Source organism: Callospermophilus lateralis, chromosome 8, assembly GCF_048772815.1.
Source record: "Callospermophilus lateralis isolate mCalLat2 chromosome 8, mCalLat2.hap1, whole genome shotgun sequence".
In the NCBI taxonomy this organism is placed as follows: domain Eukaryota; kingdom Metazoa; phylum Chordata; class Mammalia; order Rodentia; family Sciuridae; genus Callospermophilus; species Callospermophilus lateralis.
The window spans coordinates 57,615,170-57,678,050 of record NC_135312.1 but is presented as its reverse complement, the minus strand read 5'-3'; the positions used below and the strand labels follow the sequence as shown (position 1 = coordinate 57,678,050).

At 39.6% G+C, this 62,881-nt stretch overlaps 1 protein-coding gene across 1 annotated transcript; it reads left to right on the top strand.

Moving 5' to 3' along the window:
• Positions 1-2,185: 2,185 nt before the first annotated feature.
• Ppef2 (protein phosphatase with EF-hand domain 2) lies at positions 2,186-35,319 on the top strand. Its single transcript, XM_076864045.1, has 16 exons — positions 2,186-2,240; positions 11,141-11,268; positions 11,773-11,830; positions 12,715-12,890; positions 14,312-14,426; positions 15,461-15,507; positions 16,278-16,444; positions 16,953-16,989; positions 17,081-17,230; positions 22,068-22,442; positions 23,953-24,138; positions 25,376-25,518; positions 29,321-29,427; positions 30,404-30,567; positions 31,709-31,796; positions 35,066-35,319. Exons 1-16 carry the CDS (start codon positions 2,186-2,188, stop codon positions 35,317-35,319), a joined length of 2,250 nt encoding a protein of 749 aa, XP_076720160.1.
• Positions 35,320-62,881: the final 27,562 nt, after the last annotated feature.

Here is a 62,881-nt window from a genome sequence, read left to right as displayed (position 1 = left end):
TCTTTTTACATGACAGTAGAATGTATTTTAAGACATTATACGTACATGGAGTATAACTTCCCATTCTTGTGGTTGTACATGATGTGGTCATTTACTAATTGTTAATGATTAAAGTTATTAAGAGAACTAAGTAAGTTCAATGAAATTTTTGTCAGGTATGGTGGCGTATGCCTGTAATCCCAGTGGCTCTGGAGACTTGAGGCAGGAGAATCGAAAGTTCAAGGCCAGCCTCAGTAATTTAGGGAGACCCTAAGCAACTTAGAGAGACCCTGTCTCAAAATAAATAAAAAGGGATGGGGATCTAGCTCAGTGGTTAAGTGCCCCTGGGTTCAAACCTGAGTACCAAAAACAAAAAAAGAGAGAGAGAACTTCTCTTACCCAGCTTCATTCTCCCAAAATAAACACTATTAACAGTTTGGTGTATACTCTTTGATCTTTATCTACTTACTGATTGATTTTTTTTATCTATAGATGAAAGCATGAGACAATATTAAACACACTGTTGTGCAATTTTATTTTCTTTGTTTTGCTTTCAGTACTAAAAATTGAACTCAGGGGTGCTGTAACACTGAGCTACCTCCCCAACCCATATATATATATTTATATATTTTTTCCCCTATTTGAGACAGAGTCTTGCTAAATTGCCCAGGCTGGCCTTGAATTGTCATCCTTCTGCCTCAGCCTCCCAAGTCATGGGGATTACAGGCATGTGCCACCATGTCCAGCTGCAGTTTGCTTTTCTTCACATTACTGTATATCTTGAGGATATTTTCAAAGGGTTGCCATATGAACCTGCCTTGTTCTTTGTTGTTGCTGAAAACTATCACATTGTTTTTAGCATACCATGACTTTTTTAGTTGACTCTGTACTGAAACTATTTAAGGTGTTTTTATTTTGTAGGGAGAGATATTTTAGGAAATTTTTGAGAGTGTCATTTAAGAATGTTCCTAGACTACACTTTTCACGACAATGACAAACATTTGCAAAGTAGTCCTCATATATAACTTCCCTTCCCCCCAATGACAACTCTGGTAGAAAAACTATTATCTATACACAAAGGAGAAACAGAGACCCAAGCAGGGATCACATGCACCTTGCTGTTCTAGTGACAGCTGAGAGCCCTCTGCCTGCTTCCCATTGGTTTATAGAAGTACATCCTTTTGTCTTCGGTGACCCAGTTACAACTGGATGTGTGGCCTGATGGAAGACTTCATCACTTCTTCGCTGTGCAGGAGTGCCATATTTCTATCTCCAATAACCTTTTTTATAGGGTGAATGACTCTTAAAATCATCTTATTCTGCTACTGTGTTTAGATTTCCAAAGGTACTGGAGGCAAAAGAAGATTTATTCAATAATAAATGTTGATGCAGCAATAATCAATATTTTCCTGTTGTTTTATGCTGAAATGTTGTGACTTCTAGTTGCTTCTAAATTTGAGCCAGGGACATATTTTTGGTTGTTGGTAACTTAAAATAAATATGATATCAGTTAATTCATTCATTGATGAGGAGCCGGGCATGATGGTGCATACCTGTAATCCCAGTGACTCAGGAAGCTGAGGCAGGAGGATCGTGAGTTCAGAGCCAGCCTCAGAAAAAAACGAGATGCTAAGCAATTCAGTGAGACCCTGTCTTTAAATAAAATACAAAATTAGGGCTAGGGGTGTGGCTCGGTGTGCCCCTGAGTTCAATCCCCAGTACCAAAAAAAAAAAAAAAAATTCATTGATGAGGTCAGAGCCTTCATGATCCCGTCACTTCCCCAAAGCCTCACCTCTGAACATCGGTGCATTGGGGACCAAGCCTTTAACATAGGAAGAGTCTTAGGAGGACTTCATACCCAAACCATAAGAGGAGGTCAAAGGGTGATGATGACTATGAAGATTTGCTCTGAAAATGCAGCAGAAGCCAGTTTGTTTCAAGACTGTGAAGGAAAAGCCAATAGAGAACAGGATAGAGATGGGGTGACAAATGGAAGGGGAGGAACACTTTGTGCACTGGGGCTGGAGAGGTGGGAGGGATGCTCTCACATGAGGGCAATTGGTCTCTCTCTCGGGGACAATTTGGTCCTCCTGAACTAACACTCTACCTGAATTTCCCTATCACAGATTCCCCCTCTCATCATCAAACAGCTCACTGCCCCGTGGATCTGCTCTCCGCGTCTGGTGGGAACACTGTACTTAAACTATGGGGAGCAGCACCTCTATCCATCATCATTTTGCTTTTCAGAATGCAGAGAAAGGTATGTGTTTCCCCTGTTCCAGGTACCCCAAAACCCATGTTGCATATGGAGGGGCTTCTCAAGGTGGAAGCAGAAAACCATTACATTTCTTCTCAAGGCAACTCTTAGAAATCAGTTTCCCCTTGAAACATGACCACCAGAATGCTCAAGACAACTTTATTTGACAGAATTAAAATTTTCCCAGAGAGTTAATGTCCTCCCTTGGAGTTTATCTCAAAACTAAACCCATACAAGTGAAAAAAAAATAAAGGTGGGAAAAAAAAGAGAATGAAAAGCATTCCAGGCAGAGAGTAAGTACAGCATGAGCAAGGGACACGTGGGCGGAAGAACCAAGGTGTGGTCAAGGATCTGAAGGGTCTGAAGTGACAGAGAAGGAGGGTGACATGAGATGAGGCTGCTGGGGGGTCTTGTAGGATTTTAAACTTTACCCTAAAAGGGTGAAGAACCAAAGAACTCTCAAATAGAGAGTTCTATAATAAGATCTACTTATTTAAAACATCCTTTCGGCTTCTGAGAAGATGAGTTGGAGGAGTGAAGTGAATGGAAGAATGGTAGATGGTTGTTGAAACCCTGACAGGAGAGAATCTGGAGGCAGAGCAAGGACAGAGCACAGCCTGGGGCCCAGGACAGTCATGAGGGACTCCATCACTTCAGCAGCATGTGGATGAGGAAGAACCTGCAAAGGAGGCTGAGGAGAGGGAGCCAGAGGTGGAGGAGGCAAGCAAGGAGCACGTAATATCTTAGAAACCAAAAGAAGAATGTTTCAAGAGCATGGTCACCGTTAGCACAAATGAGATACTAATTAAACGCCAGGTAAACACACCTGTGATTTAGTGCTGGGACCATAACTGGAGCTTTGATAGAACCAAATCCAAGCTGAGGGTAAAAGTCAACCACAGCATGGAATGAAGAGAGATAGAAAAAAGAAAATGGAGAAAGGTGTGTAGCTGCTAACACTTTGGCAAGTTCAAGTGGGAAGGTTTGTGTATCAAATACAGAGCATCACTACTATGTAACACAGAGTGAAGAGCCAGAGGGTCTGGGTTCAAATCTTGGCTCTACTACTTACCATCTGTAAATGAGATCCTTTTCATTTGTTTTGGTCTTAGAATCCTTATTTTTTTAAACCAGAGAAAATAACAAGAGTATGTCCCCGTATGTGTTTGTTATGAGTATTAAATGAATGAGTTAAGATTCAGTACTTACAACAGAATGTGGCTCACAGTAAGTATGGAAGTAAGTATTAGCTACCTTTAGTACCAAAATTTTTGGGTGACTTGAAAATAAACCAAGGTTAGCTGTTCGTAAATGTCTGAATGCTGGGACGAGGAGGTATTCATGGACCATTGTAATCCTGCCAAGATGGAGCGGATCCAGAGAGGTGGGAGGGGAACTTTTACATCCTTTGAGGGCTGTACTGAAAGTTGAAGTAAACAAACAAAAAATATCATAAGATAAAATTAAAAGTGGCTTTTACCTTTTGGGTAAGTAAGTGGTTAGAACAAGTCATGGATATCCTCCTAAAGTGAGGACTGACCAGCCAAGTCTGGGAAGATGCGTAAGTCACAGTGACCAGGGTGAAGGGGGTAGAGGGAAGGTGTTTGAGTCAGAAACCTGGGCTCCTGCCCTGCTCTTCCCTGGCAGTGTGCTACTGGTCAAGGACACTGTGTTAGTCAACTTTTCACTGCTGTGACCCAGATGCTTGACAAGAACAACTTAGCAGAAGAAAAGTTTATTTGTGACTCATAGTTTCAGAGGTTCAGTCCATGGTCTGCTGACTCCATACCTCTGGGTCTGAGGTGGGGCCGAGTATCATGGCAGAAGGGCGTGGTGGAAGAAAGCAGCTCACCTCATGGCAGACAGGGAGCAGAGAGATCAGGGTACCAGGGGCAAAATATAAATCCCAAAGGCATGCCCCAGTAACCTACTTCTTCCAGCCACACCCTACCTGCCTATAGTGACCACCCTCTTAGTCCATTCAAAGTAGGAGAGACTTGATTCATTTACAGCTCTTGTGATCTCATCATTTCACCTCTGAACATTCCTCATCAACACAGGAGCTTTTGGGGGACGCTTCATATTCAAACCATAATGTGCTCTGTGCCATCCATGAAATGCAGATAAATAAATAAAGAGTGATTTTCCTTATGGAGCGCTCACTACATCCTTTCCATACATTATTTTATTTATCTGCTCAACAACTCGTTTGATTAATCTCCATTTTAAAGATACAGATATAAACTGCCCTCCCACCTTTCAATATTGTCTTCCATGAAACAGTTTTATGCAGAAGAACTTTTTAAACCATAACATGCCAGTTAAATGTATTGTTATTTTAACTATCTTTGGAAAAGAAGGCTGTGATGGATGTGTAGGGTGGTGGGCACCCTGGAACCCTGAGGGGGTCTCACTCTCTCTATCCCTTCTGCACAGTCAGCTGATTCCTTTAACTGTGACCACACAAATAAGTCTATATGGAGGTCTATGGGTCTCCCATGGTGCAGACACGGGAAGAAATAGTACTCTGAGAAAAAATTAAGAGTCTTTGACTATCTTACCTCTGAAAAGTCTCACCTGTCAATGTGAATAAGGGGACAGTGGAGAAAGAATAACATTTAATGTCCCTAGAATGGGGAGAGCCAGCTTCTGTATGAACTGGCCCCACCAAAGGAACACAGTGAGGGAAAGAGGATGGGCACAGAGCTGAAGGAGGGGCTTGTGTTGGGGGGAGCACCAGCATCAGCACCTGGTTTGTCAGGGCATCTCTGGAAGCCCGTGGCTGCCCTGCTTCCTAGTGTGGCAATGTGCCAAGCTCATTCTGAGAGGTCTTTGCCTAGGATCAGGAGCAGCTGTTTCTCCAGGGCTCTGTGGTGTTCATTGCTCCCAGGCTGGGTGCCTTTCTAGGTGTTTCAGTGAACAGAGTCACAAAGCATGTATTAATTGAAGAGAAACAAACATGACCAATTTAGGATGGCAATATTTTTACTTAACAGCCTTGATAATGATATTTATATACACTTTCTCTTTGTTAAATATTTCTATAATGACATTAACATAATGCTATTTACCCTACAATTTATATAGTTTCAGAACAACAATAAAAATATGAAAATATGGTTGCTAGAAACTCTAAGATTTCTTTGTAATTTTTTTTTTTTTGGTTCAAATATATCCTCTAGGGATGTACAAGTTTCTGAATTTTCAAGTTATTTGAAATAACTCCTTTCTGTGTGGGTGAGGCCACCAATTTATACAAGGTTTGGATCACTTTACTTTTTGCTTTTGGTTTTTAGAGACTGTTCTCTTTTTTCATTTTGATTTAAATTTGTTTTATTATTTTATGAAGCTTTTATACCATTCCTCTTCCAGTTACATAATGCTGTATAACAAACCATTGAAGTATTAGAGGCTTATGATAATTATTTTATTCTGCTCATGACTTTGTGCGTTCGGACATTGCCAAGGGCCTAGTTGGGTGGTTTATGTGATGCCCGGTGCACCTAGGACTGGAGACTCTTCTTCTAAGTTGGCTCTTCACAAAGTATGGCTTCTCACTGTGCCCAGCCTCTCTCCCCATGCCATACCTCATCTTGCAGGCCTCGCCCTGTGTCTCGGGCTTCTCACACCATTAGTGGTTGGTCTCAGACTAGTCAAGCCGAGACTAGTGTGAGACTATGGCAGCTGGCTTCCCCTAGGTGAGCATTCAAAAGCAAACTCCAAGAAGCAGGAAGCAGAAGCGGTTAAATTCTTAAGATCTGAGCCTGGAAACCAGCACAGTCTCATTTCCGCTGCATCCTCCCAGTCATAGTGATCAGAAAGCCCACCTCGATTTGCAAGGAGTAGACATAGACTCTGCCCCTTGGTGAGAGAAGTATCAAAGAATTTGCTGTCATCTTTAGTCTTCCACAATTCCAAAGTCAAATCTACAAAAAGTCCACTCAGAGAAGTATAATTTTTGTCTCTGTCCTTTACACTTGGTTCCTTCCACCTATAAGTAATTATATAAATTTTTGAAGGGGGCTGGGGCTATAGCTCAGTGGCAGAGCACTTGCCTAGCATGTGTTAGGCATTGGGTTTGATCCTCAGCATCACATTTAAAAAATAAATAAATAAACAAATAAATAAAGGCATTCTGTCCATCTACAACTGTAAAATTTAAAGAATATTTTTGTTTTATTTTTCCTAAAAAAATAAGCATGGTGTGTGTGTGTGTGTGTGTGTGTGTGTGTGTGTGTTCACAGTTTCCCTTTTCTTAGATAAATGGTAATATCCAATACACCCTATCCTTTTCCTTATTTCACTTAATAACATATTCTGTAGTTTGTGCCATCGCAGAAGAGTGATATCCCTTATTCCTTTTTGTATCTCTCTATACTCCGTTATATGATAGTAGTTTTGTTTACTCAATCAGGTCCCCAGATAACTGAATAGTTTATAGTGCTTTTCTATTACAACTTGTGCATACAGCTTTTCATATTTTTTGTCAGTTTATTTCTGTCATAGATTTCTTTCAATATAATGGGATTGTGGGGTCAAAGAGTAAATCCCTGTGTAATTTTGTCAGATATTGCTAAGTTCTTCTCCAGTTGCATTCCCACCAGTGATGTTGTGTTGGTTTACTAGAGCTGCTAGAACAGTACCACAGACTGGGTATCTTAAGCAACGGAAATGTATTTGTTCACAGTTCTGGAAGCTGGAAGTCCAAGATCTTGATTTCCCCTGGACCCCCTCCCCTTGACATGTTGATGAAGGCCTTTTTGCTGTGTTCTTACACAGCTTTCCTTTGTACACAAAACTCCCTGGTATCTCTGTATGTCCATATTTCCTCTTCTTATAAGGGCACCAATCACATTTGATCAAGGCCCATCATATACTTTATTCTAACTTAATCACCTCTTTAAGGCCCTTTCTCCAAATAGTGTCACATTCTCCAGTACTGGGGCACCTCAATTTCAACAAATGAATTTGGGGGGCATACAATTTAGCCTGTGGAAAATATCTGTTACCTCCCAGCCTCACTAACAGAGCACAGTGCCAAATTTTATATTTATAACCATCTAATAGGTGAAAATATGTCTGTCAGCAGTTTTAACTTCTCTTTTTTATTATGAGTGAGGTCGAATATTTGCATAGGTTTAAACCTTGTGCTTCTTTTTCCACAGGACTGTCTCTTTACATCTCTTGTTTACCCCACCCCCCCAATTAGTTGGTTTTTTTCTTCTTTCTTTTTTGAATTTCTTAATATAGTGGGGATATCGATTATCTGTAATATAAACAGCAAACACTTTTTCCCAATTTGTCTGCAAACATTTTTTCCCAACACTTTGTCTTTTTTGTGGACACATTTTTGAGTTAGCTTCGGCTCAGGTTTGCTTACCTAGTGACAAGAAGGCAACCCACACATGGCACAGGCTGAGACTTCCTCTCTCACAGGGAACTTTGGGTTTATGTCAGCTCATTCCCTGCTGTGAGTGAGTTTGGGAGGCAAAGATTTACCTGTTTCCATCAGGAACAGAAACTTCCCCAGCTCTTGCCTTTTTGCAGACTTCAGTTATAGAGTCTCGCAGTCCACAGAGACCTGGGACTCTTCCCATCCCCATAAGGGTATTAACCCCAGCTACTGGGACTCTCTGGTCTATATTCCCCTGGGAGCTGACTGATGTCAGTGCTCCAGGTGCTTTCGGCTATAGATTCTTTCCTCATTTCTGGCACCTGGAGATTTCCTTTTAATTGTTTTTATTTCATTTTATTTTCTCAAACTATTTTTTTAGTTGTCAATGAAACTTTATTTTATTTATTTATTTATATGCAGTGCTGAGAATTGAACCCAGTGCCTCACATGTGCTAGGCAAGTACTCTACAGCAGAGCCACAACCCCAGCCCCCCTTTAATTGTTTTGACTTCAGCTCTCTGTTAATTTTTTTCCTAATCACTTTATGAAGCATTTCTCACTTTTGTATTGTTTTTCTGGTGCCAGGGACAAAGCCCAGTGCCTCATGAATCGTAGATAAACACATTGATTCAGAATCCCCGCAATATGCAGTGTTTTTTTTTTGTTGTTTGTTGTTGTTGTTTTGTTTTGTTTTGTTTTTAATGCATTGTGGGCATGGGGAATCCCACAATCTGTTTAAGCATTCCACTTCTAACTGGCACATAAAAACTCTGTCTACTATTCATGAGGTTGACGTCAGTTAACCCACAGGGTTTGCTTTTTAATCCAGCTTTATCCACAAATAGTCCATTCATCACTAGAAGCACCTGGGATTAGTTTTATATGTAGTCCAAGTAAGAGGTGTCCGAATACTTGGCATTGTGCTATTGAAAACAGATGATGGGATAAAGGATCCTAAACTATCCCGCAATTAAAGGTTACCTAGACCCCAGGTAGACAGCTGGGAGGAAGAGGAAAAGTAGCCAAAGCAGAGCTGAGGATGTCTAGTTATTGGCAGCACTTGCTTTAGAATGTTGGGGGCAAGATATTAGCAAACAACATCCCTGTCCATGATCTTCCTCAGTGGATCTTAACTTTGGTGCAAGTAAGAATGATGTGTGGAGCTTGTTGATTCCTTCCAGGGTTATGCTTTTAGAAATTCTGATGCTGCAGGTCTAGAGCAAGTGCAGAAATCTCCGGATTTACCAACAGCTACTACAGAATCTATAGTGCCTATTCTGCACATTTCATCAATGATTCTGGAAATGGTTTTACAGAATTTGATTGGTAAAGCTTCATCCTCATCATTTATTATTTAGCAAGTAGCTTTAATAAATACTTACTTTTAATTTCACAGGAAATCAAAATTAACTCTGCTTAAATTCTTTCCAGTTTCTCTTTTCTCACTTCATCATCATCTTTCCTCTTAAGGAAATCAGCAAGAAATTGATCAACTCTCTAATGCAAGCTAAATATATTAAGTCAATCTGTCTATTATTCACGAGGTTGACCTCAGTTAACCTGCAGGGTTTGCTTTTTAATCCAGCTTTGTCCACAAATAGTCCATTCATCACTAGCAGCATGTCCACAGGAGCTTAAGAAGAATCCAGTTACTTACGTTGGACAGCTGTCCCCTCCTCTGGCCACAATACTTGACCACGGTGACCCAAATGTCCGCCAAGAACAATTTAGAGGGGGAAAGTTTATTTTGGCTCATGGTATCAGAGGTCTCAGTCCACAGACAGACAAGTTCATTGCTCTAAGGCAGTACATCATGGGAAAGCTTCTCCATTCATGGCAGGAGAGGGGGGGGGGAGGGAGGGAGGGAGGGAGGGAGGGAGAGATGTGTATGCAGGGGGAAGGGACTACACAGAAGATGTACCCTTGCAGGGCATGTCCTTGGTAACCTACCTCCTCCAGCTATGTCCCACCTACCTACAGTTTTCATCCTGTCAGTCCATTCAAACTAAAATGGACTGAGGTCACAGCTTTCATAATCTAATCATTTTACCTTTAAATATCTCTGTATTTTTAAAAATATTTTTATTAGATATTAATGGACCTTTATTTTATTCATTTATTTATATGTGGTGCTGAGGATTGAACCCAGTGCCTCACACGAGCTAGGCAAGTGCTCTACCACTTGAGCCCCAGCCCCAGTCTCAATATCCCTGTATTAATGGGAGCTTTGGGGGGAACAACTCGTATTCAAACCATAAGAGGTCCTAAACGTCAGATGAGGCTAACACATCCTAATTTGCTCTACAAGGTCAACTGACACAGGTCCTGGCAAAAAGGAGAAGCCCAAAGATGCAGTCATGGATATTTTATGATGAGTGTGCCTAAGACTCACAGAGATATCACCAAACAGGACTGGGAAATACTCTTCACCCCTGGCACTGTGAAATATTAATTTGAGGGTTTAATGTTTGTTTTCCCCATCTTCATCTAGTCCAACCCCTTTTCCAGATGAACACATGGAGACACAAAATGAGCTGTCTGAAGCCACATAGCTTGGGCAGAGCTGTTCCAGGCACAGGACCCAGATCTCCTGAGATTCAATGTATTGTGATAATATCAACTGTCCTCCCCCTCTCTCACTCCCCACATTATCCCAGTCTTCCAGGGTACTGAATTCTTAAAATCTCTCCAGAATCCTTAGAGTGCAACCTTTCTGTCTGTACAGTAGTCACCCCCCTGCCTTATCAATGATTTTACTTTCTACTGTTTCTTTTATCCATAGTCAATCACAATCTGAAAATATTAAATGAAAATTTTCAGAAATAAACAATTCATGAGTTTTAAATTGCATGCTGTTCTGAATAGTGTAATAGTGTCCAGCTCCATCCCACCCAGGACTTGAATCATCTCTTTGTCCAGTGTATCCATGCTGTATACTCTACCTGCCCATTAGTCACTTAGTAGTCATCTCAGTTATCAGATCAACCGTTGCAGTATCATGGTGCTTGTTTTCAAGTAAATCTTTTTGTTTTTTTAACTTAATAATGGCTTCAAAGCATTAAAGTACTGATGCTGGCAATTCAGATATATCAAGAGAAGCTGTAAAATGTTTCCTTCAAGTAAAAGGTGGAAGTTTTTGACTCACTAAGGAAAAAATAAAATATATAGGTTTCAGTACTATCCACTGTTGCAGGCATCCACTGAGGGTTGGGAATGCATCCCTTCAGACGGGGGTGAGTTGGGATAGGGGAAGGGGTTAGTGTAACCTATAAATATTTTCATCAATAAATGGTATGAATGGAGGTGAGTTTGGGATGGGTTGAAAGAAAATGTCTATGACCAGAAATAAAGCAAATACCTTCCTACAGGCATCAATGGGTAGTGCTGTCCCCTCCATTTTGTCCCCACATGTGTAGTGGGAGAGGGTCTGGGTACTTCCCTCGCCCTGCTCCCATCCCCCACCTGGGGAGTCCCAGCTCACAGGCTTGTATCTCCATCTGTGTCACAGCCTTCAAGGCAGCGATCCTGATCCAGAGATGGTACCGGCGCTACACAGCCCGCCTGGAGATGAGACGGCAGTGCACCTGGAGCATCTTCCAGTCCATAGAGTATGCTGGGCAGCAAGACCAGGTCAAGGTGCGGAGGGAGGAGCCGGGGCTGCCTCTGGCTCTGCTTTCTAGCCCCTGGGCAGCAAACCCCAGGTGCTCAAATGGTGCAACCAGTCTGGACACGCCCAGGTTCTCTCTTCCCTCATTTTTTAAGTTTAATTTTTTATTTGTTCTATTTGGATATACGTGACAGTGGAGTGTGTTTGACATATTACACATACAGGGAGTAAAACTTATTCTAATTAGGATCCCATTCTTGAGATTGTATATGGTGTGGAGTCTCACTAGTCGTGTATTCATGGATGAACGTGGCAAAGTTATGTCCCATTCACTCTACTGTCTTTCCTAGTCCCATCCCCCACCCTTCCCCTCATTCCTTTTTGTCTAATCCAATGAGCTTCTATTCTTCCCTCCCTCCACCCCTTATTGAGAGAACATTGGGTCTTTGTTTTGGGGGGGACCAGCTTATTTCACTTAGCACGATAGTCTCCATTTCCAGCCATTTACTAAGGCTCATTGGGTTCTTTTACAGCTCCATGATTTCTTCAGTTACCTTATGGATCACTTCACCCCAGACAGCCACCATGAGAGTGAGTATGAACTGCCGTGGGGCATGTCCTCCTGTCTGAAGGTCGTAGATATCGGAGTTGGGTGGAGGATGCACAGGGATTAAGACCATGAATCTGGTGACAGCCAGTGAATGAGAGAAGGTCTGACAACAGATGGGAATTTTATTCTTGGTTCTCCTCCAAACACACCTGGAAACATGCCTGGTTAGGTTGTAAGGAGTTTGTTAAAGTGCAGGAAACACTAGGGGGTGGATTGGGGGGAAGCTCATGAAAGGGAGGCAGCCAATCAAGGGTGAGTCACTCAGCCAGCAACTGGGAGGGGAGGGGTGGGAAATAGCACAGAGCACAAGCCTCAGAATGGTCCCACCTGCAGACAGAGGGAACTAGGATCTGTAGATGTCAGCTCTTGAGTCACTGAATGGGGGCAGGGATGGGAGGTTGGGTTGCACAGTCTGTACGGCTTGCCACATGAGGCCCTCTGTGCATCCAGGCTGGAGAGGCAGAGGCAGGCAGCTGGAGGTAGCTTCAGGCACAGAGCTGGCTGGGCCTCTGCCACATTTAGAGTGCACCATGAAGGCCTACCAACTCCTCCCACCCTGCCTGTGCCCTTTCCTCCTGCTTACACACCCCAGCCTCACAAGTCTGCACTTTCTCAGTTTGACAAATGTTGATCTTTTAAAATAAAAATAGAGTCCATTACCAGTTAATGTCTTTATTAACATGAAAACAAAACCTTCCCTCCAGCCCATACCAGGCGTCCTGGGTTCCCTTTTACTTTTCCTTCATGGGAGCTGATGCCAGTCTGGCCAGGTCCCGCTCCAGCTCCGTCCAGGGTGGACTAGGTTCTGTGGTGCCGTGGACTGCATGTCTGATCACAAGTCAGCCCCCCTTTTCTGTCTGACTAGGGGAGTTCCTGGACCGCATGTTCACTGAGGAGAGATTCCCCCAGGAGGCTGAGATGGAGAAACACAGTGACTACGAATCCATCGAGGTGCCGGACAGTTACACAGGACCACATCTCTCCTTCCCGCTCCTCCCTGACCATGCCACTGCCCTGGTGGAAGCTTTCAGACTGAAACAAGTAAGCTCACCTGGGGAGACTGGGTCCCCACCCACTCCATGCCATGTGTAAAGGGAGACCAACACAGCACAGAAAGAATGGCCCTGGCCTTAGGGTGTTTGTACCATGCGCTGCCTGGAGAGATGGCATGTTCCCTTTGATAAGCCAGGACCCTTGGTCCTTCAGCTGGTTTTTCTGATTCAAATCGCCTCCTGATCATGTAAGCATCCTGCAGATGATTGTGGAGACCGCTGTGGGCCCACACTATTCTGGGCATTGGGGATATAGCAGTGAACAAGACAGATACATACCCCTGCCCTCAAGGAAGAGGCAGATAATAAACAACAAATAACAGTAAAAAGTCGATTCTGTGACATGTTAGAAGGCAACAAAAGCGATGGGAAAGATAAACGTCAGTTGTGAGTGGGAGGGTCAGCAATTTCGTAGAGTGGCCTGGGAAGGTGTTTTTTGAGCAAAGGTACAATATCTGGAGAAAGCATATTTTAGGCAGAGGGGACAAATGGAAAAGGGCCTGAGGCTAGAATTTGTTCAGGTGCTTCTTGGGAGAGCCAGGGGAAGAGATGAGTTAGGGAGGAGTGGAGTTTTTATTCTTCAGGGTGAGATGAGGAGACATTGAGCACAGTGTGTAGCTTCCTTTCAAATTTTATATATTTTGGTATCAGGAATTGAAATCAGGGGTACTTTATCACTGAGATACACCCCAGCCCTTTTTATTAATTTTGATACAGGGTCTAAATTTTGGAGGGTCTTGCTAAGTTGCTGAGTTGTTCAAGGCTGACCTTGAATTGAAGATCCTCCTGCCTCGGCCTTCTGAGTCGTTGGGATGAGGGCCGTGCGCCCGCACACCTGGTGTGACTTGCTTTTTAAAATGGTACTTTTGGCTGCTGTGTAAGGAGAGTGTGCACACGGAAGGGCCGATGTCAGCAGTTCTCATAATGCAGTGATCCAGGCAAAAGATGTTAATGGCTTGAAACTCTGTGGTAGAGGCAGAGGTGACAAGTGGTCAGATTCTGGCTCTAGGCCAGATGCCAGTCTTTCCCCTCTTTCACACGAAGATAACTCACTGCAAGAGCAGCTGAGCTGTTTCTTGACAGTGTCAGGGTCACTAGATGCCATTAGCATACATGCACTTATTAATAGTCTATGGAAATAATCATGAGCTGCTCCCCAGCTAAAGGAGAGGAAGGGTTTTATGGAGTAACTAGAAAGAGCAAATGAGCTCAATATCTGTAGAGGGGAAAATGGGATGATGAGAAGCAGAAACAAGGGCAGAAGATAGGTGAGAGAGGAAGGCTCTGGGCAGAGTCCTAGGAGCAGTTCACTGGGGTCACTTTTGGTGTCTTTAGTGATTGGAGTTGTTAAGCAGCAAAGTTGAGGGCCACCTGTGTTGTTTTGTTCCCTCTCTCTCTTCCTCCTAGTAGCAGCTCCATGCTAGATACGTCTTGAATCTTTTGTATGAGACCAGGAAACACCTGGCGCAGCTGCCCAACATCAACCGGCTCTCCACCTGTTACAGCGAGGAGATCACAGTGTGTGGTAAGAACCTGCCTGAATGACCCCCTTTGTTAGACACAAACTAGAAAGCTCTCCCTGGGAGAAGGGCAGGAGCAGGGTTTGTCCCAAGGGAGGTGCAGTAGCAAGTGGGCAGGGCAAGTTTCATGCCTTTAAATTGACCATTTACAGATTTCCCCATATTTAGTTAAGGAAGCCATGGTTCAGAGAGGGGGAACGTTGGAGCCCAGGGCTCAGCCTCTGCTTTAGTTTTCAAAGCAATTCATATTGACTGCAAACTCTCGTTCCCCACTGAGAACAAAACCCCTGCAAACCACCAGACCCTCCTTGTTAGAAGAGAATTTATTCATTGGGACATGAGCAAGCCCCCCAATGCCTAAGGAATTATTCCTTCCATCCATATTCATTCCTCTTCCAGAGAGAAGTCCTGTTAATGAGAAGTGCTACCATCTCCTTGTATTTTCTCATGATGTCAAGCATCCATATAGACTGATGCCCACGCCATAGCCCAGGGAGGCTGTGTCCACGCCAGGGACCGTGCATTGGCACTTAAAGGGCCACATGCAGCCTGTATATATGTCCTGTTTGCCCTGCGATGTTTTTAAAGCTTTTAAAATCAGTGTTCCCAACATTTGAAAATTAGAGGATTTCATAGTAAAATCTAGATTTTACAACTTCTCTTAAAGAATCTCCTCCTAACACTGGTCCATAAGTGAGTGGCAGCTTCCAACTTTAACGATGGCAAAACTCTCCAGTTCTCACCTGGGTTGCGACCCTGCATTATTCTGTCCCATCTTTTCTTCAGTAAAAAATGTAGGCCATTTACTCTTTATTATAAAATACTACTTATGACAAACTTGTGCTATCTGCTTTCAGTATTAACCATCTCTGCAACAAGGGGAAATGAATATTTATCTCACATATGGAAAAAATTAGTAACCCTTGATTTCTTAACTTTGTCAGATTTTTCTAGAAACATGTATTTTCCCTTTTACAGTAAAAATTAGAAACAATAGTAACAGTCAATCAGCACTGATATTCTTTTTTTTTTTTTTTAGGAGATTTACATGGCCAGTTAGATGACTTAATATTTATATTTTATAAGGTATGAATGTTCCAAATAAGTTTCTTACTTGCTCTGAGACTTAATTTAGAACTTGAAATACGGTGTCTACTAAACAAATGCTTAAATATTGCTTGGATTCTTAAAATATTATTTTTAATAATATTTGCTTCTAGGTAGAAAATATATAATATAGAAGTCATCATCACATTATATTCTGGAAATGTTTTTTTGTGAACTGTGTTAGCTTAATAAGTAGAAGAAAGCATTATTCAGCAATTGATTTTTTTCCAGATAAAGAAAATTGATTATTATCAAAGCAACTAATAGGTGTAAGCTATTTTATATCTATTTTTAGCTATAAAATGTAAAACATGTAACAAAGTATATGAATATAATGGTGTTTATCAGTGTAATGTTGCTTTATACATATACTCATTTCCCAAAGCATTTTCCTATGTATTATCTTGTTTAATCCTGAGGAATCTGCAGCAGCTGTTATTAAAATGTTGCTAGAACTTAGACTGGTCTTCAGATCACATTTCCAGTGCCCTTTACTGCACACCACATGGACAGTCTGGCTTTCTATAACATGTCCATTCTGATGATCATCTCATAAGCTCATCTTTGCTGGAAAGAAAATATAACACAGTAGAAAATATTTCCATCTTTGACTGATGTTTCATATTTGGAGGAGATGCGGAAAGCAAAGAATTGGCTATAGACTTGATGGTCAGATGGCCATTGGCTTTAACCTGATTTTCTATTCTCTTTCCCCCACTGGCTCTTGAACTCATCTTTGCGTTGGGAAGAATGGCCTCCCGTCACCAGAGCGAGCATATGTGTTCAATGGTGACTTCGTGGATCGAGGCAAGGATTCAATAGAGATCCTGATGGTTCTTTTTGCCTTCATGTTGGTTTACCCCAAAGAGTTCCATCTTAACCGAGGAAACCACGAGGACCATTTGATGAACTTACGGTACAAGCCAAAACATGATTGGGTATTTGATACTTGCTTGTTGCAATTGTAAAAAATTATCTTGCCAGATACTTTTGAAAAGTGGTTTTCTAATTTCTGGAAGTAGAAGACACAATATATAATATTTTAAAATATTTTTTTAAATTATGTTATTCTACAATTCTAATAAGACTATTAATTTGTACCCATGTTCATATTATTTAGCATGTAAATTATAAGGATTCACCATAGAAAAAGTGGGAAATATGGATTATCAAAAGAAAGAAAATTAAAATATCTCACAATTTCTTTATCCACATATAATGTTATAACTGAACATTTTGGTGATTATTTCTCAGTCTTATTTCTAAATATTTCATATATATATATATATATGTGTGTGTGTGTGTGAATATATATATATATATATATATATATATATATATATATGCTTTTTATAAAACTGTGATTATGCCATAACTGTTGTCACTAAATTTATTTTAATACCTACTTTCCCTTCTGTATCTAGATATGGCTTCACCAAGGAAGTGATGCAAAAATATAAGGTGTGCCTGTCTTTATAAGCTAAAGTTTCTCTTCAATCAGATGAGTAAGTTATTTGAAACTTAACTTGTTGCTAATATCATTTTTTTTCAGGTGCATGGAAAGAAAATATTAAGAACTCTTCAAGATGTGTTCTGTTGGCTTCCATTGGCCACTCTGATTGATGAGAAAGTCCTGATTCTTCACGGTGGAGTATCAGACAGGACTGACCTGGAGCTTTTGGCTAAACTAGACAGGCACAAGGTACTGATTCATGAAATAATACAAATGTCACCTTAATGTGCAGTTTCACTACCAACAAAAAATAAATGTCATTTTTGCATGAGGACTCCTGGTGACTAAGAAGAGCATAAAGACTGAGAATCCATAGCTGGGATCAAGATGCGAGTATGCTATAATCAACTGGTAATGTCTACCATGGACACACGAGTGGCAGGAGGTAGCTAGTGCTACGTATTTGCCTTTCCTGATCTAGATAGTTCTAATCACTACCCTTCTATCCATTTCCCAGATAATTCATATCATCTTTAAACTCAACACATCTAGTACCTACCACATGCAGGGAAGGTGCCACTGGCAGATACATCGATGAAGATCAATTTCAATTAAACTAAAAAATATCTGTTTTACATGCTTACCATGAAAAAAAAATTGTTAGGGGAGATATCAAGATGAACCAGAGATGGTGCCTTTTGTGTTTGGAAGTGGGAGAGTGGGAGACAGATGTATTATAGCCTATTGACAACAAATGGCTATTTTCCAATTCATTTTAGCAGTGAAAACCTGGAAAGTAAAAGTTGTATTTTCTTTTAATAGTAGACTCTTATATTTGAATTATACCTTATGGCACCCATATTCCAACTGCCCATCCCACACAGGAAACTCTGCTACAACAGTCTTTTCTTTTTATTTTTTTAATTTATTCTAATTAGTTATACATGACAGCAGAATGCATTTCAACTCATTGTACACAAATGGACCAAAACTTCTCATTTCTCTGGCTGTACATCATGCAGAGTCACACCATTCATGCAATTGTACATGTACATAGGGTATTAATGTCCATCTCATTCCACCATTCTTCCCATCACCATACTCCTTCTCCTCCCCTTACTCCCCTCCATCCAATCCAAATTTCTTCCGTTTTTCCCTAGTGCCCCCCACATTATGGATCAGCATCAACATATCAGAGAAAACATCTGGCCTTTGTTTTGGGGGGGATTGGCTTATTTTGCTTAGCATGATATTGTTCAACTCTATTCATTTACATGCAAATGCCATAATTTCATTTTTCTTTAAGGCTGAGTAATATTCCACTTTGTATACATACCACATTTTCTTTATCCATTCGTCTGTTGAAGGGAATCTGGGTTGGTTCCATAGTTTAACTATTGTGACTTGAGCTGCTATAAACATTGATGTGACTGCATCATTGTAGTGTGCAGATCTTAAGTCATTTGGGTATAAACTGAGGAGTGGGATAGCTGGATCAAATGGTGGTTCCATTCCAAGTTTTCTAAGGAAACTCCATACTGCTTTCCAGAGTGGTTGCACCAATTTGCAGTCCCACCAGCAATGTTTGAGTGTACCTTTCCCCCCACATCCTCACTAACTCTTATTGTTGCTTGTATTCTTGATAATTGCCATTCTGACTGGAGTAGTTTTGATTTGCATTTCTCTAATTGCTAGAGATGTTGAACATTTTTTCATATATTTGTTGATTGCTTGTGTATCTTCTGCGAATTGTCTGTTCAGTTCCTTAGCCCATTTATTGATTGGGTTATTTGTTTCTTTTGGTGTTTTTTGAGTTCTTTATATATCCTGGAGATTAGTGCTCTATCTGAGGTGTGTATGGTAAAGATGTTCTCCCATTCTGTAGGCTTTCTGTCCATGTTATTGATTGTTTCCTTGCTGAGAAGAAGCTTTTTAGTTTGAATCCATCCCAATTATTGATTCTTGATTTTATTTCATGTGTGTTAGGAGTCATGTTAAGGAAGTCAGGTCCTAATCTGACATGATGAAGATTTGGACCTACTTTTTCTTCTATTAGGTGCAGGGTCTCTGGCTTAATTCCTAGGTCCTTGTTTCACTTGAGTTAAGTTTTGTGCATGGTGAGAGATACAGGTTTAATTTCATTTTGCTACATATGGATTTCCAATTTTCCCAGCACCATTTGTTGAAGAGGCTATCTTTTCTACAATGTATGCTTTTGGCACCTTTGTCTAATATGAGAAAACTGTATTTATATGGGTTAGTCTCTGTGTCTTCTATTCTGTACCATTGGTCTACATGTCTATTTTGGTGCCAATACCATGCTGTTTTTGTTACTATATCTCTGTATAGTATAGTTATCCATTAGTATATCCATTTAGTATAGTTTAGGGTCTGGTATTGTGGAGCCTCCTGCTTCACTCTTCTCACCAAGGATTGCTTTGTCTATTCTGAACCTCTTATTTTTCCAAATGAATTTCATGATTGCCTTTTCTTTGAAGAATGACATTGGGATTTTAACAGGAATTGCAATAAATCTGTATAACACTTTTGGTAGTATGGCCATCTTGACAATATTAATTCTGCCTATCCAAGAACATGGGAAATCTTTTCATCTTCTAAGGTCTTTTTCAATTTCTTCCTTTCGTGTTCTCACTACAACATTCTTGATGACATTTTCCTGAGCATTCCAAAAAGAGGGAACTCATCACCACACAGGCCAGGCTACTTCAACTTTGGGCAGCTCTACTGGATATGAAAGTTTCTCTGCATGACACACACATGAAAGAGTCCACCAGACTGGGTTTGAATCTTGCATTACCCAGTATGTGCCTGATATGGCAATTTTGTTCTATGAAGTTGTTCAGAGACTCAGGATTATTATGTCTCATTTCCCATCTCTAGAGTGCATCACTCAAGAAAACATTCAAATCCTAAGTAATAGGAGAGGGGAAGGAAAGGAATAAGAGTGCTCTTATCACAGTATAGAACTTGCACATCTCCCTATTCTTATCCTATTGGTCAGAATGTGAGTATGTGTCTATCCCTCACTAGAAGGGAGGCTAAAAATGCTGTCTTTTTCATGGCTGCCAATCTCCCCAGCAAAAATTGAAAAACATATTTGAGAGGAATGATAGTCTTAGCCATGTCAGAGGTGTTATCAAGATTAAATGAAAACATTTGTGGCTTACAAAAGTGAAATGACTGAAGTGACAAAAAACTTCATGAAAGACATGTTTATATCTCTCCCATGTAAACATAGGCTGGAGGAGAGCAGTCCAGGGCTGGTATTGTGATGCTACGAACTCCCAGGATTTCAGACTTCTTCTGTCTTGCTGATTCACCATGTTACATCATGACCAAAGATGGCCGCTTGAGTTCCAAGCATTATGATCACATTCTAGTCAGCAGAAATTGAAATTAAACAGAGTAAAAGAAAGACATGCTTTTTCCTTTTATATAATTGTATAATTGAATATCCAATTATAAAACAAACCTTTTCATATTTAATTGACCAGAATTTAGTCATGTGTCTACATTTAGCTGAAAGGGAAATTTGCAAGTAAAGTCTGTATTTTAGGTTGTTATGTGCCCTCATAAGAATCAGGGACTCTATTACTAAGGAAGAAGGGTAGCTAGATCTTAACACTGATTTAAGTTAGGGTAGCAACATTCTAGGTTGGTTTGTCCCCTTTGGCTCCCCAAATTCCAATGCCAGCTCTTCTTCCCACACATAGAAAGAGGCTCATCCCCTTTCCAAGGGAGACTCTCAAGAATCATCCAGTAATTGCAACCAACTCAAAGGCCAAGGGTTCTGAACTTTGGTCTTACTTATCAGGGCTGGTTGTGGCTCTTCATGGTTTGGTAACTGCGTTCTATGTCCTATCCACCCAAACTCAGTTCAAAGAAGAAAAGGATAACTCTTTGGTAGAGGTGGAGGTGAGAAGGCCTGCAACTTCCTCCAAAAATCTTGGATTTTACCAACCTTTTCTCTACCTCTGTGCAATCTCAACCCTTTTATATTCTTGAAGAGAGCAAGGAGCCTGAGAGGCCTAAAACCAGTTCTTGGTATTTCTTTTGTTAATTCTGCATGTTGCCCGGCACCTAATTATTATTATGTTTTTTTAGCTTCTACATTTTTATACCTTGGTGTTTCTTGAAAACTTTGAATTCAACCATTCTGTTAGGGTGTGTTGGCCCAAAGGCAGAGACACTAAGTCACAGTAAAACAGATCATGTCATGGAAGAATCATTTTTAATTATGAAAACAGAAGTAGGAGGAACTTTGAGGAAGAATGCTAACAGCTGACTTTCTGTGGCTAATTAAAAAATAAACTAACTTCCTAATGTTTGGTTTGCAGAGTTCTCCAAAATGGGTAATATAGTAATTTAGTAATTTGTGTGGTCTGGGGAACACTTGGGAAGGAACTACAGAGAAATATGGGCTCTGGAGTCAGAACTCTCTGGCTTCAGTCCTGGACAAGTCTTAGTATCTATGTGCCTTTGTTTTTTTTTTATCTGTACTATAAATAATGATGCTATTTCATAAGGTTGATGAAGGAGAATCAATTAACTTGTGTGAACTGCCCAGAATTGTACCTATTTGGAAAGGGCTCAATATATGAATTTGAAACATATGAAAGTTAGGAAATTCAGTAAGGATTTGACTTTCTAAAGATTTGCCCTTTTCCATCTTATCTGAAAATCATAGGTTCTTAGAGAGAAACAATGCCCTAGGTTAGTGTTTCTCAAATTATCCAGGTTTTAGAATTTCCCAATTAGTCACAGATCAATAACTTTGTAAAATACAACACATATGAATCATTAAAAAAAATTAAATACAAATGAAAAATATGAGCCCACTGATCATGTGCTTGAATGTCATGGCAATATCAAATTGCTATACACATTTTTAGGGCTTACTCTCAAAGGTCTGTACCTGTCTTGTTCTAGGCCAAGGGCCAACAGTGCACAGATTGACCAGTAATTTGTCTGTGGAGCCCAGCGTTTAGGACTGACTTGTGTGCAAAACTGCTTTTCAGAAAGGATCTACACTTTCATTATCTGTGTCTTTTGGGGACCTGTTTAGATCGTTTCCACGCTGAGGTACAAGATAAGAAAGGAAAATGACAGACAGGCAGAGGAGAAGAGTAAAGCCCACCAGACAAGCTCTGCGCAGACGCCCATCCCGTGGTTTCTTCCCCAAAGCCGCTCTCCCCCTTCTCTACCCTTTCACCTGGGCTCAGACAAGGCCCACAAAGCCAGCCTGTCCTCCAGCGTCCCCTGCGGCGCCCCGCTTGAGCGCACAGAGCTGGCCTGGCTGGGGCGGCCCTTGGTGGGCCTGGAGCTGGAGCGAGCCAGCTTCCCGGGGAACCAGGAGAAGGAGGAGCCCTTGCCCCAGACCTCGGAAGCCCACGCCGTCCCTGGAGAGCTGCCCGGGCCCACTCTGCAGGAGTGGAGGCAGGTGGGTTTCCTAGAATTGGACTGCCATCGGGTGAGACCCAGGATTTTAATAACAGCCCCAATCTCCTCCTTCCCTGTAAATTGAAGGTTATACTTTTGTGGGGTTAGAAAATGCCAGAAGAGCAATAGTATTTGCTTAATGATTCTTATGTTTTAAAGTTTCATAAAGAATGGGAAGACGTAACAGGTGAGCTCTTTTGCCTGGTTTAGTGACTTAGCATCAGTGGGTAAGAAAGTAAGCTACAATTTATTGGATGGTATTAAATGCTAGTTTGTACCTGTCAGCAAGATGGCTGCTACATCTCAAAGACAAAAGAGCTAGGCAGTAACTTCTGTCCTCTGTTATCAGGCAACTAAGACCTTTCCAAAGGCTTCAGAACTTTGTCACGTGCCCTCCTCCCCGAGCTTCAAGGGAGACTGGAAAAAGGAGTGTCTAGTTGGACTCAATGTCATCCCAGACATAATCATTTTGTTATATTGGAAGAAGAAGGAGAATGGATATCCAGTGGACACTACTCAGTTTGGCACAGTGCTTGCTAAAACCCATGAACAGGCATCCAGGTGGAGGGAACATTTCATGGGGGCAAGACTGTGGCAGCAAAGTCCCTTAAAAGACTCTTGTAGCTCAGTGGTAGAGTGCTTGCCTAGCACGTGCAAGGCCCTGCCTCGAACTGAAAGAAAGAGAGAGAGAGAGAGAGAGAGAGAGAGAGAGGGAGGGAAGGAAGGAAGGAAGGAAGGAAGGAGGAATTGTAGGAGATGATGGTGATCTTGGGCAGTAGTGTTACTGAACTACATGAACTTGCTAGTATTTAATCATTATTTTACCTACAAAACCTACCATTTCATATGGTTCACCAGTAAAGAAAAGAATTCAGAATTAAGATGTAAAATTAGCAGAACTGGCTGATTGATTGGAGGAAAGGTGGTGAGAAAGAGGAGGGGTTGCAACTGACTCTGAAGCTAGAAACCACAGAGAGAGAGAGAGGGTGAGTTTAGGTACATTCTCCCAGACATTTATCTGGGCTTCAATACTAATTTAGAATTGAAATATTAAAATTCAGGCCTTTCCTTTTGCAAAACATGACTCAATAATAATGTGCAAGTACTTATAAATCACATTCAGGTTTTGGTTTTTATTTTTTTTGTTTGTTTAGTTTTTGTTTTTTGGTACTGGGGATTGAACCCAGGGGCACTCAAACACTGTCACATCCCCAACCTTTTTAAAAATATATTTTAGTTAGAGACAGAGTCTTACTGAGTTGCTTAGGGCCTTGCTAAGTTGCTGAGGCTGGCTTTAAACTTGTGATCCTCGTGCCTCAGCCTCCCAAACTGCTGGGATTATAGGCATACGCCACTGCACCCAGCTGCAGTTTTATACTTAGAAGTACCTTTGGGATAAACAACTGAAATATACTCAATTATTTCACCTGATTAGGATGAGACTGGCAACCTCCTTCTTCTGCTTTCATGTGAATGACTCTGAATGAATACCTGTCTCTTGGTCTTCCCAGGTTGTCGATATCCTGTGGAGTGATCCCATGATGCAGGAGGGCTGCAAAGCAAATACAGTTAGAGGAGGAGGCTGTTACTTTGGGCCTGATGTGACAGAACAGTTGTTACAGAAATACAACCTGCAGTTTCTGATCCGTTCCCATGAATGCAAACCTGAAGGCTATGAGTTCTGCCACAACCGCAAAGTAGGTGAACCCACTGCAGCAGTGCTGGTTTGTGTGTCACAAAAGCGTCCCAAGAGCTCCTCCTAGGCCTGGACTGTGAAGTGCATTTGTTACCAACTTGCTCAAAGCAACTGGGCCCTTTATAGTCATTTATCCATGACTTTTATAGCCTCTTTTTCTTTACTTTCTTTTTTCTTATTCTTTTTTTTTTAAATGATACTAGGAATTGAACTCAGGACCTTGCACACACTGAGCTACATTTCAAACACTTTCTTTTTTAAATTTTTTCTTTCTTTCTTTTTTTTTTTTTTATTTGAGACAAGGTTTTGCCAAGTTGTCCATACTGGCCTTGAACTTGGGATCCTCCTGCCTTAGCCTCACAGGTAGCTGGGGTGACAGGAATAAGCCACAATGCCCAAATTCCCATCTGTATTCTTTAAAGCTTACTGTCATATGTCTCAAGCAACCTAAGAGGGTAATTAGATTTCTGCACTGTTCCAGGTGAGGATTCAGGATCATTTGTTTTCTCAGGAGCAGAATGAATCTCCTAACATCTTTGGGTATTTCCAAATCCTATAATACTTTTCTAACATAATGCCACTAGAATGGGATTCTGTCTTCCTGGGAATACTAACTTTATAGGAGAATAAGACATTTCCGTGGCAAGGGGTGTGTGAGAGATCAACTAATGGAAGAAATGTTTGCTTAAATGGTTATATATGAGTTTCTTTGTTGCAAGACTTCTGAGAGCCTTTGGTTTCCTATATTCGTTGTAAATCTCCAGGAAGAGATACCATGTCTAGCAACTTCCAAGGTATGAACAATGGAAATCTTTTTCACAGAGAATCTCAGAGGAGGCACAGAAATATGTATAGCTTTGAGGCAGCACAACAATATCATAAACTCATTTGCCTGCTAGTTTTTTCATGGCCATTCCAGCTCATCAGATCAAACCTGCCCTTAAATTAAAACAACTGACTTGTTTTCTCTGAACCATGCCATTTTTATTTGGAGTAAAAATGTGAAAACATGTTATAGGCCTCCTTTTGAAATTCAAGTGTCTATGACTTGAGTCACAATTCATGCCCTCGTTAAAAAAGAAGAACGAAAGAAAGAAGAAAAGAAGAAAGGAAAAGAAAAGGTTCATAGACCAGTGCAAAGAGGAACAGCAGCCCTGATATTGGGTTGGCCATATGGGTTTGAGGTTGAAGGGTTCTTCAATGAACATGAATGCTATCTCTCTTCTGTTTTGATTCAGGTGTTAACCATCTTTTCTGCCTCCAACTACTATGAAGTTGGCAGTAACAGAGGGGCCTATGTCAAACTGGGGCCATCCCTGAGCCCATATATTGTGCAGTATCAAGCTAACAAGGCAACCCACATGCTCACCATGAGGCAAAGGCAAGACATTTCAATGAATGGTTTTCAGAAAAAAAAAATGCAGTGTTTAGAGAACTTTGAGATGCCAAATGCAATTACATTTATCCAACTTCAATGTGAGAATTCAGAATTTAGCTATGTCAGCATACAGCTGTAGAATAGACATTATAGCCAGGGTCTTATAGAACTCCATTTTTTGTTTCTACAATGAAGTACCTGAGGTGAGAGATTTATGAAAAGAGGTTTGTTAACACATAGTTAAAAGCTGAAAGTCTAAGATCAGGCAGCCCCAATGGTTCAGCCTCTAGTAAGGGCATAATAATAGAAGGTATCATGGCGAAAATGAGGAATGAAAGATCACAAATCAAGACAGGAAACCAGAGGAAGAGGGAGGAGCCAGCTTTGCTTCTTTTATAACAACCCTCTCATAAGAATTAACTCAAGGACTCAATGAAAACTTCCTTTATCCCTTCCAAGGGCATTCCTCCAATGACCTAAGAACCTGCACAAAGCCCCACATCCCCAAGGTCCCACCAACACACTGAGGACCAGGCCTCTAACCCATGAATCTTTAGGGGACAAACCATATCCAAACCACAGCAGGTTTCCTCCTTCTCCTCCATATACTCTTAGTATCCGTATCTACCCACCATTCATGGGAACAATCCGTTTGCTTTCTGCAGAAATTCTCAATGGGTACATCTTGAGTAAGTCCATATTTTAGGCCACTAAGTCTTGCTAAGGATTATTCTTCAATTTCTCTCATCCATAAAGGTTTGGGTTATTCCCCCTCCCCCAGTAAGCCACAACAAACGTTCTTTCATTATCTGGGCATTTGGCAGATAGATTTCAGTGCACATATTTGTTAAAGATAGCCTTTCTTTCTGGCAAGGAAGTATGTAACATTACTAAATGCCATCTATTGAGATGATTCTGGATGGTAGCCTTAGATGAGAACTTACTGCCTGTTAAGTATTATAAAGAATTTATGTATATTTTCTCACAGTAAACTTATGAAGTAGATATTTTGATTAATTTCAGTTTGATAGATGAGATCACTAAGGAAAAGAGGTTAAATCAGTGGGCCAGTAGTGACCCAGGCAGTCTTGTTTCAGAAACCACCTGTTTAATGATTATGCAGCATTGCCTCCCCCGGAGCAGAGGGCCTTGGAGTATATAAGATGCGAGTAGGTACAATTTTAGTCTCCCAAACAAGCTTCTTTAATTATTCAGCCTAACTAAATTAAAAATCAAAATGGACAAAATTCGCATAAATCAAGTGGATAGAGAACACATTAATATTTAGCATTTACCTTCCATGAGTGCTGTAAAATTGGATTATTTAAAATAAGCCTTGTGTTATTAAATACAGATGGGCCCCAGCACTGGAACAGCCTCACATAAAAGGAAGTGCTTCAAAAACAGAACATCAAACAGCAAAGTAGAGGAAGTGGATCGAGGGGGTGGGCAGAGGAAAGAGAAAGGGGAAATACTAGGGAAGAAATTATGAGCAAATATGAATATGCCACAGTGAACTCCACTATAGTGTATAAATATAATGTACTAATTAAAGAAAAGAAAGTGGTGTTTAAAAATAAATTATTATTTTTTTGAGACAGAGTGTTGCCAAGTTGCTGAGGCCGTCTCTGTCTCATTCCTCCTGCCTTAGCCTCCTGAATTGCTGGGACTATAGGCATGGGCTACTGTTTAGAGAATTGATTTGATATGTAAAAATCTAAATTGATCAAGTGAGAATCAAATGTACTGTGCAGAAAAATTTTCTGTGGAGCTTTATAAAAAATCAGCAACCTGAGCCTCATCCACCCCTACCAAATCATCGTGTCCAGGGTTGGGCCCCAGCACTGGAACACCATGATTCCTTAGGTGTTGTCACCATAAGAGTCACTGCAAGGAATCCTATAAGTAGTGCATTTTAATAAGGTAGACAAAGAACTCTTTGAAATACTCATTGATTGCATTAAATAAATGCAACATTACCTATTTTCCCAGAAGTTACTTACCCAATGACACCAATTCTCTGGAGCACAGTGGTTAACTTAAAATTTATTTATTTATTTTTATAATTTTTATTATTAGTTGTTCAAAACATTACATAGTTCTTGATATCTGAGCAGCTGTAATGGATGTCTCAATGTCCATAAAGTCTCACTTTTCTTAGAGAAACCCTCATTCAGAACTCATTTACTTTTTGTTTAAATCCACTTCTCATGATAATGGCATACCCAGCCCGGAGTCCTGCTGTCAAGATGGCATAATGATAGTGCCCTACTTCAGTGGGTGTTGAGGGGTTAATAAGAGAATCCATGTAGAGTTCACAAGGGCTTCATCCATGCTGCCTGATGGCAGGGACAGAGAGCCTTGTACATCCAGATAGTTCTTTTTTTTTTTTTTTTTAAGAGAGACAGAGAGAATTTTAATATTTATTTTTAGTTTTCGGTGGACACAACATCTTTGTTTGTATGTGGTGCTGAGGATAGAACCCATGCCACACGCATGCCAGGAGAGCGCGATACTGCTTGAGCCATATCCCCAGCCCCCCCAGATAGTTCTTAAGGACATTGCCATATACTCCGTCCCTGCAGAGGTATTGATGACTACGGTTTACAGTTTCCAGGAAGCAGTTTAATTGCCTTACATAACTAGTGGTTCTTAAACTTTTTAGCGATCCCACTTCTATCAGCCTCTGATAAAACAATAAACATGCTCCAGTTAAAGTGCATATGCTCACATACCCATGAAATTTGGGATGAGTTTCAGGTGGTTCACATTTTTTTAAGGATCTATGAAGGCCATTTACCAACTGTTAATTATCTTAAATTACAATGAACATTTTCATCAAACATGATTAAAATGGTTTTTTTAAAACTTTGGTACTTAAAAACATAGATAAGCTGGTTATTATTTGTAGACTGGCTGGTCCCTCAATGAGACGCTACAAATAGAATACATTTTAATTTTTATTTCTTCTTATATTCTTATTCATTCAACTGTAAATGTCTATTGAGCACTTACTTTGGGCCAAATATGCTTCCCAGCAATATTCTATTGACCCAATGAGAATGAGAAAGCTAAATTAGTGTTATTTTATTATTCATAAATCTTGCTTTTTGACTGCTTAACATAATAAAATAGAAGGTGAACATAAAGATTATAATGGCTACCATTTGTTGAGTTATTTTGATGGGCCGGGATTTAGTGCTGTCCATGAATTTTCTCATTTAATCTTCTCAGTGATTCTATGGATAGGTACTGTACTTAGACCTGTTTTACAGATGGAGAAACCGTGGCAGAGGCTTATTAGACAACCTTACCACGGAGGTGATCTTTCTCCAGAATGGATCCAACCACTGTCCTAAACTGGGAAGGACAGCAGTCTCCCCACTCTTTCCCGTTGTACACAAATAGGGTCCCAAACTATTTGTGTACAACGGGGAAGAGTAGGAAATAGTGGGAAGAAATAAGAGAAGGAGTTCATCCCTCAAAAACAGCTCTGCCTGGCACAGTGTTGCATGCCTGTAATCCCAGTGATTCGGGAGGCTGAAGCGGGAGGAGCACAAGCTCAAGGCTATTGTGGGCAACTTAGCAAGACCCTCTCTCAAAAGGGGCTGAGTATGTAGCTCAATGGTAGAGGACCTCTGGGTTCAATCCCCAGTACCAGAAAACAAAACGAAAAACAAAAGAACCTCATACCTGAGCCCTTGGGAGGTTGCAATATTAAGATAAAGGGGAAATGTAGTAAAACCTGTAACTATTTTTTTCTATGCCAACTTTTAAAAACATTTGTCTTCATCTTCTGTCCCAGGATTAGCAGAGTAGAGGAATCAGCTCTGAGAGCTCTGCGGGAAAAGCTATTTGCTCATTCCTCAGACCTCCTTGATGAATTTAAGAAGCACGATGCAGATAAAACTGGTAAGAATAAAGTAGGAGCTTCATGGAGGAAGGAACCCAGCCAGAAAAATCTGTCTCACAATAGATAGCAAATAAGTTACATGTTGACTGACTGAAAGACCTGATCTACCCTTGACTGCTTCTTCCTCTCATTCAACTTAGTGTCTCATTTATTTTTTCCAAATTTTTAAGTTCTAAACTTTTAACACAATATGAACTTGGCCCAATAGAGATGGAGATGATGAAAATAAATAGGGTCAAGGGAAGAAAGCCAGAATTAAGAAAAAAAAAAAAACAGAGTGGAAGAAATTACAAGAGTGTGTCTAAGAGTAGCAAAAGGTCAATGACTTGCCATCTTCTTCTTGTTGAATCTGTGCTTATCTGTTCCATGTTCTGTTTTCCAACCTAGAAGTTTTGTCTATGTTCAAATCAATGGACTATCTACTCAAATTTGATTAACCACGTCTCTATCAAAAATAGCAGTAACATTTATAGATTTGTATCTTTTCATCTACACATACTCTAGCCTCCCAAGAGTTTCAGTGAATGATATATTCTAAGAAATCAAGAGATTTGAATTTTTTAACAATTAATGCTATATATGGTCAATGTTTTATGATATTGTTTTAAGAGCTAATATAGCTTCTGGTTGGGTTGCCAGATTTAATAAGTGAAAATTTAGGATGCATAAAGTTTAAACTTTAGGCAAATAGTCAAGAAATAATTTACGCAATATTTGGCTCATACTTAGAGTTTGTTGTCTGCATGAAATTCAAATTTTACTGGCCATCCTATGTTTTCTCAGGCAAGTCTGGTTTCCAGTCAGTACTGCCACAACCAACAACAAACACTGACAATACCCATTATTTCTGTTACTTACAGGTAGTACGAGAATGTCAGGATGAATAATGTATGTACATTGGGTGGGAAACGAGACTTCCAGGTGACACCTGTCACCTTCCAGGTGATAAGTCAATAAGTTAGCTCTTTCCTGTAGGTTTAATCACTCTGACTGACTGGGCAGCAGCCGTGGAGTCCGTGTTGCATCTGGGATTGCCATGGCGGATGCTGAGGCCACAGCTGGTGAACAGCTCAATGGACAACACACTGGAGTACAGGTCCTGGTTGAAGGACTTGGCCAAAGAACAGCTGAGCCGTGAGGTAATCATGGGATAATGTGGATGAGAGCGTATCGTGGACAATGAAACTAAAACCCCTTACAGAGAACTTTGAATCAGAAACAACCAACTATTTAGAACCAAAAAGGCAGGATGGATGAGAAATAAGAATAAGTATTTGCTGCATTTCTATGTCGCTTTGTGTTAAGTGGTTTACATATATTGTCTCAGTTAATCCTCAGAACCATCCAAGAGGTAGGTATTATCAGCTCTATTAGATCTATGAAGACCTACTGAAGCACAGAGGTTAAGTATTGACCTTGGGTCATAGAATTTGTAAACTAGGACTCAAACTTGGGTCTGACCAAGGTTGTAGCTGTGGTAGAGCAGGTACTTAGCCTGCCCAAAGCCCTGGGTTTGGTCCCCAGCACCAAAACAAAACAAAAACAAACTCATGGACTTGAAGATACATTTTTTTTTCCTCAATACCATGCTGCTTCCCCCATTTAAAAAAGTATGTAGTCAATGAATACTTGATGACTATATAAAGTAAATGAGGTATTATTTTAAAAATGGCTTTATCATAATAGAATTTGCACATGATGTCAATCATCCACTCAGAGTACACAATTCAATGGTTTTGAATTAAGCACAGTCGTCCCTCAGTGTCTTGGGGGTTTGGTTCCAGGATCCCCTGTAGATCCCCAAATATGTGGATACTCAAGTACCCATATGAAATGGTGTACTATTTGCACATAACCTATGAACATCTTCCTTTATATTTTAAATCATCTCTAACTTAATATAATGTGAAAACTTGCTATATTATTTAGAGAATAATGACAGTTTGTACATGTTCAGTACAGGCACAGTTCCCCCCAGTATTTTTAATCTATGGTTGGTTGAATTCATGGAGGCCGATGGTTGAATATAGAGGGTGGATTGCATTTGAAAATCTGTGAAACAATCCTACAGCCAATTTTAGAACATTGTCATAATGGGCTATGTGCTTCTTAACCACTAGATTATTTGGAAGGCTGAATGGGGTTAAGGGAGTGGTGGGATGATAAAATATCTTCAGGTTTTTGCAAGAGTGTGCAATTGTCAGAGTTTATTGTGTGTTAATTATATATCAGGACAAGCTAAAACATAAGATATAGAGGGAAAAGAGTTTTTTCTTACAGAATATACAGTCAAGTTTGCTGGAAACCCTGTATCGAAACCGGTCCAACCTGGAGACTATTTTTAGAATCATAGACAGCGACCACTCAGGTAAAAACCCTCATTATTCTTCCACTTTTGATGTACCACCAGTATTTTACCTTGAACCTTTTAGTCTCCTTCCCAATTCATTCCTGATTCATCTCCACTCAACATTTTGGGAGTAAGGTAAGTTGTATTAATATTTATAAATGATAGACACTGGAAAAGTACTTGAGCAATAGAATAAGTCTATGTAGCTATTTGGGAGGCTGAGGCAGGAAGATTGCTTGAGCCCAGGAGTTCAGGACTAGTCTGGACAGCATAGTGAGCCCTAGGAAGGAGGAAAGAGAAAGAAAAGAAGAGAGAGAGGGAGAGAGAGGGAGAGGGAGAGAGGGTAGGGGAGCTCATTTAAAAAAGAATGGAGCAGAGTAGAATGAAGACAAACTGAATGAGAGTTTCTCATAGGAAGAAGTTACTGGAAGATGTGATATCTTTTTAAAAAAATATTTATTTTTTAGGTGTAGTTGGACACAATACCTTTATTTAATTAATTTATTTTTATGTGGTGCTGAGGATCAAACCCAAGGCCTTGCACGTGCTAGGCGAGCATTCTACTGCTGGGCTACAACCCCAGCCCCATGATGTGATGTCTTTTATTGTTCCATTGAAGATTGCCACAAAGTAATGAAGAGTGCCTAGAACCTTCACCCTGATCCCCCAATGGTTCAAAGACTTTACAATACCATTACTTTTTTTTAAGTATAATTCACATACCATATTATTCATTTAAAGGGCACAGTTCCATGGTTTCTAGTATATTCACTAGGTTTTGTAACCATCACCACTATTTAATTTTAGAACATTTTCATCACCCCCCTAAAAGAAACCCTGTAGCCATTAGCAGTCACTTCCCACTCTCTATCCCTTGTCCCCCATTCCCTGGTAGCCGTTAGTCTACTTTCTGTCTTTAGGGACTTGTTTATTCTGGACATTTATTAAAAATGGAATCATATAATATATAGCTATTAGTATGATAAATGAGTTCTTTCATTTAGCATGATGTTTTCAAGGTTCATACATGTTGGAGCAGTATCAGTTCCTTTTTTATATTTGGATATACCACAATTTGTTTATTCAGTTATCAGTTTATAGACATTTGGATTATTTCCCCTTTGGGGCTATTATGAATAATACTGATACAAACATTCATGTATAACTGTTTATGTGAATGTATTTTTAGTTCTCTTGGACCTTGGAGTGCAATCATCAGGTCACCTGGCAATTCTATTTTTAAATTTTTGAGGACTGCCAAACCTTTTTTCCACAAGAGTGTAAAATGGCTGTACCATTTTACAGCCCTACCAGGAGTGTATGAGAGTTCCAATTCTCTACATCCTCTCCAACACGCATTATTTTTCATTTTTGTCTTTTAAATTTTTACTATGGTCACCCTGATAGATCTGAAGAATTACATATGGTTTTAATTGCATTTTCTTAATAATCAGTGATGTTGAACATCTTTTTATATGAATTGGCCATTGGTCTATCTCCTTTGGAGAAATGTCTATTCAAATTATTTTAATAGACAAATTTTTAATTGGGTTATTTGTCTTCTTTGAGTTATAAGAGTTATTTATGTATTCTGGATGCTAGGGCATTATTAGATATATGCTCTGTGAGTATGTACTCTGATTTTGTATATTGTCTTTTCATTTTCTTGGTTATGTCCTTTGATGCACAAAAGTTTCGAATTTTGAAAACATCTAGCTTGTCTCTTTTTTTCTTTTGTTGTCTTGTGCTTTTGGTGTCATATCTAAGAAATTTTTCATAATCCAAGGTCACAAATATTTACAACAGTGTTTTAAGAGTTTCATAGTTTGGGATCTTACATTTGAGTCCATATTGAGTTAACTCTTGTGTATAGTGAGGTAGGGCCTAACTTCATTCTTTCGCTTGTAGGTACATAATTATGTCCCCATCATTGTTGAAAAAGTGATTTTTCCCCATCAAATGATCTTGGAACCCTTATAAAATATCAATCAAGCCCAGCATAGTGGCTTAGCTCTGTAATCACAGCTCCTTGGGAGGCTGAGGCAGAAGGACCACAAGCCTCAAGGCCAACAAGGGCAGTTTAGTGAGACCCCATCTCAAAGTAAAATTTGAAAAAGGTTTAGAATATAGCTCAGTAGTAAGGGCCCTGGGTCCAATCCTCTAGTACTGGAGGGTGGGGGGTGGAATTGACCTGGTCTGGTAATGTACTTAGTGGTAGAACACTTGCCTAACATGTGATCCCCAGCACTGTAAAAACAACAAACCAGTCAACTGTAGATGTATGATAAATAGATCCAAAGTCTTTATTCCCCACCTCCTCTTTTTTTTTTTTTTTTTTTTTTTTTTGGTACTGGGGAACTCAGGGGTCTCTATCACTGGGCTAGATCCCCAGACCTTTTTGTTTTTTATTTTATGACAAGATCTTACTAGGTTGCTGAGGCTGGCCTCGAACTTGTGATCCTCCTGCCTCTCAGCCTGCTGAGCAGCTGGGATTATAGGTGTGAGCACTTGGGATTATATGTATGTGCCGCCACACCCAGCTCCTTTATTTTGACAGGATCACTTTATTTTGCACAAACTGATCTTGAGCTCCTGAGCTCAAATGATCCTCCTTCCTCAACCTCCCCTGTAGCTGGAACTACAGATGTGGGCCACCATGCCCAATTTCAGTGCTTTTTTTTTTTTTTTTTGGTGGTACCTGGGATTGATTCCAGAGGTGTTTAACCACTGAGCCACATCTCCAACTCTTTTTGTCTTGAGACAGGGTCTCTCTGAGTTGCTTAGGGCCTCATTAAGTTACTGAGGCTGGCTTTGAACTTGTGATCCTACTGCCTCAATCTCTAGAGCCACTGGGATTATAGACATGCACCACCATGCCTAGCTTTAAGGGCTCTTTTTACGAAACGTAAATCAGTATATGTTTGGGATGATTTGATGCAGGGTTTCTCTGTAATGGTACTATTGATGTTTTGGGCTGGATAAGTCTTTTTGGAGGAGTTCATCTTTTTGGAGGAGTTGTAGGATGTTTAGCAACATCTCTGGGTTTTATCTACTAGATGCCAGTAGCACCCCACTCCTACCTTGAGTTGTGACAATAAAATATGTCTCCAGACACTGCCACATGTCCCTGGTGGGGAGCAAAATTTCTCCCTGTTGAGAACCCCTCCTGATACGTGGTTTCTTGTGCTCCCCTTGGGAGAGTTTACACTAGGTACAAGGCCTTGCAGGAATGTCAGAGGAAATGAACGCTGATTGACTCACTGAAGTGATTTCTTCCCTCTGATAAGGGTTCATCTCCCTGGATGAGTTCAGGCAGACATGGAAGCTATTCAGCTCTCACATGAACATCGACATCACAGATGACTGCATCTGTGACCTTGCCCGGAGCATTGATTTCAACAAGGATGGCCACATCGACATCAATGAGTTCCTGGAGGCCTTTCGCCTTGTGGAGCAATCCTCCTCAGAGGGCCAAGCCGCAGACTGCCCACAGTCCACAAATGCTAATGACAGTGGCTGCAGTAGTTCAGGTGCCCCTTGAGAACTGGTGGACTTTATTGCCCTCAGTGCCTTCTAGGTAATGCCCAGCTTTTTGCTGTGCATAGATTTGTGGAACTTTATGCTGAGAATTTGCCTACCAATATGCATCAGAATCACCTGTGTGTTTGTGTGTGGAGGGGTAGGTATGGTGTGTGTGTGTGTGTATGTGTGTGTGTATAATAAGTATATAGTTGCCTCAGCCTGATCTCAGAATCTTCACAAAGTAGAATAAATAATTTTCATGTGTACTCCAGTTAAGAACCACTGATAGAGCTGGGGCTGGGACTCCGTGGTAGAGCACTCACCCAGCATGCATGAGGCACTGAGTTTGATCCTCAGCATCATATAAAAATAAAGATATGGTGTCCACCTAAAAAACTAAAAAATAAATATAAAAAAAAGAACCACTGATAATTCAACCCCCTTGTTGCTTTCATTTTTACACCTTTTGTTTAAAAATGTCACATTGGTAAAGGAAAGTTATTAAAAATTATATGCAGCTGGGCGTGGTGGCACCCACCTGTAATCCTAGCGGCTTGGAAGGCTGAGGCAGGAGGATCTCGAGTTCAAAGCCAGTCTCAGCAAAAGTGAGGCACTAAGCAACTCAGTGAGACCCAGACTCTAAATAAAATACAAAATAAGTCTGGGATGTGGCTCAGCAGTCGAGTGCCTCTGAGTTTAATCCCCAGTACCCGCCCCCTCCAAATTATATGCATAATTTCATGATCCAAACTTGGATGTTTTTACTACTTACTCTTTTTTACTTGTTATAATTAATGTGCTTATAAAATTTTATGTTCTGCATTTTCATAAGTTTACACTAATTGGAAATACTTTCCCATGTTGTTACCATCTTCATAATTATTAGTTCAGTGGTTGTGTAAATTTCTTTCAAATGGATGCACTTTGATCTAATAGCCTCTCCCCAATTTTTAAATATGTGTATTGTCTCTAGTTTTTCATTATTATAAGTAACACTGTGGTTAATAACTTTGTGTATATAGCTTGTTTTACAAAAATCTTTTGAAAGATGCATTTTCTTAGGATAAAATCTCAGGAATGGGATCATTTTGTTAAATAGTGTTGTATTTAATCTGGGTGCTCTAGAGAAACAGAACTAATAGATATATAGGATAGATACAAATTTACATATAGATACAGATAAAAATTAAAGACTTGTCTTCTGTGGTTATGGAGACTGAAAAATCCAGATATCTGCATTTGGCAGCTGGAGAACCAGGAAAGCTGATGGTGTAAGTTTCAGCCCAAGGCCAGACCTGGGCACTAGGAGAGCACATGGTGCAAGGTCTAGTCCACATCTGAGTAGGCAGTATCTTAGCATTTCTGTGGTGTTTTAATATATACTTCATTGATAAGTATCCCAAACTCTCTCCCCTACCTTGTTTTATTTCTGAACTAAGGAAATCGAGGTGTGGAAAGCTTGCAGGATATGTGACCCAGTTAATGACACAGCCAGAACTGGAACCCATGATTCCTGACTCCACCCAAGCTTCTTTCCAGTTATATCCAAGGAATGGAGGGAATATATCATCGTCCTCCCCATTCTATGGAATATCATGCAGCCACTAAAAAGGATAACCTGCCATTAGTCATGATTATGCTTAGTGTTGAGGGACTTTCACTTCCTATCAAAAGAAGCACCAGGAAAGATTTAAGTAAAATTCTGAAACAAATCTAATTAGAAAGGCAATTATTATTCAGTATCCTTTGAGGTTTTTCTTATGATCATGAGTTGCTTCTATAACTATTATATTTTTATTATCTGATAAATATAATAAAATAGTTATAAAAGTGACTAAGAAATATAATAAAAATACATATTTTAAAAGCAAATTCGTTTGTTGTACCTTTAAGAAAGGATAACACTACACCTCAATAAAATAAATTTTTAAAACCACTAGATGTCACTCTGAGCAAATGCTCTGTCTCTTATAGTAGCTGCTAACAGTGCAGATCTCTCAGTACCAAATAGGTCTAAGATGGCGATGTTCTAGGGTCAGAGGGAAAAGGAAAGAGCCCTATAGCTGCCTGCCTTGCTGCCCCCTTAGAGGTGCAAATCAGGAAGACACCCAAACGCTCAGAAGTGGAGGCAGGGTCATCTGACAGAGGGAGGGTAAACCTGGACTGGACTTAGAAAAGAGATCCTCTAGCAGACCCTGGGCACATCCTGGCCATGGTCATGTAGGTCACTCCTTAATTTTAGACCATAAATTTATATGTATTTAGAGTACATTTTGTTCCCCAAATTCCTAAACTTTATACTTTTGTTTTCTAATAGCACCTTGGGAGTTCTGAAAAAAAATTAACCCAAATCAAATCTGGCTTCTGGACCTGTCAAGTTACAAGTTATACGACCTGAGGAATGTGTTAAATGACACCAGGAAGTTTCAGTCATGAAAATCCAGAGGGAGGGGACCAATGACCTGGTCTCTTCATCAAATACATTACAGGGAGATTAAATGAGGGACGAAGGAGAAAACTACATTAAAAAAGGGACATAGCAACCCATTATAATTTATAGAACTTATTTGATTCCTAATCAAAGAAACTATTTTTTTAAGAGTGTTAGAGATGTGTGAATAATGACATCATTTTTGGCAATAGTAAGGAATTATTGCTCATTTTTTAGGTATGGAAATGAAATTGAGGTTATTTTAAATCCCCTATAGATGTATACCAAAATATTTACTGGGATTAGTTTCAAAATAGAAGCCAGTGGATGGGGGTATGAACCAAACCTGGCTGACCCTGAGCTGGTGATTGTTGAAGCTGGGTGACGACTTCGTGAGGGTCTATTGTAGTATTTTCTCACTTTTTCAATTTGAATTTTTCTATAATTCTTATTTTTAAAAATTGGACTCTAGTATAAGGTGTGGGGGTGGGAATAAATGACATGCTCACCAAAGCAAGCAGCCAGGCAAACTTTCTCAGGGCATGACTAGAACCAGCCCAGTCACTAAATTCATGAGTATGCAAGAGTTAATAGAATCCATTTGTTAGTTTTGTTGAACTCGAAGGGGAAAAAAAATCACTTAATCTCATTAAATCTGAGCTTCCTCAACTGTAAAATAGACATTATACAACAATATTTTCCAGGAAGTCATGAGACTCCATGAAGATAAATTACAAAGGAGACAAGTTCCAAATAATCCCTGGAGCAGACACAGCCAGTTAGTCCTCACGAGAGACCTATCCTTGCTTCATCTGCAAATACTCGCAGAACTTGAGCTGTTTCTTGCAAAAGTCTATATTGAAGAAAAACAACTTAAGCTCAACCAGAAACAGCCAACAAACATACTAATGTAACTAGAGACTTTCTAGCAGCATGTCCTTTGTGCATTCTGGAATGGAGCCCTTGAACTACTTCTGGTTGGAGCTGCCTGATTTAAGAATCACTATTTGCTCAAAAAGACTTTCAAATTTTTAGTGTGCCTCAGTTTACCTTTGTAACAGACTTAAGTAAGAGAAGAACACACAAAAGTATTCTGAAACCCCTAAAGTTTGACCCATGTGCTAATAGTTGCATGCCCGGATGACACTAGCCCAATTATTCACCCTTATATTCTATAGATATTAGGGAGTACCTGAGTGCCCGAAGCTCAACATGTATTTTTAAGCCACATTTTAAAATATCAGGCCTAGAGCAGTTAACCCAAAATCTCTGGACATGTGTCTTGGACTTGGTAATTTTTAAATAAGTCTTCACAGGTCATTGATTCTACCATGTAAGCAAAGTTGAGAACTATTTGCCTAATTGATCTTCTATCAGGGAGTAGTTCTGAGACAATCATTAAGATAAACCTTAGTTTATGTATTTCTCAAGCAACTTTTATGGACCAGAGATCCCCTCTTGGTGTTCAATTCCTGGAAGGACAGGACTTGTTCAACTGTGCATGCTTGGTGGACACCTGGTCATAGCTGACCTCCCAGTTGTTGACTCAAAAGTCAGGCGCCTTCAGTTATCTGCTCATGAGTGGAGTTTTCCAGTGTGGTTCTCTTCCTTATAGGGGATCTATCCTTTCAATTACACAAGGTTTGGGGTTTTTCTCAACTTCCTAGTTTCAGATCTGAGTAAGGAAGAACAGCCAGAGTTCCTGAGTCACATTCCAGATCAGATCTTCTGGAGTTTGTATCCCTGAGTCACACCAAGCCCTGGACCTTGGGGTTTTAGGTCAGAGAGAGGTGAGCCTGGCCACACCACTGCATCCAGCACAGAACTCCCTGGCAGCAGCTTCCTGACTGATCTCCCTGTTCCAGACAGATCTGAAAAGAGAGCAATAGAGTCAGTTGAAATGCCTAAAAAGGACAGGATGTCTCATTCCAGAGACTAATATTTCTGAAGAGACAAAATAAAATAAAACTCCTTTCTCTGTGACTGCAGAGTCTCAGATTCTCCAGATCTAGTAGATCTAGATGCGCGAGCCGTGGAAAGCCACAGAAATATTTATTTGCAGTGGGGATCTTATTTTACTTCTTCCCTCAAAGTACTCAGCCATCTTCCTTCCTCAATGCACATTCTCACATACAAGACACCCATATGGGTTCTTTCTGGGCATAGAGGAAATTCAAAGAGGTAAAGCATGCACGTTGAAATCACAGACCCAGATGAGGCCGCAACTCCACCTCTTACCAGCTGTGCAATCGTGAGTAAAATGCTTACCGATTTCCCCTGCTGTATGGTGGAGTTCAGGTGCTGGAAGACTAGGTGAGAGGAGGCATGCAGAATACTTAGCACAGTGTCTGACACATAATAAGTTATGGTTACCTTTACTGTGCCCAGAAGTCCCCTAACCCAGAACTTCCCAGCTTTAACATGCATACTAATTGCTTGGAGGTCTTGCTTCAAACTACACTTGTTTCACTGTGGGTAAGTAAACAAGTTCTGGAGATGAAGTGAGGTGGCACAACTGTGAATGTACTTAATGCCATTGAACTGTACATTTAAAAATGATAAATTTTATGAGATATATATATATATATATATATAATCCAATAAAAAAATTTAAGGTACATTCAGTAGTATTTCTAGCAAGCTTCTAGGTGAGGCTGATGATACTAGTTAGAAAACCACACTTTAAGCCCTTGGCTTTTCTGTTGGTTCCAGCTAAGCCTAGGTCCTCCATAGGCCTCAGTAGGGAGCTTTTGCTTGGCCCATTACATATTGCTTTCCTCCCAATCTGGAAGCGGGTAGGATATCCCTAGGCCAGCCATTTTCCTCTGTATTTACCACCTTTACCGATGCAGTACATTGAAAATTGTCAAGGGCGGGACAGATGGCAGTGTTGAGATTCTAGTGTTCTTTGTTTGGGTGTCATCACAGCCTGTCAAAGTGAAAACAGAACTGAAAGATCCCAACCACTTTGTGTCGCATGGTCAATACTGAAGGGTTATGGAAAATCATATTCCTACAAGACAGTCCCTGGGAAAAATGGAAAGACAGTGTAGCTCTGGAGGAGGGAGGGAAATTAGCCAAACATGAAACCTCTCCCAATAAAGCCTTTTCCAGGAACAATGGGCCCTAAAGGAAAGAGGCGGATACTGAATGCTGGGCCCTAAAAATTTTGACCTTTCACCATTACTAATCAGTCCTGAGCCGCACACTAAACAGTGAAACGCTGGGAAACAATGAATCTCAGAAGAAGAAGAAAAGCAATGGGCAGGACCTGAGCTCCTATCTCCTTTTAGTAACAATGAGTTTCAAACTTCTCCCAACTGCCTTTCTGAGTTAAAATTTTAACCTGCACAACTAGTTCCCTGACTGTCTGATAGGCATGTCCACAGTTTCCAGTCATTAAACCACCCTCATTGTACCCTATAAAACTCAAACCCATCTATAACCAATGGCCATTTTTCTATCCAGAAAATGAGCCCCTTCAGTGCCTGAGTGATTGAGTCCACGAATGAATAAATAAACGGCTTGGCTGAATCTGTTGAGATCTGCGTCTATAAGTTTGCACTTACAAATACCTCCTCCAAAACAACAGTTCTCAAAGTGTGTCCTGCTTAAGCTAACGGGTGATTATCCTTCCCAAGAGAGCAACAAATAGGACCCTCATTAATACATCTGCTAACAGCTGTTTCCTGTATCAGACGTTCATGCAAATTTAGATTCTGGGCTGTCTGTATTATACATCTTTCCTCAGAGTAATCTGCAATCATCCTGCAGTAAGTGTACATTTTCTGAGCTTTTGGAAATAAGTACAAGGCCCCTGGGCCAGCCTTACTCAGGAGAGTAAAATGTCCTATCAGCTTTCTGATTTGTAAAAGGAACCGTATTGTTGAGACCAAATTTTCTGCCACTGGCTCCTACAATAATAGGACAACCTAGCAACCATCAGTGGCAGGAATTCTGAGGGGTATCACACTTCAAAGATTGTAGGAGATGGACTGGCCACCCCAGGATGCCAGTCCTTAAAAACAGTGGTTCTCCCATTAGGATCATCTGAGGAGGTGAGAGTCTTAAAAAAATACTGATGATCAATTAAATTAGAGTGTCTGAGGACAGGAGTTGGGCATGAACAATTAGCTTTAAAAGTCAGTCTAATGTGCAGTTACGTTGAAAAGTTCTACCTCAGAGGGTTTTTTGTTTGGTTTTGTATTTTGTTTTATTTTCATCAGGCAAAAATTGTAGTTGGAGACAAAGAGGCTGTAGTTATTATCATCACAAAACATCATAAGACTCCAAGGTTTTGATTACAAAATGGGAATACTTGTTTCTAAGCTGAGCAGCAGTTTTAACCACTGTAATTATGCTATGTGTTTGTTCCCAAAGGGAGCATAATTTGATGTTATGTATGAGCACAGAACCAAGCGCCAGCTGTCACCCTGGTGTCAGCTCCTGTGTAGCTGACTTGCCCCTGGGAGGTATCTGGAGGGAAGCAGTTGGATGCACCTCCCTCATGGGTAATGCTCACAATACTAGCTGGATGCATTGAATTTGGAAATAAGGAGGACTTTTTAACTATAAAGAAAAATTTGTAAGAGAACCTCTTTACCAGAGAGGTATGTTTAGAATCAACTATTCCTGAAGTAGAAGGTAAACATACAGAGAATTTTGCAAAGTGATGAAACCAAATTCATGTGAAATGATTATGATTAAGACTTGATTTCTGGAACTCCTGGTCACTTTGTCATACTTATATTCCCTTTGTCCAGGGGTGCCGGGTTTCTGGTCGCGACTAAAAGGCTCAGGGTTCACTCCAGGTAAACTGGGCTGACTGGACTGCGCAAAATAACCACACAAGAGACACAAATACCTTTTTCTTTGGGGTCACTGTGGCGGCTCCTCTGACCTTAAGGGTCCCTAGAAAGAGCGAGAGAGCATGTGCTGACCCCTTTTATTGAGGAGAAGCTATTCAAATGAGGTAAGGGGTCAGGTTTCAGGGGACTGAGTCTATCTTCATGATGTCCACTGTCAGCAGGTTGACTGACACCTGGGCAGGCCACACCCAAGGGCACAGTAAGAGGAGGGGACACACACAAGGCACTTCCATGGAAGATTCTATCCTAAACAGGGCAAGGGGTAATATTACAAAGGAACAAGTGAGCGTAGCTCCACCCATGGTGCTGTAGGAAGCCACGCCCAGGCACCAAGAGACAGTCACTCGAACCCTAGAAGAGCAGGGCAGTCTAGCAGCATGGGTGCCTGAAGCCATATCACCCAGCAGGAGAGTTAACTCAGTTACGTGCCAGGTTGTTCTCCCACACGGGGGCAGTATTTGCACAACACACTTCAGAAAAATGAGATGAAGTAAACACTTTAAATCCACTCTTGAATGTATTTAAAGCCATTTTCTAAGCAGGGCTCTCCAAAGTTGGACAACTAAACAAAACAACAATAAAAAGGCCAAATCAGAATCACTCAGAATGAGGCTCTAGATATTGTCAATGGCATATCTATTTTTTCTGCTATAAGACATCAGCACAATTTAGGGATTTAAACCAACACAAATGTGCTAATTTACCCTTCTGGATGTTAGAAGTCCCAGTTTTCACTGGACTAAAATCAAGCTGTCAGTGGGCTGCATTTCTTTCTGGAGGCTCAAGGAGAGAATTCCTGTTTCTGTTCTTTTCCAACTTCTAGGTTGCCCACATTCCTTGGCTTGTGACCCCTTCCTCCATCTTCAAAGCCAGCAAAGGCTGGTTGCTTCTTTCTTGTATCACCTCACTCTGACCTCCTCTTCTTCTTCTCTTTTCTGGTTTTAAGGATCCTGGTGATTACATTGGGCCCCCTGGGTAATCTAGGAAAATCTCACCATCTCCAAGTCTTTAGCTTAATCACACCTGCACTATGTAAGGTGACACAGTCAGAGGTTCCAGGGTTTAGGAGCTGGACCTCCTTATGGAAAACCATCATTGTAACCAACTCCCCTCCTCTGAGGGTCAGAACCCCCAGGATAAATCTGAGGCACTTGTTCAAGGACTGTTACCCAGGAACCATTGCTGGGTGACAAAGGCTTTCTCCATCCCAGCTCTCCCGCCCAGCCTAGATGTCTCTTACAATGACATTCTCATGGCTCTGTCCCCATATTCATCATCATTCTTATCACCACCCTTCTCTGTGAAGTGGGAGACCTCAGATGATTTCATTTATTCTCTCATAAATTTTATTGAGCATCTCTATTTTCCACTTTCTTATTGTACTTAGAAAACAGTTTGTTTATAACCTAAATCCTTACTAATCAATAAATGTCTTCTTAGATAAAATTCAGCTGGAGACTCGTTAATGCAAAAAATATATTCACTCCAGTCTCAGAAAAAACACATGATTAGGAACCTAGATAAGTTAAACTATCAGTTTTTAAAAATATCTTTCTTTTTACATTTAGGTCTTGTGGAAAGGAACTAATTCTTGTTAAGTAAGGGGTTGGGGACAAAGTGTAGTAGTTTGATATCATTCACTTTGGAATTGGCAAGAGAATGATCTAGATCTTTAAAGTGGTCTCAATAATACTCAACAAATTTTCTCACTTTGTGGGTCCAACAGTCTTGTAATATCTACTACATTCACACATAACTACTGAAATATATATTTTAATATGTCTAAAATCCCCCAAAATGTCAAAATACATATAACTATATTATAAAGTTTGTATTCTTCCAGAGATAAATCATTATTAACAGATTGTATCTTCCTCCAGAGTGTCTAAATGTACATGTGGGCATATCAGTATATACCTCTTTTTAAATATTTATTTATTTACTTTAGTTTTACAATATCTTCATTTTATTTTTATATGGTGCTGAGGATTGAACCCTGTGCCTCACGTGTGAGGCAAGTGCTCTACCTCTGAGCCACAACCACAGCCCGGTATATACCTTTTTTGAAGCACATGTGTTGTTATATGATTTGTTTCTTGCTTTTTTAACTAACAATATACATTGCTATTTCTTCACATTCTTACATGTAAATCTACTTTATTCTTTTAAATAACTAATTTAGTGCATTACATTATGTGAATTGCCATAATTATTTTTAGTGCTGGTGACCAAGCCCAGGGCCTTGGGCATGCCACTTGCTCCACCCCTAACCTTCTATAATTTATTTTACTAGTCCTTAGCTGATAAGAGAATTTGAAAACTGATTTTTTTTTATAATTATAAGTATCAATGCAATCAAACTTCTTCTCCATTGTTCTGTCTCCTTGTATGATTATATTGACTTGGCAAATTTCTAGATGTAGAATTGCTGGGTGAAAGTGTATGTTTATTTTAACATGTTGTCAATTTGCAATCCATTTTTATTCCTTCTCCTTTGAACAGGTTATTCTTGTTCTTAGTCTACTTTTCTATGAAGTTATTTATCATTTTAATTTATTTTGAGAGTGCCTTATGCATGAAGTTAGTAATTTGACATTTGAAATGAGATCCTTTCCATTTAGACATTTTTATTTTGACTCTATTAACCATAAGTCATCTCTGCTGTAAGGCAGACATGACAACTACTTCCTTGAATGTTTTTCTGACTTTGGAATCACCCAACTTGTCAGACTTCTTAGAACATCACTGAAGGTACTGACTTCGGCTACTTCCTGCCTCATCACCTTCAACAAGAGTAAATTCTTGGTGATTTTACAAAATCACCCTATTAAATTTCTTACTTCCTGCATTTTTCATGCTGTCCCCTCTGCCCGACATACCTTTTCCACCCTTCCACTAAACCTAGGTAAAAGTTGTTCATCACTAAGATTCAGTGGAATCATCTTTTCCTCCTGGAAGACTTTGGAGTGAGGTTCTTCTTCCATATCCCGTAACACCCCAACACACCTGTGTGGCTGCATGTAGGGCACTGTGCTTTAACCATTTGAGAGACTGGATTTGCTGTTAGACTGATTTCCTCAAAGACAGAAAATCTATTTTATCCATTTTTGTATTCCCAGTGCCATATATGTGGTAGGTTCAAAATAACTATTTGTTAAACAAAGGAGGGAAGAAAAAGAGGAAGGAATGAAGAAAGGAGGAAAGGAAGAAAGACATTTAAGGAAAGTCCACTTACTGATCTCTGCCTTCTGTTTTCTTACCTCTGTGGCTTATCCTTCATGAACCAGAATAGCATTTGAAAGTTATCACCTAATGTTCCAAGTCATCCTCTGAACCTTCAGGGTGGCATGATCCAAAGAAATAAGATTGTCTTTCAATCTCTATTTCTCTTTTTTTAAAGGCTAAATTATAGTATTTACTCAAGCAAAATATTTCTTAGGCTTTATTTTGGATCAATCATAAATTTATTTGCTTTTTTTTTTAGATGACTCTCATTATGTTGCCCAGGCTAGTTTTGAACACTTGAGCTCAAGTGAATCTATTACCTCAGCCTCCCACACATTATTTATTGTATCTCCTGACTTTAATGTATTTCAAGTCTCTTTCATATAAATATTAGTTGATCCTCACACAATTCTGTGCGGTAACTAGAACTGATGAAACACCATTTCATGGATGGAGAAACTGAGGCTTGAAGATAGAGAGAGAGAGAGAGAGAGAGAGAGAGAGAGAGAGAGAGAGAGATTTTCTTTATTTTCTTTTTGGTACATTTTTGTAGGTAACAGTTATTATCTGTGGAACCAGGACTGAAACTCAGGCCTTCTGACTAAATCCAGTGCTCTTTCTTCTCTTCTATTTTGCTTCTTCATATCCTAGTGAAAGTTTGATTTTGATTGTATGGCTGTTTTAATAATGTGTTTCAGCATACCTGGGCAAGTGCATCTGCATTTGTGTCTGTTACATATTTCAAACTCCAGGAATGATCCAGTATAAGAGTAGTTTCTATTAGCTACTTTTTAGCAACACCTCCTCCATCAAAAGAATCTGACCAGATGGGCAAACTGTGGCCTCTGCAGCAGGCAAAGTAATTAATTTCTCTGGGTCCTTTGGCTGCTGTATTCCAGCTGCCCTTTCTTCTTTTCTCTCATTCTCATCTGTCAGTCAATAAACTCTTAGGCATCTATAAAAATTGTGTTTATAAAGAGTTTATAGTTACATAAATCGCCATATTAGTTTTTTTCCAAAGTAAGACTTTACTAAATAATTTCAGCAACATAAATAATATGCTAAAGAAAAAAAAGGAGGAAAAGCATTGAAAAGTCATCAGTGATTATTTCTCTGTGTTGGGATTATGAGTGGTTCATATTTTCTTTTCCATTCATGTGTGTATGTGTGTGTGGGTGTGTGTGAATGTGACATTTTTCTATAAAAATGTTACTGAACTATAATTGGCAATCCATAAAGTTGAGTGGTCTTTAAAACATCTGCAGAGCTGTGAATCCTACTTTACTAATTCCAAGATATTTCCACCACTCAAAAAGAAGCGCCTTGCTCATTAGTAGTCACTCTCCATTTCCCTCCTCTACCCAGACTCTATCAACTACCAATCTACTTTGTGCCTTTATGGATTTGCTTATTCTGAATATTTCATATAAATAGAATCATATGACGCGTGATGTTTTGTGTTTGGCTTCTTTTTGTTTTTGTATAATGTCTTCAAAGTGCATCCATATTGTAGCATTCATAGGTACTTTGTTAATTTTTATTACTGAATAATATCCCGTTGTCTAGATATATCTTATTTGCTTACCCATTCATCAGTTGAAGAACATTTGAGTTGTCTCTACTTTTGGGTTATTATGAAAAAATGCTGTTATGAACTTTTTGAAAATATGTATTTTCAATTCTCTTGGATATACATAGGAGTGGAATTACTAAATTGTAGCTCTTAAATTTTCAAAAATGGCATGTGTGTGTTATAAAATATACTAGTTAAGAAAATAAAAATGAATTTTGTTCAAAAATTAACTTTACTTATATCTTTTTATTTTGAAGGGGATGTAGATTAGCAATAAGACTAACTTCTTGACTTACTCATATCTACTAAGCCTCAAGAAAACCAACCTTTCTGCCAGTTCCAGCAAGTAAGCATCTAGTGGTTTAGACACCAGTCTAAATCTTGTAAAGTACACAAAGAGAAAACCCACGAAGAGTCTGAGCAGTTTGTATGTCTCTTGATGGATTTTCAAGTGTTAGGGGAAAACTGAAAAATTCATTCATTCAAGATCTTAGTTACACTGATTACATCAACCTGCCTCTTAGAGGGGATATAAAGAAGGTTCTGCATTGTTTGGCTGTCTTAACCAAGTTAATCAGAGGCTCCCCACTCTTAGTCCTGGGTCCAGTCATGTTTCTGCATGGCTAAGCAGTGGCTGAGCCTGGATTACAGCCTCCCAATCTAGTGCTTCCTCCCAGCCTACAGAGAGCCTCTGAGGGAAGGGGAAATAAGATTCCTGTGCAAGTCTGTGATTCACGCAAGTTTCGATGGATTTAAGACTTCAAAGTTGAAAATCTCAAGATAAATCTCCTACCTACTACTGCTGGGACATCATGATATTTTCCTGGTTGTTGCAATTCTTACAGTCCATTTGCAAAACCCTCAGGTCTCCTGAAAGAATTATTCGTGTCTCATGAATAACCACAAAAATGTGTTATAATCAAACAGGAACAAGGGCCTTAGCCCCACAAAAATTGAGGTGTTGACCTGCCAGGGAAACCCCTGTTTCATCATATGTAAATGAGGGTTATCATAAGTCATTTTTTTAATGTGCTGATATTACACATCATTAGTATCCACACATATAAATATCTTTCGACTATCTGGATCATCTACAAAGGAGGATTCAAAGAAGTTCTTACAGATACTGGGCAGTTCATTCTTCCTGGTGGTACAAGGTACGTCCTTTGAATTATAAATAATTTCATTTTATAAAAGATATGGACAACTAAAATATTGCAAATTGAAGAATTCCTTAACACATTGAAAAAGCATTTTAATTCACTTTTATAGTTACAGCATATATTTTTATTTGGCACTTTAAATATTATCTTCTACGCTTATATGTGTATGCTTATATTTATTTATTTTGGTATATATATTTTTAATATTTTACTCTGATGTTTGTTGTAGGTTATATTAGGGTTTTAAGACAATTAATGTCTAAAAACAAATTATAGAAAAAGAACACACAAAAATTCTACAGATGTGGATTTTTAAAAGTTAATTTGGAAATGTACAACCCCCTTTCCTTCCTACATATTTTTAGAAACATGAGAAAAAAGGGAACAACATTTACAGGTAAAAGGAGAGAACATGAAGAATGTTAGCATTCCTAGTTGACAATGTGTTTACATAAAATGTTTTCTTTACTCTCTTGGAGCTCTCTTAAGTCTCCCTTCCCATGTCAAATATTATTTCACATGATTTTTTAATCAGCTGTTGACAGTTTGGGTACAGAATATATTCTTATGGCATTTCATAATGTAAGAGAATTGGATATGTGCTGTTATTTTCTGTTTTAAAATAATATTTATATCTCTCCTTATAAAACATACTTCAAATGGCAGAATTAATTTTTGTTTGTTTGTAGGGGCTCAAATCCAGATTCTTGCTCATGCTAATCAGACACTCTACCACTGAGCTACACCTCCAGCTTCAGAGATAATTTTTATGGTAAACATTAGCTATGAATTATATCACTTATTCATGAAAATGAATCAGTACACTTGATGAAAATTATAGTATTCTGCTTATGGAGAAATACAACATTATATTTATGTTCAAAATGCTTCATCTCCCTTCTCTTACTTCAAAACAATAAAAAAGACATTTTATATATTATTTTAGACATTTTTATAATAGCAACACGTCTAAATTTTTCTTTTATATCTGCAAAATGAACATATCAGGACTGGGGTTATGGCTTGGTTGGTAGAGTGCTTGCCTTGCATGCACAAGGCCCTGGGTTCAATCCCCAGTACCACACACCAAAATAAATAAATAAATAAAAATAAAACTTGCCACAATAGAAAACAGAAAACTTTGTACCAATGTGGATTTACTAATATATCAAATAGTTTATATCATATAAAGAACTAACAGAACAAATTCCTACTCTAAGTGGATATCATACTAAAGTTATCTGTCCATCAAGGTCATCATTCTAATAAATGAAAAAAGAAATATGAAAAAGCATGTTTTCAAAAATAATTACTAGAAATGAGTGATAGTGTTCTATTAAATGCATTGAGAAAATATTACTAATAAGCATTAAATGTTTTATGCTATACATAATAGTAGAGATCCTGAATTATGGGTACACATTATTCTGAAGGCATTTGAATCACAATCTACATTCCAATAATTTAATGTCCTCCAGCATCTCTAAATCTCTAATCTATACACCCTTTGGTTCCTAGGAGAATAGCTTTCTGCCCAGCTACTACTGGCTCCTGAGCCACACTGTGGACTGTGAACAGGAAAGGGCCCCATATTTCCCAAGTTAAGAAATAACTGTTGTGGCTCAGCAGTAGAGCTCTCGCCTAGCACATGCAAGGCCCTGGGTTTGATCCTCAGCACCACATAGAGATAAATAAATAAAATAAAGATACTGTGTTCAACTACAACTAAAAAATAAATATTAAAAAAAGAAATAATACTCTTGTTTTACTTGTAGATAGAGTTGAAAGATGAAAGTGGTGATTATGCTCACTGCTCTTTTGCTCACAGCTGATTGCCTACCGGTAAGTAACCTCTTAATGCCTATTTCTACAAATAGTCTTGGTTCATACATTCTGACTTTTAGTGACACCCAATCCTGGCAACAACAAAAAAATAATTATGGAAGAAAAATCCACCATTTCCATTTTAAGAGTTCCTTTGGACCTGAAAGCTGCTATTTCTATCTATTTTAAAAATCCTTGTTAGAAAAACAAGAGATTTGAATCATGGGGAATGGAGGCGCCTGGCCTCAGAGCACAGCAGTAGTTCTCAATCTTTATTGTCCTTTGGAATCATTTGGGAAACTTTTAGAAGCCCTAATGTCTGGGTGCCACGCCCCAAAATCTGACTTGTTGTTCTAGAGTTTGATCCAGGTATGGGTAGTTTACTTACAAACTACCGAGATGATTATTTCAGTGGGCAGCCAACGTTGAGACCCACTGCAGTGAGGGAGTGACCCCGGCAGGGGGAGCTGATTGCTCTGGAGTAGCTGGACTCAGAGACAGCAGACAGAGGTAGTGGGTGGAGCAGGACTACAGCTCAAGTTGTTATTATGAACAAAGGGGAGAGTAGTATCCCTGAGAGGATGACCTGAGGTAATATGTCCCAGTCTTGAAAAGGATCAGTGACTGTGGTTAGCATATACAAGATTCATCCACTCATTCTGAAGACCAAACTTGATTGAATATCTGCAAGTCAGGCAATTGTGTCAGGTGCCAGGATAGCACATAAAACAAAACACAGATCACCCGTTCAAAGATTTAGAGATTACATTTAGAGATTACATTTCCTAGTCAATTACTGTGATTATCATTACTGCAAATTTCCTCCATCTCCATATTTTCTGTCTCTCAATTTTCACAGGAAATACGTTTTCATCCTGGAATTCAACAGTATCCTTTCTTAAGCTGGAAGGTAATTCTTTGCTTTCTCATTCTTTCCATTTAATACTTCAATTGAGGATGTTTACTGTCTCCTTGGAAGATATGATTTAGGGAGAAAACATTTGACATTTTCAAAGTTATATTTTCAGGAACATACAATGTGATTAGGGTGGGAGCAATGGTGCTCACCTGTAATCCTAGCTACTCAGGCGGCTGAGGTAGGAAGATCACAAGTTCAAGGCCAGCCTGGGCAATTTAGCTAGATGATATCTCAAAATAAAAAAATAAAAAGAGCTGGGGATGTAGCTCAGTAGTAGAGAACCCTGGGTTAATTGCTGGCATGAAAAACCAAACCGAGGGGCTGGGGTTGTAGCTCAGTGGTAGAGCGCTTGCTAGCATGTATGAGGCACCGGGTTTGATCTTCAGCACTACATAAAAATAAATAAATAAAATAAAGGTATCATGTCCATCTACAACTAAAAAAAAATTTAAAAAAAACAAAGCAAACAAACAAACAAACAAAAAGTAAAAATGGAAGGTTTTCTGTAAGGTAAAGATTAAAAACCTAAGACAAAAAGCATAGGAAACAGTCTGAATGTAGGAGATGGAAATTCTGCCAGTTAGGGAATATCATCAGAAAAACCTCTCGGGACCTGCAAGGACTATTAACACACACCCTGTGTCACCACTCATCAACTTGTTTAGCTACTTCTCTTTTGCAAATAAGTGGACAACATAATCATGAAATATCACTTATGAGCAAAGTTTGAAATACAAATCAAAGGGTTTTAAGAGCCCCACCACAAAGAAATGATAAATGTTTAAGGAGATGGAGATGCTACTGACTCTAATTTGATCATACTCATTGTATACATGTTTTGAATTATCCTATACTTCATAAATATGCACAATTTTTGTGTCAAAAATAAAAATAAAAAATAAATGGAATTCAAGTGAGTAATCAGAAACCACTAAGATTATTTTGGTTTTGTAAATTAATGTCTTTACTTTTCAGAGAGTCTATCGAAGAGTGACTACACATTGATTATTGATGTTTCACATTGTAAACCTGTAAATACATATATTATTCAAAATTCCTCCTAAAAAGTTATATGTATTTATTTGAGATAAATTTGGCAATTTATCTCAATTGCCAAATTTTTGCTTTTTTTTTTTTGGCCATCATCCTTAACACAGATGTAGATCTGCAGCTTGTGGCCTCTTTGCTGCTTTGCATCTTCTTGAAGTTGCTTGGAGTACCTTTGAAAGCTCAAGTTTCTGCTCAGAACAGCTTGTAGCCCTTCTGCACCTGGTTTTCTGCCTTCTTCCTTTATAGACTGAATAGCTTGGTAGAGATAAATCACTATATTCCTAACACTCCGTGTTGTTTTTCCTGGTAGAATTAATATTTGGAAATGTTTTTGTACTGCTATTCATCTCAATTAATCCCTAACTCCCTTCTCTTCTATATGACTGCCAAGTTACATTGCAGCAAGCTTCTATACTTACCATGGACCTTAAAGCAATTTTTGTAATTTCTTCTTTTAAGTATTGTATTATTTTCTTCAGGACATTTAAAAATATATTTAAACTTAGATGAAGTTGTTTAAAAGTTAAATGACACATAACTATATTTTCCTCCTTTTTCTTGCAGCGCTGTCAGAGGTTATGTGAACAATTGAATTACTGTGTAAGTTTTTATTCTTGTTTTTCTGTTTGTTTGTTTATTATGAATACTTGGAAGAAGAGTGAGGGCTCAGGAAAATAAAGGGAAGGACACAGAAATGTGAAAGTCTTGATGTTTGTTATCACTTAAATCCATAGAATTTTGATTTTTAAAAGGTCTTTAAAATGATTTTTTAAAAAAAACAATGTGTTTAGTTTTACTTAAAGTGCAATTGTTTGTATTTCTCTTGCTTGGGGTCCACAGTGCTTCCTGAATCTTCTGAAGAATAACTTTCATCATTTTTGGAAAATTATTACTTATTATCTTATCAAATATTACTTCTTCCCTATTCCCTTTCTAGTCTTTTCGAATTACAAATATACATTTGACCTTGACATTGTTTATGTCCTTTATTATAATTTCCATTCTTTTGTTTCAGTATACTTCAGTCTTATTATTTTCTTCTGATTTATCTTTCAGTTCACTAATTCTGTCTTCAGCTGTACTTAACATGATATTAAACCAATTGATTGAATTTTCATTTTAGCTATCATATTTTTCAGTTTTTTTCCAGTCCTGGTTATTGAACCCAGGGGTGCTGTACCACTGAGCTATATCCCCAGCCCTTTTTATGTTTTATTTTGAGACAGGTTCTTGCTAAGTTGTCAAGGCTGGCCTTGAACTTATAATCCTTCTGCCTCAGCATCTGAGTTTCGGGAATTCTGTTTTTCAGTTCTAAATGTCATTTGATACCAAAAGCTGCCATTTAAGTATTTAATCTCTCGAGCAGCTTAGTCATAGTTATTTTACAATCAGTGTGTAATGCCTCTTTGGGGGTCTCTGAAGGATCTGCTATTGTCTCTTTTTTCTTTTATTTTTCACTGGAGCAAAAAAAAAAAAATGTTTTTAACCTCCCATTTTGGAATTTCTTCAGGAGGAATGATTCGTTTTTATTAAATGGGAAACATGGCTTATGAAAACTGTAGAAATAACTTGAGGGTCTGGATGAAGTTGTCTCCCACCAGAGAAGATTTACTTTGGTTTCTGTTGTGGTGTGACATTTGGCCATGACATTCACAATTTACCTTGGTCTAATAAGAGACTGAGAAGATTAGAACACGTCCTTCTGGTTCACCCTTCACTCCTAAGGGGAGGTCCTTGGGCTTCTATTTAAAAGCCTGGTTACTCACCACGACCTTTTCTCTCTGGTAGCTCTTGGATGGGAACTTTCATTCCTCAGCCCTGGAGTTTATCAAAAGCTCTACTCTGCTTCTTAGCACTACTTTTGGAATTGCCATTTACCTTGAGGGGAAAAGTAAAACAAAATGCCTCCCTGGGATTCTTGCCCTGTTACATTCGTGGGTTCATAAAACTTTCCAGTCTTAGATCTGGACATGCTTTAAAAGAATTATTTTTGTTCAAGTCTTCTAGTTCTCCAGAAGGATAGGCTGAAAGCAAGGTTGAAAACAGAATGTTCAATTTTCTTTTTAAAGAAATAAAGTACTTTACATTTTATTTATTACCTATCATATATATTCCAATAAATAGGACTTGGTTATAAGTTAATGAAACTAAAAAAAATGGTATTGGTTGAAAATACTTCCCTTCCTACACATGTAACTTAAAAATATTATTATTGTGTAGATACTCAGTATGTGGCTTTTCCATGTCAAGTATTTATAAACGCATTTTTGTCTTGATTTTTGTTTTATCAGAAGAAGCCACCAATAGACGGAAGAACTACCATAGCCCCATCCTTACCACCAAGAATAGAAATTGATCGTTTTGTGACTTTTGATCCTCTAATCCCTCTTGACGACAGGCGGGGAGATTCATGATGAATGAAGTTCTTCAAGAATGTCATAACCTAAAGCAGCATCTTCCTCCAATCAGTATTTAGTACCACAGCTGAAGGTCAAAGATCTTATCTCACTGCTCCTTGTGCTATAGCATACCCTTTTCAGTGCAATGCTTCAATAAAAACTTCATATCATTATTTTATTCCTAGTGGAATGTCTTTTCCCATCATTATTGGCATTATAAAGAGCGACCAGGAAAATGACCGTAGGAATCTAGGAAATAAGATCTCTTTCCCCCTGGAAAGTTATATGCCTATCACAGAATGAGGGATTATATAACAAAGGAAAAGAGGGATAACACTATGAGGAGGGGCAACCTGTAGTCTCTGTGGTGGGTGACAGAAGGATTCTCTACCCCCCACATTTAGTGCCTCAAAGAGATTACTTGGGGAGTTTCTAGCAAAAAGAAAGGGAATTATAAACCTTTTAATTGAGATAGAAAATTATGAAGCCATGGGGTGAATAAAAACTTAAAATTTCCTTTTGCCTTAGTTTTGAGGGAAATTTATAAATTTCTCCCTAATCTGTCTATAGAGATTGTTAAGGTTTAGATCTTTCAAAGGCTTATGAGTTGAAGGCATGGTCCCTAATTCAGCAATACTCAGAGTATGGATTTGGGTAAGGGCTCTGATCTATCAGTGGATTAATCCATTGAGGGATTCAAAGCTGAATGGACTATTGGGAGGTAGTGGAAACTTAGTTGAAAGGAGTGGGTTCTTGGAGATGTGCCCTTGGGATCTTTATCTTGTTCCCCATCTCTTCTTATTTCGCTCTGCTTTCTGGATGTTATGAGGTGAGCAACTTTGCTCTACCATGTCTTTCTGCAATCAGACTGCCTCACTACCAGAAACCATGGACCCAGCCAACCATATATTGAAATCTGAACCATGAACCAACATAAATCTTTCCTCCTTTAAGATATTTTTCCCAGGTATTTTGTCACAGTGATGAAAAGCTGACCAACACAGAGATTGCACAAAACAAAAAGATCAAGAAAGACTTTGCAGATGTTACTCATTGCCATCTTTACAAAAATATAGCCTGTTCTCCAGGAATAAGAACAATAACCCAGGCACATCTTCATTACCAACAATGATCACAGTCTAGTAGTCCTTCTGTTCCTCTGTGATGGGAAAGTCAGTGCATGGCATTCATAGGGGACTGTGGCCTTCTTTGGGAAGTTTTCTGAAGGTCTTTCCTCACAGCTTCTTGTAACAGGGTCACATTTGGAAGCCAAAGGGAATAGAGTTAGTGTAGGAGACATGCAACTATTTCATAGAAACATGAAAAAGATCTACATGTAAAGAGTCTTAAAAGCCCACTGAATCAACAACACCTGGGAGCTAGTCGGAAATGCAGAGGAAACCAGGCTCTGCTGCAGACCTAGGAAGCAGTGTCTGTATTTAAACAAGATGTCCCGTGCTCCTTAGTATCAGCATCAGTATACTGACATCTGTGAGAATACTTCTAGCAACAGGGAATTCACTCTGTGCCGAATATCCCATTTCATATTCATTCTTTGGCTAGTTTTGAACTTGAAAACTCGTTATTCTTTATGTAAAGTTAAAATGTGATCCTAGTCCAACTCTTTGAGGTCTCATTAAATAAATCTAATCTATTTTCCCAATGATCCTTCTAATAATATTATCACTCCCAGTTAAAATTTATCAGTCCAACTATTCTCTTTGACACATGGTTTGATGTCCCCTACTATCCTAGGAATCTTCTCCAAACACTCTTCAGTTTTTATGTAGTCCTTGCCCCCCGTCATGGTTTTTCAGAATAGCACATAATGCCACAGAAAGGATCAGAAAAATGATGAAAGTGAAACAATTATTTCTTATATTCCAGATTCTGTCTATTCTGATTGAGGGCTCTAACTATCATTTTAACCACTAAGTCTTTTTCATGTTTTGCTGAAAACATGTCTGAGCTCATCTGTGGACTTCTTGAACCTAAGAAGGGCCTTGCATTACCCTCTGTTATTTATCTGGTTGGACTCAGTTCAGCGGTCTCACATGGAGATGTTTTTAATCTAGATTCTATCACTGAACATATTTCAGTTTACTAGTACAACATAGTCTCAAGTTTCTCTGTTCATTCATCTACCTATTCACCAGGTTATTTTATTTAAATATTTATTTTTTTAGTTGCAGTTGGACACAATATCTTTATTTATGCTGAGGATTCAACCCAGGGCCTCACACATGCTAGGTGAACGCTCTACCACTGAGCCACAACCTCAGCCCTTCACCAAGTTATTTTTAAATACATTTTGGTCCAAGGCACTTGGAAGACAGAAAAGAAAAAGACAAGCTGGGCTTCTATCCTGATGGGTGTCTCCTTGTTTCCAGGCACTATTTCATGTAGCTAGGAAGGTTCTATAAAAATAATAAAATATATTTGAATGTGTGGCAGATTCCCTTAAGGGTTATGAATTACAGTTTCATGATAAAAGCCTGGAGAACAGCTACAATACTCAAGCACATCCTTACGTGGCTAATTGACACAGTTGTATTCATCCTGACAACCAGGGGCCTGCAGGGAAAGGCAGAGCTTCCCAGAGCTTCCCAGCCCTGGCTCCACGTGAGGGTCATCCGAAACTTTTTCCTACTATGGTACTGCTGCCCTATCCCAGACCAATGAAGCTGACATTTCTGATTGTGGAAGGAATCAGGGAATCAACATTTTAAAACTGCTTTAGGGAATTTTAATGTGCAACTAGATTTGAGGATTATTATCCTACCTGGATTCTCATAAGCGAAGCTCTGGGACTTTTCTGACTCCCATGGTGGTCAGTGTAGCTGGCAGTCCCTTAAATCTGCTCTGGCTTGAATATCCCTACCAAAATTTCTGTTGAAATTTAATTCTGAAAGATTAAAAGGTGGAACCCTTAAAGGGGATTAGGTCATAAAGGCTCTATCTTCATGAGTGGATTAATCCATGCATGGATAAGAGGGTTGTTTCTAGTGGAGCTGTTATAAAGCCAGTTTGGACTCTATTGCTGGTATGAACTGATCTTGCCATATGATGCCCTACACCATCTCTGGACTCTGCAGAGAGTCTCCACCAGTGAGAAGGCCCTCCTAAGAGGTGACACCTGACCTTGGGCTTCCCAGAATCCAGAACCATGAGTTGGATAAAACTTTATTCATTATAAATTACCCAGTCTGTAGTGTTCCGTGATAGCAACAGAAAAATGAACCAAGACATAACCACAGTTGGGTGAAGAGGTTCTGTAGCTGTGGGGGTGGGGTGAAAACATTCATGGACCCCCATGAAAAGCAGCACTCCTAAAGATTAAGGGAATAAAAGCTGGGAGGGGAATGAGACAGCCAGGCCCTCCTGCAAAGGGCAAATACACTCCAGGAATCTTAACTCTTAACTTGTTTGCATGGTATGTGGTCTCTCCTACTTTCCTACACTTAACTCATGGCTTCTTAGCTATTCTGTACCTTTCACTCTCCTACTCCCACTATTCTCAGTCTCATCGACCTCAGAAACAAAATGCATGATTAAAGCCAGGATACCATCCATGACTCTCCAAGGATAAACAACATCAAAGTACAAACTGTTGAGGAATCACTAAAACAGCAAATTCCCAGGATGTTTAACCTGATTACTCTTATGACTGTATTTCCTCCCCTGTCCATAATTTATGATCTGTATGCTCTCTTCACAGATGTAGCAACTCATTTGCATCCCAAGTATCTCAAGGCAAAGATGATCCTACCAGGAGAGAAGTACTTGGCTCAGGGCTGACCACCTCTCCCTCAAGGTTGAAGTGCTCACACAGGACCTGCAAAATCAACACCTTAGGGAATGTTCTCAAAGCCACCCCTGAAAGCAGCTCTTTCACTTTAATAAAACTAGCTTTATCCTTTGTCCAGAGAACCTGCTTGACACACTTTCTTGTGTCTCCCTTCTGCTCTAGCAAGAAGTCCTAATAAAATCTTGTTCAGGTCAGAGTTAATCCTTTAACTGTTTCCTTTGATGGACAGCACAAGAACCCACAGTAAAAGAGCCCACCCAGAAGTAACAGGATGGGATGGGAGCAGGAAGAGGGGCACTGTAGCACTCCTTGGTTGTCACGGCATGTGTTAGCATGTGCTCAAAACTCAGCTGGAGTAAGAAAGGCAGGTTTTCCCAGCTTCCTCTGCTATATCAAGAAAATTCTCAGACACATTTGTGCTGGGTGCAATTTTGCTTTTTAGAAAGCTCTATTTGATGAATTTCCCCCATAGGATGTGTTTTTAACATCTACATTGGCCAAATTTTGACACTTTGTCTTTCCCTGTCAATTGTTGGAAGCAACATAGGAAATAAGGAGAAGAAGCATTGTTTATCTCCAAGAGTAGAACTTTCATGATTAAAACCATCCGGATTCTAAATCTCTGCATCTGGGGCAAACAAAACAAAACAGAACAAAACAAAACAAAATAATGGTCAAAAGATGAGATATAGCTTAGGTTCATTTAATTATAATATGATGTCTGTGTTATATTTTTCTCTGACCATAATTGTGAGTTTTCAATCAGTTGATTAAAAAATAAATAAATATGCAACAACCAAAAAAAAAAAAAACCCCAAAGCTGATACACACAGAATTTCCAATGTTGCTTGTCTACAGGATTTGGTTCTGCTTGTTTTGAGGGGCCCTCTGGTGAGATTCTCAGATATATCTACAGTAGGTCTGAGCCTGCCTTAACTGTGCAATGCCTGTGCACTTCCTGTGCAGGGGAAGTGTCACTCTTTGTCATTATGTACCATGAGAGGTGCTGTGGCTGGCTGCAAAGTCAGGGGTAAGCAAGTTTTCGAAAAAAAAAAACAAAAACAAATTCTGCAGACAGACAGTCACTCCCTATCTGACATCATGTTTGTGTAAGGCCTATTGTCTAAAAACACACAAAGCCACAGAATTCTTTGCCAGGATATTTTGTGGGGTTAAGAGAATGCCTTGTTGGCATTGCTCCCTGATGGAATCTCCTCTTTGTCTGAGTGCACTTCATCAGCAGCCCAGGGAGTCTTAAGTTTGGTTTGTTCTGAGCTCAGTGAAACTTCAGGCCTCAGACGGAGTCAGTGCTCCTGCTGTTGAACGCGGCAACATGGGAAGGTCACTGGAGTGGCCTGTGTGCATGTGGTGGGTAGGCAACAGACTATCGGTGTAGAAATAGATTTTAGAATTTTTATATTTTTAAATTCCAGATGTTTACACTTAATTTTCAGTGAGTTCCATAAAGCACATACTATGCATACTATGTAAGCAGTAGAACATGGATATAACTGGAAAAATAATTGAGATGCACAAAATTTTATGTGATATATGTGTGTGTGTGTGTATATATATACACACACACACACACATATTATAGGTATATGCTCAACTTTTTTGTGTGAGTGATAAGCAGGGTAAAATAAAACAAAAGTCCCACGAGTAGAATCCTGAGGTAAGTGACCCTGCTGATCAGCCCACTGAGGTTTCCATTTCTTTTAACTCCTATGTTTCTCCTTGTAGTGCCTCTGAAGGAAGAAAACAATGACAGAATCAAGGAAGTTTGTGACTGTGGAAGACCTTTCTTTACCTTTCTTTGTTGCTCAATTAGAAGTGATAAGACTATAGTCATAATATGTTTTTTCCATTCCTAGACTTCTAGAAACATAGTATAAGAGCCAAAACAAAACAAAACAAACTAACCCCAAGTCTAAAGGATCTATTTTTAGAAAATTAAAGTCTATTGAAAAAAGAAATGAAGGGAGGAAGAAAGGTAAGTTGAGGATATAGCTCAGGTAGTAGAGTACCTGTCTGTCATATGCAAGGCCCTGATTTGATCCCCAGGAGTAGAGAAAATTAGGATCTATATTGGCTGGGCACAGTGACACATGCCTGTAATCCCAGCAACGAGGGAGGCTGAAGCCAAGGCAGAAAAATCACAAGTTTGAGGCTAGCCTCAGCAATTTAGTGAGACCCTCAGCGACTTAGCAAGACCCTCTCTCAAAATAAAAAAAATAATAAATAAAAAGGACTGAGTTGGATTGGATATTGTGAAAGTCAGCAACTTAAGTCAAAGGTACAACTCAGTGGGAAAGCACCCTGGGTTCAAGCCCCAGTACAACCTCCTTTCCACCCCGCCAATTTACTTACTGTAGACTTGTTGTTGTTGTTGTTTTGTGTGGGTGGTGCTGGACACTGAACCAGAAGTGCTGAGCTACATCCTTTTTGTTTTGAGACAGGATTTCACTGAGTTGCTGAGGCTGGTCTTGAACTTGTCATCCTTCTGCTTCACCTTCCTGAGCAGCTGGGATTATGGGTATGCACCAGGGTAACTGGCTTTACTATAAGTTCTCTAAAGTCATTCTAGTCATTTTTTTTTTTTTTTTTTTAGTTAACAAAGCAGGTAATTTAAACATTTACTGGCGCTTAGACCCTATTTTGTAGAATTATTGTGGAGATCAATTTAGGTAGCATACTCCTTTGCCTAAGAAGAGAGCTTATTAGTTATTGGTTTTATTATGATTGTTTTATTATTATTTTTTTTTTAGTTTTGCTTTTAGTCTCATATATGCCATCCCATTTGACCTGACTTTTTTGAGGTGTTTCCCAGATTTCTGGAGTCATCTGGTGTTGCCCCCGACCTGCGCAGGCAGCTGAACTTAAGGTCGCTCGTGTGGATTTCCAGAGACACCAAATAAAAACACAGACACACACTTTACCTTTAAACAAGCTTCAGGAACAGTTTCTCTGCTCACAGTCTCAGGCTCCCCAAATGGGGGAGCAAGAGAAAGTCATAAGAGGCTGGCCAGAGACAGCCAGCGAGCACGTTCGGAAGTGGGCTTATACTAGGGGGACACTTATTCATAGAAAGTTCCATCCAAAAAAGGCCAGAAGGGGCAGGGTTACAAGGGACAGGTGAGTGTAATTCAACCCAAGGGGCAACACTACATCTGAAGACATGCCCTCAACTTCCTGAACCCAGACAACGCCCAGATCACTACGAAATGCAGTGAAGGTCGAAGCCTCTTACTTCAGGATGAAAGTTGGGAGTCATTCCGAGTGGCTCCTCACAGTCTGGAACTCTGGGAAACTGATTCTCTCTGAGCCCCTCTCCAGGAAGGCTTAATCTCACTTTCCATTGCCTGTGACCAAACATGGATAACATAGATGCTTAATTGTCCTGTGATATGGAACATTCTTACAGCTCAGGCCTGTTTTAAAGTGGCCAGGATGCTTTTGCTCCAGAAGGGACCCGACAAGTTTTCAGCATAAAAGGTGGTATCTTTCATATCTTTCATCTTGGTATCCCTGCCACCTAACACAGTGTCTGAGGAATATTCATTGAGTCGAATTGGATACTGTGAAAGGCAGCATTTTAAGTCAAAGTACGACTCTGTGAGTGTGGAATATCAAACAATACAATGGGGACAGAGGGAGACAGTCTCTGGGGTTAATGTTCCTCAGACAGCACCACATGAATTGCAGCCCAATCTGTCTACATAAAGTCAGTCTTAGTTGTCTTCTTTTATCAGCACAGGAGAAAGAGTAGTAGGTGGACAATGGCCCAAGGTAGGGGGTGATGGACAGGGGTAGGCCAGAGGGACACACTGGATCTCATGGGAAGTTGGTTCCCAGTGCAAAGGTGCCCAACAGCTGGAAGTCCATCCTGTACAGAACTAAGGGGCCTGGGGCACCTCTGAGGGACAGTACAGTGGGCCTGTGTTGTAGACAGCTCAGGCTGCCTTAAAAACAGACACTATTTTCTCATAGCAGTAGAGGCTGGCAAATCTGACCTAAGGTTGCCAGCCTGGTCAGGTTCTGGTAAGGCTGCTTTCTTGCTGTTCCTTATATGGAAGAGAGACTGGGAGAGAAAAAACGAGTCTACTTTTTTTTTTCTCATAAGGGCACTAATTCCATTAGGAGGACCTCACCCTCATGATTTCATCTGAACCTAATTACCTCCCAAAGCCCACCCCTCCTAATAACGTAAATTCTGGGAAACATGATTCAGTCCGTAACAGCCTGGGCAGCTGGGTTAGAATCTGTATTAGTCAGGGTTCTCTAGAGGAACAGAATCAATAGAAGGTATGATTACAAAAAG

Bases quoted from the DNA above. Each gene is read 5' to 3' on its own strand.
- Ppef2 (XM_076864045.1), top strand. From the start codon at position 2,186: ATGGGGAGCAGCACCTCTATCCATCATCATTTTGCTTTTCAGAATGCA. The intron at 12,891-14,311 runs GTAAGCTCACCT...TCCTCCTAGTAG, and splicing joins AAGCTTTCAGACTGAAACAA to CAGCTCCATGCTAGATACGT. The intron at 24,139-25,375 runs GTAGGTGAACCC...GTTTTGATTCAG, and splicing joins AGTTCTGCCACAACCGCAAA to GTGTTAACCATCTTTTCTGC.